At 43.3% G+C, this 71,873-nt stretch overlaps 1 protein-coding gene across 1 annotated transcript; it reads left to right on the top strand.

The window, feature by feature from the left end:
- Positions 1 to 26,781: 26,781 nt before the first annotated feature.
- On the top strand, positions 26,782 to 61,810 carry LOC129134112 (amine oxidase [flavin-containing] A-like). The gene is made up of 15 exons (XM_054653790.2): positions 26,782 to 26,905; positions 36,941 to 37,035; positions 38,291 to 38,428; positions 45,974 to 46,078; positions 47,289 to 47,380; positions 50,287 to 50,428; positions 51,944 to 52,093; positions 53,023 to 53,182; positions 54,437 to 54,533; positions 55,863 to 55,916; positions 56,836 to 56,893; positions 57,314 to 57,411; positions 58,560 to 58,671; positions 60,004 to 60,066; positions 60,537 to 61,810. Exons 1-15 carry the CDS (start codon positions 26,860 to 26,862, stop codon positions 60,690 to 60,692), a joined length of 1,566 nt encoding a protein of 521 aa, XP_054509765.2. The 5' UTR covers positions 26,782 to 26,859; the 3' UTR covers positions 60,693 to 61,810.
- Positions 61,811 to 71,873: the final 10,063 nt, after the last annotated feature.

Raw genomic sequence — 71,873 nt, 5'->3', positions numbered from 1 at the left:
TCCAGGCAAAGCCCGACCTTTCCAAAGGAGAGGTGAAAAATTGGCATGAGCAGCGCTCCTCAGTTTTTTCTTTCTTTTCTCCATTTTACACTCGCTGATGTCTTTCCACACGTTTGTATGCACTCCCCAAAGCAGGAGATGTGGGTGCAGCAAGGTCAGCTGCTTGCACAGGCAGAAAGCTCCTTCCTGGGACAAATCAGCAAAGAAAACCAACCCTGGGTCTGCTCTCCTGATTAATTAGGATTCTGATGAAGCCAGAGAGCTCTTCTTTCCTGTGGAATCACATATCCTCTGAACAGAGAGAGACATGGTTCTCCCAGGAAAATCCTGGGAAGCTGTGTAGAAGCTGTGGGAAACTTAGAGGAAAAGATTCAAACAATGATCATCTCTGTTTCTGTAACCATTGCTTATAGATATGGTTCTCCAGAGTGTGCTGCTCATAGTTCACCAGTAGTGTGAGAGAAGATTCCTAAAGGCCAATCAGGTCTTAGGTCCACCACTGTTTCTATAAGAACTGTGGATTTTTATTAATAAAGTGTCTTTTCATGCCTTCTGATGATGGAGTCTCTGTATCACCTTTGGCTGTCCCCGATACCCCTTCAATGATACCTTCCAACCCTGGGTTTCCCAGGCAGCTCTGCTGAAGAAAGTGCTTCATTTCTACTTTCAGACTCCAAAAAGCCCAGCCAAAGCTGTCCTGCAGACCCAAACTGCACGTGGTGTTAAGCAGGTCTTACAAGAAAGAAATTCTCCCTTTGGTAGCAAGGCCCCAAGGGAGGGAATCTGGAGTCAGGATGGGATTTCAGACACTGGTTTAAATCTTGTGACCTCATCTGGTCGAAGTTGGAAAAGCTGAGGATGTCCTTGCCCTGAGAAAGTTTTTTCCTGTTGCCTTAGGCAAGGTTCCTGCTGTTGGGACTTGACCTGAGTGCCTGGACAACTCTGGGATGCTGAACAGGGGCCAGCAGCAACAGGGATATTTGCACCTTACCTGGCCCCAGACTGCAGGGCACCAAGGAGCCAGGACAGGTTAGGGCAGTGGACAATTTTCTCACTAAATTAATCTTTCCATGCAAAAGGAGTGAAGGAGCTCCTAAAATTTCATCTCAAGAGCAAATCCTATTTATTTGCTGCTATTCACAATCCCCTTGGATCAGGAGGGCCCAGCACTCCATCTCCAGCACATCTGTGCAGCTGTTCCTTGCAGCTGGACAGCATTTTGGGCATGAGGAAACAGCACTGCAGAGCTGCTGGTCTTGGAAGGATGATACCCAAAAATTAATGAGCGTTGGTACAAAAGTCTGGAGGATTTAACCATGGCACTAGAGGGACCTGTGAGCATTTTACACTGAGTTACTTTTCCCCAAATGTAAGGGGTAAGAAGGCACCACAGAAACAAGTCCAGTACAAATATTCACTTGTCAGTGCAGGAAACCCTCCCCAAGTGCAGAGGCTCTTCCCAAGGATTTTATTGCATATCAGAGGCAATAACAATTTATTTCAGTGTCTTTACTGTTAGATATAATAGCCAAACAGAGGTAAGAAAGACCCAAGCTGACACTCTGGTTAAAATCTATTGCTCTGCCTAATCATTGTACAGCTGAGCAACAAATCACCAGTGTGGCTATAAATCGTGTATTTGCATAAATAAATAAACCTAGTCTTGTGGAGCCAGGTTTCCCATTGCATAATGTGGTTTCTCTAAGACCCTTTTGGGGGCCTCTGAGTATTGCTTCTCAAGCTCCCAATTCTTCAGTTCATCAGGAATGTCAGTTTTCCTTCTGGCTGAAAAGCATGAATATTTTCTTTTACCTGGTCCAGGGAACATCTGTGTGCATTTGGGCTGATCCATTTTAGAGAAAGGAATTCAAACTTTACAGAAGAGGAAGGGTTTTGGACAAAAAGAAAAAAAAAAAAAAAAAAAAAAAAAAAAAAAAGAAAAAAAAAAAAAAAAGAAGAGATAGCCTGGAAATTTGTGGACATGAAATAATCAATTACTCTCCTTACAAATTTAGAAGGATTCACTGGGCCCTGCCCCATCCTGCCTCCCATCTAAAATCTCCCCTGCAGCTTTTCTGTGGTACAAGGTTAGAAAGTTCCTGCTTTCCAGCCCACTGTGGAGGTAATTATTGCTATATATTCTCATTTTAGCACAGTTTGGTATATTTGGGAAACAAAAGTCAGCAAGTGCATGTGGTGATTATCCACAGAGTTCATATTTTCTGGATAAGCAGAGGGAGCAGTGAGCTACTGATCACCTCTGTGTGAACCTTTCCATTCTGTTTGCTCTCTCTCAGTCTCTTTGGTGTTCATTATTGCTTTCCCTCTCTCCTGTTTGATAGAGTGAAGCAGACCTGGATATTCTGTAGTTCTTTAATAAGCTCAGTGCAGCAAAGTGCCTTCAGTTCACACACACTTCTCTTGATTTCAGGGGAGGAAAAGCAAAGTTAAGGGCATTTTTATTAGTGGCTGTTTGCTGACTCAATCCTTCCTAATTTTGCTCCAAATCCTTATAAGAGTTAATTTAATAGGTTTTAGTGTAGCTGTGTAATCACGTCCTCATCTTAAAAATTGTCCTTTGCCACAATGTGTATCTACAGAGAGTGAAGCTGCTTTTCCCCACACTCTGCAGGATCTGCACTTTAGGTGAAAAGTACAGAACAGAGAAAAACAGGCTTGGCAGGTCACCACGAGAAAGATAATAGGACAAAGGGATGAAAGATTTGACAAACCTAAATCCCTTTTTTATTATTATTTAATATTTTAAATCTGATCATCTTGACTCTGTTTAGGTGTGTGTGTGCATACTACACAGGTGTTTTGTTTTTTCATATTGTTCACAACATTAAACATCAATTGCCAAGTATCCATCCATAATAATGAAATTTATCATTTAAAAGACATCTCATTTATTATTCTATTTCTGTGGACACCATATGGCCCAAAAAATAGACTCAATTTGTCTTCCTAGTTTAGAAATGGGTTTTTCAGACTGTCCAGCCCTCTGATCTGTGCCTGTTGTTCCGGCTGCTCCAATGCCAGGAGTCACAAGTCACAAAAGCCCTGAAGACCTTCAAAGCCAGTGTTGAGGAAAATCAGTGAGGGTGTTTCTTGTCTCAGGTTAAAGATACATTTGTGTGCTAAACCTTGGATGTAGTGATGGAAATTTCAGGAGTAAAAGTGATTTTCAGCTGTTATTTTTAAGATTTCCTAAATAATTTACCATAGCGAGTTTTTCTGTGGAGCTCTGGGTAGGTGCTGCCTTGCAGAAGTGTGACATCCACAGCAAACTCCTACCTCACCCATTACTAACCTTAATAATAATAGCATTAATAGCCCCCAGCAGGCCTCTGCAGAGGTATTGGCAATTAAAACACCAAAGCAATAATTTGTCCAATCATTGGTAAAAGCCAAAATAAGGTCTCGGGTCAGCTTCTCAGCCTCATCACATTGTGCCTTCCTGATGATCCTCTCCAAGGCTGTTTGCTGACAGATTGTTCCAGGTCTCTTTGCCAACACTGGAGAGGTTGGATTCTGACCTCATTTTAACTGCTCAGCATACCTTCTCCCAACACAGATAGAAAAATCTCATCCTATTTCTTCTAATTTCAGAAAAGGACTCCACTAGCAACTGTGTCAGACCATGCCTTCTCTCAATCTGTCTCATTTTGACTTTATTTCCACCTCTGTGTCTACCAGATGTGGTCTGATGCTGGTTTAAGGAAGCCTTTCTATCACAGTCCAGTTTATTAATTCCAGCAGAAAAACTCAGGAAGTAATGCCAAACCAGTTCTGCCTGAGCTGGCCATGAGTCCCCAGGTCTCCTGCTGCCCTTTAACTCTGTCCTCATTTCTCCCCTCACAACTCCTTCCAACAGAGGCCAATCACCAAACAAGACCGACCAACCTTCAGTCCAGGTCCTCACAGGGGGAGATCACCTGCAATAAACAAGCTGGCCAACAAAAAGCACCTCTACACTTACTGACTGGTGTCAGTAAGTGTAGAGGTGATGCAGTGATGGTGATGCAGTTTTTGTTGGGGCTTTGAGTCATTTCATTGCTCACTTAAACAAGGCATCTCATCATTAGTGCTTTTGCTGGCATCTTAAGCCCCAGCTTGGCTACAGCTGTGGAATATTTTATTGACCTCTGCATTCTTTGGCCACATAGACATTTTTGCTTTGGGCAAAGTCAAAGGCTTTGTGCAAAGTCAGAGGCTTTGTTTTTTTCTACATTACTCCCCTTTCTTGGTAGTCCAAATCATGCATGAGAAATAGGGGTTTCAGCATAACTGCATGCCTAATGATGCTTGAAATTACTGGTGATGTCCACTGATGAATGAATAGTGGACATTGACCCAAATCATGGAGTTCAAGCCTTTTTAGTTCAGCAATTCATTAGCAGCAATTAGCACAGAGCATGTGGAAGCCCAGGTGTTCTCTGCTGCAGCAATCAGACAGCTCCTGTGATGCCAAACACCTGGTCCCAGAGAGCAGCTCTGCCAGCACAGGTGGGGACAGCTCCTGGCCCAGACCAAGGAGCTGAGGAGGAGAGGGCACCTGCAAGAACCTGATCCTGCATTAATGAGATCTGCACATCTGTACTCAGTGATGAGTCTGCATCTAACCCAGGGCATCCTGGACTTGTCTTTCCTTGCTCTGTTCTTTACCTACTGAGTGAGGAGGTAACCCCACAGACATCCTAAGGCTTTCTGTGGGGGGTCTCAGTGCAGATGTCTGGCTGTGCTTTGATCTTCAGCAGATGTGTCCCCCTGTCCTGGTTTAGGGCAAATTCGGGAGAAAACCTCCAAAGGGAGCCCCTCCAGAAAACAAACCCACAGAGCCCCTCCTCCCAACCGGTTCGGGAAGGATTCCTTGGAGAGAAGAGCAAAGAATCTGTTTATTTAACAGGTACAGCACCCCCCAGCACACAAAATGAACAATACAGGATGACAACACTCTTTCAGCACTCTGAAAAAGATGACAAATTCAGAAAGTCTCTCTGGGGATGGTCGCTCTGTTATCAGTCCCTCCGGTGCTGGGGCAGCTGCTGCCCAGAGTAGGCCCCGCTAGGCCACAAGGGGCAAACTCTCAGTGTTTGCCAGGCCCCAGTCTGCAACAGGCACGAGTAGGTCCAAAAAAGGGAAAGGAAGAGCAGTCCAGGGAAAAATTTGGACTGTTTAGCTAAACTAATGAGCAGAAGCAAAAGCAAGAGCAAAGCAGCAGCAAAGCAGAAGCAAGAGCCAAGCAAAAGCAACACCATCTCTGTGTCCCACCAGCCGTGGGGGAGCGGCTGATAAGAAGCCAAAACAAAGCATTCACTCTTCAGAGCCAGTCTGGAAGGCACAGAACATGATATCCAGCATAAACAGAACACACCAATGGGGATACAACATCACAACATCACCCTAGGACACCACCCACACCCACAGCTCAGCACAGCATCATTTCCATGCCATTGCCAAAGCTGGAAAAATAAGAGGACTCATCTTTTCTTTAGTTCTACAGGTATGAGAGCAACTATTTCCCAAAATATTTCAACAGTGCTGTAGCATTTGAGATGCACACACCAAGTAATGTGCCAGTGTTTTTTCCAAGCTTTTTTCCAGCCCTTTCCTGGCCTTTAACCAGCCTCTATGAATCTTGCTGTCCTCTTGCATGAACAGCTTGCCCTGTTGGAAATGGATACCTGAATTTTGTTTCACAGAGTGCTTATTCTCAGTTAGCTAATGGCTTGGTTCAGGCCTGGCAAATGCCCATTTGTAAAGTTTACACCAAGTTATCTGAAACAGAGCTCTTCTCACAAAGCAAACATTATCAAGAACCTCAAAACAGGAGATTAGAGGAATTTAATTGACCACACATGAAATACAGAAATCTGGGTGTGAAAAGTAGTTCTTTGTTCCCTCTGCAAAGGAACCACTAATTTCTCTCTGAAATTAGAGAAAGAAAGATAACCAAGCAGAAATGGCCAGCCAGTTTCCCGTGCCTGCCCACAACTCCTTCTCCAGACCCTTCTCCTTCCTCTTGTCCCTCTCCGTTCACTTCTCACATCCTACAGCAGCTGGAACTGGGCCATGCCAGGTGTCCCAAGCCAGATCCACACATTTTTCCTGGCCAAGGGGAGTGCTGAGGTTCAGGGACAGAACCCAGCTCCAGCCAAACTCAGTTAATCAATTCTTGTCTGCAGCATCCATTGTTCTGGATCATTCATTAGTGGGAGCATGCAAATCTCACAGCTTCAGCCTAAAATACCCCCAGACAACCTCTGTCAATATTAAACATTCTGCAGGAGGTTTATCTTAGAGCACATCAAAGTTGTAAAATAATGTCCAACACAGAAACAACACTTTTTTTTTTTTAAATCTATGGGAATTAATTAATTTAGAGTGGGGTTAATTCAATGATATTGGAGGCTGGTCAAACCCAGCCTATGGGAGAATATTTTTGCTTCAGTGTGACAGTGTTCACAGGGGTTTTCAGGTGAGGGAAGAGATGAGAATGTTTGACTCCATGTTCAGAAGGCTTGATTTATTATTTTATGATATACATTACATTAAAACTGTACTAAAAAGAATAGAAGGAAAAGGTTTAATCTCAGAAGGCCAGCTAAGCTAAGAACAGAAAAGACAAGAATGATAACAAAGGCAGCTGCCTCAGACTCTCTGTCCGAGCTAGCTCCGCTGTGGTTGGCCATTAATTACAAACAACCACACGAGACCAATCCCAGATGCACCTGTTGCATTCCACAGCAGCAGATAACAATTGTTTACATTTTGTTCCTGAAGCCTCTCAGCTTCTCAGGAAGAAAAAATCCCAAGAAAAGGATTTTCATAAAAAGATGTCTGCGACACTTCAGGGTGGTGCATGTCATGAATGGGTGGGACTCAAGAGTAAGAAATGCCCCCAGACCATTTCTGTGTTTATAGATTGTTGTCCAGTAGAAGCTTTGAAAGCACAAGTTCCCAGAGATTGCCCAAGAGAGAAAAATTCATCAGATCTTTTAAAAGACACAAATATTGCTGAATTTCTTGTGGCATTAGAAGCTGGGATATCTTTTAAAAGTAATGGTGCAATTTTGGGTTTCAATATTTTTTATGTGATCTGGCTTTGAGCAAGAGCTGAGTTGGGGAGTTTGAATATGTTAGTGTAACTGGAGAGCAGGGAGAAAAAAGGAAGCAAAGAGATAAACATCATGTCTGTTAATGTCAAAAATATTAATTTGAGCTTGAAGTCCGGGAGAGTTGTTAAAGATCCAGTTTTGCTTTTCTGGTGCCAGCTAAGCAGCAAGGAAGATGCTGGTGCTTTTATTGTATTTTAAATCCTCATCATAAAGCCCCATTCCTTATCCTTATCCAAAGAACTGTCTGGTCCTGGGCTGGGGGACATCTGTCACAGCTGAGAAGTGACCCATCAGGAAAGCAAATGCCCTGGCTTTTCCAGGCTGTCAGAGGTGGCATGGGGCTGGGGGAGAGCCTGCCCAGCAGGAGGGGAGGTCACCCCAGACCCAGCTCAGCTGTTTTCCTTGGAGAGGCTTCCCCATGTGGTTTTGGGCATCCCACAGGCTGCCCTCCTATGAGGGGCAGTGCCCTCCTTGCTCGCCCCTCATGAAATTGCATCCCTAAGGAGTCTGCTCAGGAGGGAGGGGTGGAGATGGTCTAATCCATCCCTGATGGATTAGAAATTAATCAGGAAACAGCCCCCACCAAATCAGCCTGAGGAAAGTTGTGAGAGGAGCAGAGAGGAAGAGCAAAGGGGAGATTCCAAAGGTGCTGGTGCCAGAGGAGTCACTGAGTCCTGGGGGGGAGCAGCTGTCAGGGTGGGAAAGGGAGGCTGCAGAGGAGCAGGGGCAGCACTTACCCCTGCTGGAGGGGTGAAAGTCCACTGCAAATCACAGACAGGCTACATAAACTAGAAAGTAGCTCTGGGAAACTAAGAGGGAATGTCAGGCAAGCGCTGAGGCTGGGGAAATCATCTAAAATATTGTCTTTCCACTTGGTACCTCCGAGAGTGAAATGCTCAACAAAAAAAAAAAAAACAACAACAAAAAAAATTGATTCTTTACTTTCCCATAGTGCTTTTTTTTTTCTTTTAATTTTACTGCTTTTGAAAAGAAAGCACCTGAGTTGAAAAAATAGGTGGCATCTTTTACTTCTCCAGAGGTGTTAACAGAGTTAACAGAGTTGGCATCTGCTCTCCATGTCTATCCCTGGGCAAGCAGGGCAATCCCAGGATAGGATTGAGTACCCACCAAACTGGAGACTCATACAGTCCAGATTGATCACAGAATTGTTTGGGTTGGAAGGGATCTTTACAGGGCACCTAGTCCCACCCCCTGCAGTGAGAAGAGACATCTTTAATTAGACCAGGTTGCTCAGCTCCCTGTCCAACCTGACCTTGACTGTCTGGGCAACTGGTTCCAGTGTTTCACCACCTTCATCATAAGGAATTTCTTTCCTATAGCTAACCTGAATCTACCCTCTTTTAGTTTAGAACCAATTCCTTTCGTCCTATCACAACAGACCCTGCTGAAAAATCTGTCTCCACATGTGGGAGTCAAGTACCAGAAGCTGGAGAGAAGGAGGCAGTGGAGACACAGCCTGTTACTGTGTGACTCTGTTGTCACAGTTTAGGCCCAGAGACCTTCTTTACTTTTAATTGGCAGCTAGGGATTACCACCAAGTCCTTTATTTGTGTTTGGAAGCAGGAGAATGAATTCAAGCCAGCTGTGTGGGACCGCAGGAATGTTATTTTTCTCAGCCTGTGAAATATCTGTAATCCACTACTTGAGGTCTGTTGCAAGGAGTTCCTACAGCCCTTGATGTTAATTCTTTAGGTTAAGCTTACCCAGCTTACAGTTTTATCTCTGAATATCTACATGTAAGCCACTGCTGTCTGAGCTGCAATGGTGGCTGTCACAGGGGTACACATCCTCTCCCCTTTCTCTGTCCAGATAAAACTGAGATTGTAAACTCCCTTGGGAAACGTCATGATCTGGGCTAAATCTTTGCAGATACAGCCCTTTCTGGCATGGTTAAGAAAATGAAGTCTGCCACATTCCTGCTCATGGCCACGTTTTCAACATGTCTCTGTTAAACGTCACTGAAGTGAAGGAGCTGAACATCATTATTTCAATTAACAACTCCTGCAAAGGACCAGCAATGCTGTGCTGCCAGTGAGCTCAGAAATTCCACTTCTGTGGCTCAGAGTTCAATGAATTCAAACAGAAACAGATGGGGAACTCCACCTCTGGATCACTTTCCCCAGCATCTCTTCTCCTGTGCCTGGGCCACCACCTCTGTCCTGGACGCTGGAGCACACAGAGGAGGAGATGCTGGTGGCTGTGGGACTTTCCTGCTCTGGTCTGTGAAGAGCTCAGGAGGCCTGGGAAGAGGAATCCCACACCAGAGTGGAACCAAACTCATGGCAGTAGCACTTCATGTAGTAATATCAGTGTAGGTGGACCTGACCTCCATGCCTGTCCTTGTCTCCATCATGGTGCCTGGGCAGAGGAGTGGCAGGGTGGTCTCAGGTTTTGTGTTGCTGAAATGGCTCCTGAGGTATTAAAGAATCTTTTTTCACAGCCCCGCGACTGAAGAAGTCAAGATTCCTCAGCTTTGGTTCTCAAGGTTGTTTATTTGCTCTTATCTAATACATTCTTTTTCTGACCTGCTGATTTGTCTGGCAAGTTGGTTCATGGCACACTGACTGCCCTTGGGGTCATGTTATCTTTTTTATACTAAAAACTACGTGTACTTTATTTACAATAATTTTCCAATACCTATCATCTGTGTTAGACAGTCTGTCTCTACTCTAAACCAATCCAAAAGTGCCACCATCACAGCAGAAGATGGAGGACAAGAAGAAGAAGGAGAAAGATGGGACACACTCAGATTCCTCCATCTTGCTTCTTGAACCCCCATTCTAAAAACCCTAAAATTCTACTTTTTCACCCTGTGATGAATTCACTATCATTCTACTCAAACTCTTGTGACTTGTAACTCCTCACACAAAGTTGGTAATTGTTTCCATGGGTTAAAATCGAAGGCACAGGTGTCTTTGACTCCATGCCAAGGTCTCTGAGCCCCCTGCCAGAGTCTTGAGGCATACAAGGCATTCAGAGGAATGTCCTGAGTTCTGACAGGGTGGCACTGGCAGGCTTCTGTTCCCCAGCACTGAGCAAGGAGCAGGTAACAAACAAGGAGATAAATGAACACAGTGACAAATTCAGCATCTAGAGGGCCTGGCAGCCTCATCTTGCTGGGGCACAACCTGCTGTCTGTCAGGAAATCAGCACCTGATTTACACCACATCTTACACTGCCAACACTGTGTGTTAACTGGATTTTGCATACCTTATTTGCAAATGTTGTACAAATACTTCATATGTCACCCAGCCTGTGTTTTGGTGTGGAAAGAGAGGGAAAGCACTTATTGCAGGAGAGTATTGGTACAAGCAGTATGTAGGTGTGGAAGGAGATCTGTGTTTCTAATTGTTATAAAACATTTTGTCTCCAGAAGCTTGTTCCTGAGGGTGCCATACGTTTTTACATAAACCATCATGCTTGGACAGAAATCATCAATACACTGCTGGAATTGCTGTAGGTTTGTGCCAGCTGTCTCAGGCCTGACTGCAGAGAAACAAGAGTAAGGAAAACAACCACTGAAAGCCCAGGATTTCTTTTCCTAGAGTCATGCCCAAAATTTCTGTGCTTTTCTCAAAGTTACCGCAACTGCTGGATTTTCCATACAACTGAGATGCAAAACTGCCAATTCTTCTGCCTCCACCAAAAACCCCACAGTTATGATATTTTGTCTTTAAAACTTTGGATTGCAGGTCCTTAAGATTTATGGAAATCTTGGATTGTGCTGGCTTTAAAGGAGTGAGCTTCTGCTGTCCAGAACTGCAGAGAAAAAACTGCACCTGTAACTTCTCTAACACAGCAAAAGAAATAGCACAAATGCCCTTTCTCCTTTCTTTGGTTCTCCTTTGTTCCAAACAGTTTTAAGCCATTTTTTCTTTTTAACAGGGCCTGTCTGATGGTGCTTGGCCATCTGCCACCCCCAGTCCTGGAAGCTGTGAGAATGTGTACCCTGTGATTTGGGGGTAACCACTGCTCACGTTGTTCCCTTCTGTCACCTGCCTGCACCTCTGGTCACCAGGCATAAACATCAGCAGATGGCTTCAGCCTTGCCCTCCTGGGCAGCTGGAGAGGGGCTGCTGAGCCATGGAGAGGTCACTTCCCAGGGGTTTCAAAATGTCAGGTGGACTGGAATGTTTGGGTAAGGAGAATGTCACACACATTGGGCTTCAGAAATGCTCCTGACATCACTCCCAGAGCATGATGAGGAGGAGGTAAAGAGGATGCTGAGTCCCTCTGAGCCATCAGGTGTCTCTGATGGCCACCCCCCATCCTCCTCCTCCTCACCAAACCCAGTGCTTGGAACTGCCACACCTCTTGGGGGAATAAGTGGATGCTGGTTCCTGTGAGAGGAGCCATCCTTGTAGTATCTCAGCTTTATATCCCATCCTTATCTGATGGACTGTGGCCAGAGATGCATGAAAATGCAAAGTAATGAGGGACAGCTATGGCCTTTATTGATGGCAAAGGTTGAAACTGTAATAAAGCCTGACTTTGTGTCAGTTTGATGGATTCACCAGCAGCGTTTCACTCCCATCAGAGCTGTACATCTGCTTCTGCAGCAGCTGCTGCCAGGGCACAGCATTGGCCATGGGCTGTCCCCAAATCATTCCTGTCCTTCCTACAGGATCAAACCTATGCATTTTAGGTTGGAAATGGGGGGGTGTATTCTATTGACATCTGTCAGAGGTGGGGCAGTTATCTTCTGTTAATTGAGCAGTTTTCTTTATCTCTTCCACCACCCTTTTACCTGCTGGAGGTTTTGTGTTTGCAGGTGTTGAAGTTTACACAGTGATGAATCAGGGAGTGCTTTGAAAGAACTTTGAAAGAAGGAAATATCTTCTGTCCATGGCCAGTGAGTGTCCCTGCATGGCTGATACAATCCCATCATCCCATGGGGAGATGCTGCATTGCCCAGGGGAGGAGCCAAGCATTCCTTCCTGGATCCAATCTGAGGTGCTGGGACAGCACAGCAGCCTTTGCCCAGTGCATTGCCAGAGGAGCAGCTTCTGCTGCCCTGCATTGCCAGAGGGAGCCCAGGCCCATCTCCAGCAGCCCTGGAGCTGCAGAGGAAAACTCCCCCCTTGTGCAGGATCCCTGCTCCAGCAGAGCCACAGCTGGCACTGCAGGAGGGCTGAGCCCCCATGGGATGGGGCTGTGCCACCCCCTGACACACAGGGGACAGGGCATGGTCTGACTGGCAGTGGAGTTTTTTGAGTACTGTTGCATTTTTAATTTTCCTGTTAAAGAACTGTTATTCCTATTCCCATATCTTTGCCTGAGAGCCTTTTAATTTCAAAATTATAACAATTCACAGGGAAGGGGTTTACATTTTCCATTTCAAGGGAGGCTCATTCCTTCCTTAGCAGACACCTGTCTTTTCAAACCAAGACACCGTGCCATGGCAAACTGTGTTTGCCAAACTGCACAGGAAACCATGCTGGCCTATGGCACTGCATCATTTGGATTGCAGTTTTGAATAACCCACTCCATAATTAGATTTTAGATTAGATTTTGCATCCATCCTATGCAATCTTCAGAAACAAGAAATGTTTGAGAAGACTATTTTTTTCCCTGCTTCCCTGCTTTTGCAGTAGGTGTTGCAGGCACCTACCTGCTATTCATGGAAAGAAAAAAAAAGTTCAACTAACTGCTACATTAACTGTACTAAAAAAAGTACATCAACTGCTAAAAAATTCATGAAATTCAGAAATTACTTTAAGAAAATTAAGTTATCAGTTAATGATTAACAGGTATTCCAGGATTTTGAGGTTTTCTATATTTATGTCACCATAGCTACAATCCTATTCAACTGATAACATCCTTTTTTTTTTTCTATCTCTTTCACAGGTGCTTAAAGATACCTGCTGCCTTCTGGAATGAATTGCTGCTAGATAGTCAGAAAACACATTTATTAACTACCTGAATATTCTCTTTGTTGATGCATTAGTTAATTTTTAACAGTTTTTTCATTTTCTGAATTAGCATTTTTATTTTAAAGGCTTTGCCAGCCTTGGTGTAAAGGATTGTGGAAGTAGCCTCAGCACCTGAACTGTGTTTATTCTAAATTCTTGCTGAGCAGAGGCTGAGGTGTGCTTGAGCCTTTGGGATTCTGTGTGCTGATAAATGTACACATGTGCATGAATTTAAAAAAGTAAATTACATGGACACAATTCCTCTGTTAAAGGATCTGTGAATGAGAAGGAAATTTTGGCTGCAGTCATCACTGTCAAGAGCTCACTGCACCCACTCCTGTCTGAGAGATTTTGAGATTTTGTGCTGCAATTTTAGCAGATTGATGGCAACCATCAAAATGCAGGTCAGAACAGGAACATGAGAGCTGGATCGTCTCCTGAGCTGTCCACATGTCTCAGACTAAAATCCAGATGATCTTTTTTCATTTAGACAAACTTAGTGATGGGCTCAGGAGGAAATTTCCCAGAGGGAACAAATGCAGTCAGCACATCTGTCTTGAGGGTGATAGAACGGGAAATTTTTCTCTTGGGATCCCAACAATTCCCTTTGCAAGACTCAGCTACACAAAAGAAGCACTGAAGTGCATAAAAACATAAGTAGGAGCCTTGATCCTGTCTCTTGTGCTCATGCATCTCATCACTCTACATTGTGCAGTGAACCTGGGGACAGCAGCCCTGCGTGCTGTGCAGGAACTCATCTGCTCCATGTCATTTCCTTCCCAGTTACAGTTTCTCCAATGCAAAGATTTCTTTTTTTTTTTCTGTATTTTTGTGTGCTTATATTGCCTACACTGCCACATTTTTCCTCGAAATGCAATTTTAGGCAGAATGAATTCTGCCTGTGAAATGCACCCCGCTCCCTGAACTATAATAGCTTAAATGTCTTCTCATTAGATGAATCAGGAGAGCTGCATTGCACTCAGAGCCACTCCCTGCTTACTTGGCCTGACAATAGGGATGCATTTGGTTATGGGTGTCCTAGAAATAAATTAGTCATGTATTTTCATGTACAGGAGGCTAAAGCCATGCAAGAAGAAGATCCAGCTTTTTCTCCAGGCTTGGGGAGGAAGAACCTGGAAGCCAGAACATCCTGTGGGTCAGCACCTGCTCTGTTAGGAAGGATCAACTCCATCACATTTGCCTGCTTTGCTTGCCCTTGGCTACTACACTGTGTCTTTTTTTTTCCCCCAGCAAAAGGAAAACTCCATGAGAACAAACAAACAAACGAATAAACATGCAGATAATCAATGTTTTACTCCACAAGTATCTAAATTACGTGGTGTAACACATGAACAGATATTTTTCTTCTGTGGAAAATAAGATAAAAAGATCTAGCAGAGTCTTGATAGAAGAATATTTAATAAATGGGATTATTTCCCATCAGATTTGGCACTAAGAGATCTGAATGTGATCAGCACACCTAGACATACAAGGACTTTGAGGAAATGGCAAACATACACTAGAGAAGAGGAGTTAATAGAATTACAAGCATGTGTCACAAGCTGGTGGTTTAAATAGGCATAGAAAAAAACATAGAAAACATACAACAAAGTGTTCTGGGAGTGGTTCACACTAATCCCCATGTCCTAGCCCACAAATACACAGGAATTGTATACCTAATACTTTATTGTACCTTTGCTTATTCATTCTCTTTTCAGAAATCTCTTGTTGGTAGTCATTCCCTCACCACATAAATGTTTTCTTAGGAAAAAAAATGTATCTAGATATTGTTTCTTTAAAAATGTATTTGAAAGCCACTCAAATTGCAGAAGAGGTAAAATTCTCCTTTCAAAGAACTCCATGATTCATCACTGTGTAAACTCCAACACCTGCAAACACAAAACCTCCTGCAGGTAAAACGTTCAGGCAGATATGAAATCTCACACACAGGAGGTTCCCACAGTTCAGAAAGTGTACTTTCACACTGGAGAGCAGCCACAATGAATTGTTTATTGCTGTAGGTTCCTTCTGATAGCTCTATGATGTTCAAGATTGTAAAATTCAAACCTGCCAGAAGTCAAAATCCAAAGAACACCAATAAGATATTTGCTTACTTAGCACTGTACAGTTGATATATAGAAATAATCTTTACACTGAGGCATTGCATCAGGCAAAGCAAGCACCCCCAGTTGTTAGAGGCTGGGGAAGCTGCAGGAACTTGTCTCAGCTGGCTCTGTCATGTAGAAAAGAGGAAAAGTCCAGAAAGGGAAATCAGAGCACAGAAAAATATGAAGTGAGATCCACAGTCAGAATTCTTGCTGATGGTGCTTTCCTTGTGTCTTGGCTGAGCAGTTCAGCCTGTGCTGCATCCCCCAGACTCTGCAGCAGGTGGAGTAGTCCCAAATTTGCTCAGGATGGGCAGAAAGCAGCTCTTGGAGACGCTGATTTCCTCCAGCCCCTGTTGAGTGCATGGCAGACACACGAGAAAAGGTGCTGTGAATCACTTCTCTCAGCCAGATGCCTCCACTCCCAAACCCAGGGTAGAAATCGTGTCACCCTGGGCTGGCTGCTGTCCCCTGTCCCTGCTGCCCCCGTGGCACTGGCTGTGCAGACTGGTGGGCAGAGGGAGAGCAGCCCTGGTGGACACTGCTGATGGAGCCATGCCTGTCCACACTGGCATCAGGTGGCTTCAGTCCTGCCAACACAAAGTAAATGTACACTCCCATGAGTGTTTTGTCCCTCAGTCCTCTTCTCACAGCTGTAAGGTGAGGTTTGAACTCAATGACACCAGTGGTTCATAACACTGCTCATGAGATTGAGAACAACCTTTACAGTTCCTTCAGAAATACCTCAAAAAAATTGGGAAAATTGCACTGATCACCCTGTCTCTTAAATGACTCATTAGGAGGAGAGAGCCAATGTATTTTTCTAATGTATTTTTCTAATGACTCAGGAGCACAAGGAACCTGCAAACCTGCCTGCTGCTGCTCCCTGCACTCCCAGCTCTGTGGAGGAACAAGCAGCTTCAAGAGCTGGTAACACCAAGGACTTTGCCATGGGCACCTGTGCTGGCAGCAGAAGGGCAGCCCTGTCCTGGAGTGTGTGCCAAAGGCAGAGCACAAACACAGCTGCCTCCCTCTGCTGCAAATCTCCCTTCCATGTGTGCTGGGAGTTTTGGCTGGAGATGAATCACTGAGGCAAGGAGCAGCAGCTCTCCTGCCCTCCCTCCTGCTGCCCTGGCACTACAAATTCAACTCTGATTGCTTTGCTCTGCTCATATTTGGGATAACCTTTTGGGGCCCTGCAGACTCACCCTGCCTGCTCTCTGCAGGTGAATGCTGCATCCACTTTTATTATTCAAGAAATTATGTGTAGGCAGGTGTGACAAATGCCAATCACTTGTTTTTAGAATTTAAAAAGTTTAATAGTAATAAAATGGTTATAAAAATAGTAATATAATTAGAGTAATAATAATTGGGACAATTTAGATTAGGACAATATGAGACAACAGAAACAAAGAGTTATGGACAGTCCCTGGTACCTTTTTCTGAGCAGCATAAGCCTGAAAAAGGACACATGTTAACAGAGGATTAACCCTTAAAAGCAATAGCCTGTTGCATATTCGTACACCTCAGACATGATGCATAAATTCCATTCAAACACAGGATTCTGTCTGGTCAGTGTCAGCTTCTTCCTCTGGATCCTGACGGTGTCTCCATGGCTGAGCAAGGCAGGAAGAGTTCATTTCTTCTGATAATGGGGCAATAAATTCTCTTTCTCTGAAAGATTTAGGTGTCCTGTGGCTGCTATCTTGGTGTGAGTCCTTTCTTTAAAAAAAGTATCTTACAATAGCATAGTTTCTATTTTAACATTTTGTTATAACCTAAAACTATATTTAACACACTATTCAAGAGAATTAATACAGCATAACTTTCTAACATAACACACATATAATATTCATTTTAATATTTGCAAAAAGCCAATCATAAAATATGCATTTTTCACACAGGGATTTCCATTTCCCTTCTGCTGGGAGTGGTTTGGTTTTTTTGGTTTGTTGGTTTGGTTTTTGTTTTGTTTTGCTTTGTTTATTTGTTTGTGTGTTTTTGTGTTAGCTGGTAGTGACTGCTGCTACACAGAGCTCTGAGAAACTGCAAAAGGTGGTGCTGATGGATTTCATCACAGGATGCCCTCAGCTGTTTTTCTTTTGCAGCAAGCACATTGACAGACTTGATCCGAGATTATTTTTGGTTTCAGGGAGTTTTTAAATGGAGATGCAGGTTAAGACTTTTTTTTCTCTGAAGCAGTCAAAAAGTTTAATATGTTACTAAGTTGCATGAAGCAGAAGTAATCAATATTATTTTAGAGAACGTTTGATATCACCAGATAGCAATAGTCACTATCATAAATACTGCTGAGACACTATAGTTACACCAGAGCTCAATGCACTTACTAACAATTCTCATGAATTTAACTTCAACCAATTTATTTACAGTTCCTAATTACAAAATCTGCTCATTCATTGCTCTGGCCAATTTCTAATAATTTATTATCCAAATTTGAGTGAGTGTGTGAGCAGAAAGGATGCACGCCCCTCTAAGTTAGTTTAGGAATGAGCACAGTGCTGGGATCTGAGATCCTCTGTTTGGGTTTGCAAAAAGAAAAATAAGTAATTAACATTATTTACTTATTACAAGAATGTGATTCCTTGGGTCACACTAGAAAATGTCCTGCACCTAAAGGGTGACATCCAGTGAAGGACTTTAAAGAAAAGAAGGAATGGCACCTTAGAAATGACTTTTCTGTTCTTCTCACCTCTTCTACCTGGCAGAGGTAGGAGTGGTGTCTGTGTGACTGATTTCTGCCTGGTGGAACTGAGGGGTTGCTGCAGGGAGAGGAGGGCTGGCAGAAAGGGTTGTTCAGCTCCCAAACCCCTGCACTAAATTTGCTTCTCAGGAGGAGGGCTGAGAGTTTTAGGTGTTCGGTGAAGCAGCCAATTATCCAGGAGAGAGATGAAATTGTGCTCATGGCTTCAGTCTACTGTTCAGGATTTGCAGTGGAGAACAGCTTTTATTTCTTTTTGGATGCTTCTGTAGATTCCCAGTGCTGCTTTACCTGATAGACAGTGATAGGGCATGACAAATTTCTCTGATCTAGCTATAGCAAAGTTTTTTGATGCTTTGTTTTGTTTTGGGGTTTGGTTTTGTTTTTTTTTTTTGTTACTGGCTGGAGTTTGATGTCTGTAAGTGCATTATTTATTCCTGCTGGTGTTTCTACCACACTTTTTGCTCTCCCAGACCAAATCTTCTTTGCTATTTTGATGTCTACACTAATGATGTCCACTCATCTCCCCATATGCCTATAATGGCAGTTCTGCTTCTAAAATCCTGTCCAAGCTGCAGCCAGGCTTTGTGATCTATAACAAATCCTTGTTCTCCAAAGGTAGTATTATGTTCAGATTGTTGTTATCTCTTACACAAGCTTTGATCTAACCTCAAATGATACCAGCAATCCATGAGCTATATCCAAGCCACTCTTTTATGGAGCTGGCAATTAAGGGGACATTTAGTTAATACCACTGAAAGTTCATTTTAAAACCTGATGCATACATTTATTTTTTTATAGTGGTGGTGAAGGGCATGGAGAAAACTTGATAGCAGCAATGACACTGCAGAGTAGAAATCTGCCTGAAGTGCTTTAAACAACATGAGCAAAGTCCAGCCCTTCACACAAAGTCCCATTCTCTGGCTGGGTCACACATTGTGCAACACCAACCCTTCCCCCCAAAGGTCACAGGGGTCCAAAACCTGAAAAGGGAGTCTGGGCAAATCAACAGGAGCTGCTGAACTAAGAATGGAACTAAGTCACTTTAACATGTCCAAAGAAAGAGCAGAGGTAATTCTGGTGCACAGGGACAGTCAGAGACCTGAAATGTGCAGGCTGAGTGTTAAACCCAAAGTGTTAAACCCATGCCCTGCTGAGGGGCAGGGTCCAGCAGAGGTGACACAGAAATTTCTCCCATTTCCCAGAGCTCAAGCAGCTCTGCCATGGCTGCTCCCTGCAGTCACCTGTTCCCCTTCTTGGGGTTTTTACGTGACTTTTGGACAAAAATCTTGCAGACATCTGCTGGCAGCATGAAAGCACCACGTGTCCTGCCCAGCAAGGTCTTCCTGCCCCATCAAGATGGGATGAAGGAGTTCCAGAGGTTTGAGGAGTGCCTGGAGCCCTTCTTCTGGACCTCCCTTGCAGGGTCTCCCCTACTGACTTCATATTGGAGCTGAAACTGTCAGTGAAACAAAAGTTCCTGAAAGATTTATTTAATTTAACCTTGTTGAAAACATCTCAGGGCTTCTTTAACTTGAAAACAAATACAGACATATACATATTTTTTAAATCCTTATTACTCCAGTCAGTGACTATATATTATCCCATAGTTATTACAATAAACTCCTTTTGAAGGCAAATGAGTCATGAAGATAAATTAGAGAGAATGGGAAAGACTTCATCTGCATTGACACTGGCATTTGAACTAATGCACATAATTAAAGACAAAAAAGTAGAGAGCTAAAGAGATTAAAAATGAGTTACCAGCATAATCGTTTTTGTCACACATGCTAACTTTAACTTGAATTACCTCTATTTATTTTGTTAGCAGGAGATGTATCTGCAGCTATGTTTCTTTCACATCTTCTGAAAAAAACACCCACTCCCACACAGAGGGATTGTACATCTTCAAAGGCAACAATTGTATTTTGTGATCATTTTGCCTTCAGAAGATGTTTGTCAAGAGGTAGTCTGAAATCTGTTGTTGCCACTGTAATGGAACTATGAAATTTTACAGACATCTAAAAATCGTTGTTTTCTTTCAGGGAGGCTGTGTGTGGGAGAAGGCTGAGTCTGGAGAGAAAATGGGCTTGTTGCACTTCACCTGCTCCTTCCTGGAGCATTGTGTTTGTGTCTGCTAACACCAGGAACAAAGCTCTCCTCACTCTGAACCAAACAGCTTCTCTGTGTGAGACCTGCCTGGGCACATCTGGCTTCTGGCACCTGGAAACTTGTGCTGTATCTCACCCATTGATGAAGCCTGCCTAATGCTCATCAGGAGGATGCTCAAATTTTGAAGAAAATTTAGACATTTTCTTCATTTAAAAGTATTTGAAAATTCTGAGACACACAAGGGTGCTCAAATATTGAAGAAAATTGAAACATTTTATTCATTTAAAAGTTTTTGACAATTCTGAGACATACAAACAGGAGTATCTGATGCTGTTAAAAGATCAATAATTGTTTTAGTCAGACTGCACAACCATGTAGAGAAGTTACTTTAAAATTTTGCATGAGGTAATTCTGTCTCCTTCCCAAAATATCTTCTGAATTTTTGTACTCCACATGCCCAATTCTGTGGTATTACACAATTAAATAAAGAGTAGGAAATATTTTGCAAAATTAAATTATGGATACTATCCTAGCAAAGAAAGAAAACATGTACCTAATTCTTTGATGTCTAAAAAGTACTTAAAATTTTATTCCACATTTCTGTAGAGCCAAAATACCTTTTGGCATCCTGAGGTAGCAAAACTTCATGCAGTGAGTACACAACAGGTTTCTCTGGGGGAACAGAAAGTTTCACTGCATGTAGCTGAGGGCACTGCTCTTGAGGGAGCAAATCTCAAGCTTGTGTTTTGTTTTTTCTGTTCCCAGGCATAGAGGAGCACTTTGAAATTTGAATTAATGTTTTAAACATATTCTAATTTATTTACCTAAAGGCACTGAAGTCATAGTAGCTGACCTTTTCTTCATGGCTTTAAGAAAACTCCTGACATGCAGTTGCCTGTTTTCTCCACTGCAGAATCACAGGATGGGTCAGGCTGGAAGGGACCACCATGGGCCATCTGGTCCCACCTCCCACAGCACAAGGCACAGGATTGTGTCCAGAGGGTTCTGGAATATCCCCAGTGAAGGAGACTCCAACCCTTCTCTGGACAATCAGTTTCAGTGCTCGGTCACTGCGCAAGAAATAAATTCTTCCTCATGTTCAGGTGAAACTTCTTTCCTTTTCTTCATTGTCTCCTGTCCTTGGCACCACCAAGAAGAGCCTGGATCTGTCTTCATGGCACTCCCTTTTCAATATTTGTACCCCTACTTAAAGTTCCCAGGCCCTCAAATGCAGTCCAGTCACATAATGATCCCTTCTGCATCCAGCTGGGGAGGAACTGAGAGCTTTGGAGCTGTGTAGGGGATGGAGAAGGGATAAGAAGGTCCTGCATCAATCAGGTGCTGAAGAGCAGGAGCTCTGCCAGTGCTGGGGGCTGACTCAGAGCATCCCACTCCCCTCATCCCTTCCATGTCCCACTGCACTCAGGACAGGTACTGCACCAGGAGGTTTGTGGGATGCTCTGTAAAAGAGCCAGAGGGAAACACGGGTCAAGGAGAGGGTGGACAGTGAATTTTTGTTGTCTGTGTTTATGTATCAGAAGATTCCTGGTTGTGATTGTGAGGCAAAATTAACTAAACCAAATGCTAATAGCCATGACTGATGATAATTTGCTTCAAGGTGCTTATTCATTGATTAGAGTTCAGCACAGTGCCTGAAAAAGAGCTGGTCAGGAAGCATGAGATCACTAGCACTGTTGAAAACAGGCCAATAAAAATGAACACTGATGAATAAATATGCCACAGCCATCTTTGTGTACAAAGCAATTTTTCATACCAGTGAAGATTGTTCTGCAACATCAGACTGGTGATGGTTTTCAGATGGTTTTGAATACACATCTAAGGAAGAAAATGGTCTTGCAAAACTAAGAATATACATCCTAGTCTATAAAAACAAAGATTAGTACTCACCCATGCCATCCACAGTTTACCAATTTGATTCTAACCAATTTTTGCCAACGTGTTGAACAATCTGTGACTCCCCAGCTTGGACCATTCCAGAGGATCTAGATAACTCTGTATTTAGGGGACCAGAGAGAGGTGAAAGGATTGTAGGAATGTTCCCTAAGGGACCTCACTGAGGACATGGTATCCTGATGTTTTACTTTCAAAACCTACTTGGCAGTGCCATGGTTTTAATGCTTCTTGAAATGCCTCCAACAGGAGAAGTTCCAAAACACAAAAGTGCCCCAAGCACCCTGTGATGGAGCAGGGCAGCAAGCACAGCCTGGAGGCACAGGCAGTGGGAAATCAATATAAGGAAAAAAGGATTCACTCTGAGGGCAGCCAGACCCTGAAACCCACAGAGCTCATGGTTTTTCCATCCTTCACTGCATTCAAACTACACAAGCCCTGGATCTGCTTTGGGCAGAAGGCTAGGTTACCCTTTCTTTGCTATTAGTGAACATACATTTTCTCTCCTTCCTCTTGCACAAAACCCTTGGAGACAACGATCTGCTGATGTTTGTTTGGAGTTTGTTTCGGAGGAAAATACTCTGAAAGCCTGGAACATTTTATGTAACTTCTTTTCCCCCTACTTATGGTGGGCAACATTGTCCAAATACCATGCGCTACACGGTATTTTATGATCTCCCTTACTGTTAACTTGAGCAGGGAGAGGAGAAGGGGAAGGGGAAGGGGAAGAAAACCATAATCTATAAGCATCATTAGCCATATAAATTACCTGTTGACCCTAAATTTAGCTTAAGATAGCCTAAGATACTGTTCCAAAATAGAAAACTGTTATTAGAAATTACAGCATCACCTACAGCTGAGTTCTGCTCCACACCACGTGCCCTGTTGCCCCACAAAAGGGCTGCCAAAAGAGCTACTTTGTCTGATTTCTGGGAGAGTTCATTTTTCACATTTTTTCACATTTCAGCTTGATGCAATCCACACTGCTAACCCTATAATTACCAGAATTAAAATGTGTGCAAATGCAAATTTCTGTGATTTAGGCTTTGCAAAAGGCTCTGGTGCTCCCTGGAAAGCTCAGATCTGAAGAGTAGAGTGCTAATCAACACAGATGATGAGTTAATGGCAAAAATTTCAGCTGACAGTAACACTGAAGATGACAGGTTCTTGGGTACTTTAGAGGAGCTCTGTTGGTATCATTAAGATACAAGAATTACATGACTTTAGAAGTGGTTAAGTGGTGGTAATTATGACCTTGGTAATGGCAATCAGTCTTCCAGGGATAATGCACTCTTCACTTACAGCATTTAGGTTCTATTTACCTTTCAAAATACACTCATAAAAGAAGTAAAAACGAAAAAAAAACTGTACAATATACATTTATAGATATTTAAAATATACAATTGAATATTTACAATATACAATTACAGATAGCATACTTTATTTTTTACAAAAACAATTTATTTTAATGCTTGAGATTTTCCCTATGCTTCTGTTATAATTTTTGGATGCATTGGCAAAATAAGTAACATTGAAATCAGGAACAAATGCAAAATATCTGTGTTTTTCACAACAATTATGACTGATTTTACTCATCATTTGGGGTATTGAGCAGATACAAAATAACTGAGGCTCTTGATAGCATGATGTGAAAAGTTTGACTTCCTCACTTCACTAGTTGGAAAAACTGAAAAAACACTGGTAGTACAATAAAGGACTTGGTAATACCACTTAATTTTGGATACTTTTCTTCATGCTCTTTGATCAAAAAATTGATCCATTTTTTGCCCATTCTTGGGGCTAGCAAACATTTTTTGGTCGTTGCTGACATAGATATGATCTCAAGTGAAAGCTTTGTTCTTGATATTCCACTGTATTCTCAGCAGTTTTCAGTATTTTTTTTCCTGGCAAATTTGAAATTCTATGTCTGAGACTTTTTACACATTCACATTTATGATCATGCACATTCTGCAGGCTCAGCAAATTATTGCTACAGATCAATCACTGAGGCAGACACAAATCAACTAGAGAGATTGCTAGGAAATGGTTTCAGCAACAGAAGCTTCCTATATTCATCCTTCAGTGCTGTTCCCTTGTTTTCTATACTGCATAACAAAGAGGGCCCATTGGTGAGCATTTCCTTCTTAATCAACTCTCTGAGTGACAGGTGATTTATTTCCAAATAAAATTTTATCTGCTTGGAATTTCCTTTAGTGTAAGGTTTGGCATCCCTTTATTTTCTGTTGATTTCTGACACATTACAAAACTTTTTTTAAAAACATGGTAATCACATTTAGAAGAAGAGGATCACTCCCAATATGAAAAATCACCTTCTTCCTTCCCTACTTCTTGTTTTTTCAGCAAGTCTATTGGGTTTATCCTGTTATTCTCAAGCAAAGCTTCAGGGTTTATTTTTTTCCCCAAATCCTAGATGCCTGCAGGTCTGAGCTGAGAGAGAATTATTCTGAGTGCTCTTATTGATGCCAAGGACTAAGCAGTCACATGGCTCTGACAGGCATCGCTGCCTCTGGAATCTGTCAAAACCTGACATAACCCTTGGTAACCCCTCAGGAAGTTTTTCACTCTTTACTACAGTGGTTGAGCCAACAATTTGTATAATTCACAGTTGGATATTATCTCTCATCATTAGAACTGGTCTAGGTAGAACCACTTCAGTCTCCACTGCCCTTTAACAGGACTCTTACGGCTCCTTTTAGCACTGGAGATTTGTTGGCAAGCTTATCTATCAGCAAGTTATCTAGATGCACACAAGTTTCCTGCTGTTATCACAAAGGATGTTTTTGTTCCTTTCCTCCAAACTTGGCTTCTGAATTATGAGGGAGGTGCCCCTGAGTGAAGCTGTTTATTTGTCAGATTTTCTGTGACCTGCCCACTGGAGCCAGCAGAGCTGTGGGACACCCACTGGTGTCCTTATCTCCCTTGAGAAACAGAGGCTTTTTTCTCCATTGGGCATAACGTGGGTGTTGGTACATCAGGTTTTCTCTTTCAGAATCCATTCCACTCTCACAGCCTTGGTCCCTTCCTGTTGTTCTCCCTTTGCCCTGGCAGGGAGCAGCAGCAATCACAGTGATGATGAGCTTCTGTGTCAGCAGATGATCTCCCAGAGCAGCAGGGATCTGCTGTTCTGCCTTGCTGCAGTGTCTGGCACTTCTGTGTCTGCAGATATTGCAACACACTTACTGAGCTCTGCACTTACACTTTGTAAATACCTGTTCTTATTGGTGAGGAAGATCCATTATTCAGTCTCCTGCACCGTTGCTTAGTGATTTATTGATGTTTCTGCATTCAGTCACTGCTGTCATGGAACCACAGAATGGTTTGGGTTGGAAGGGTCCTTTAAAGCTCAGCCAGTCTGCTCACCCTGCAAGGACCAGGGACATTTTCAACAGAACAACGTTGCTGGGAGCAACCTGACCTTGAGTGTTTCCAGGGATGTGTCATCCATTACATCTCTGAGCAACTGTTACAGGGTTTCACCACCCTCACTGTAAAAAAATTATATCTTTATATCAAACCTAATATATTTATATATATATATATATATATATTTCTTTATATCAAACCTAAATCAGCTCTCTTTTAGTCTAAGCCTGTTATTCCTTGTCCTACCATAACAGGCTCTACTATAAAGTCTGTCCTGATCTTTCTCACAGTCCCCTTTTAATTACTGAAAGCCCTCAGTAAGGTCTCTCAGGAGGATCCTCTTGTTCAGCCTGAACCATCACAGCTCTTTCAGATGTTTCTCATAGGAGAGGTGCTCCAAACATTTTTGTAGCTTTCCTCTGGTTCACACCAACAGGTCTACATCTCACTCATCTGGACAATTAACAAAACCAGAAGTCCTGTATTTTCCCTATAGAAGAAAAAACTGACTCATTTTGAAGAACACCAGCCAAAAAGTATCACAGTATTATTGCATTCACTGGTCATACCCAGGCTTGGAATTGCAGAATTGGGCAACTCTCAGAACTTATACCAATATTTAACATGAAACAGTGTTAGGATTTCCTATAATTGTGTGGACTGTATAGGTTTCCTGTGCTTATTTGGAAGGGGATGGACAGGCTCTTTATTTTTTCCACTCCACAGAGATGACATTTACACTTTGGCAATAAAACCTGTATGAGCTGTAAAAAACGTATGGCAAGGAACATCACAACCATCATGTATTCCAGAGCAGTAATGGCAGCTAAGTACAAACAGAATTTTGACAACCAATTATTGTTTCAGGCATTGTCTTCGGGAAGATACGTCCGTGGAAACATTAACCCCTTGTCCCCTGGTTCATGGATCAAGTATAACTTGATTCTACTAAAGAGGTGAGGTTTGAAGGCTCTGCCTGCATGGATCTCCTCCTCCTCCGCAGTCACTGCAGGTCACCAGCGCGGGGTTAAGGGAGCGCTGGCTGGTTCCATAGGCGGCATCCCACACCGGGAACGCTGCATCCCGCACCGAGCACTCAGCGTCCCACACCGGGCATTCTGCATCCCGCACCGGGGCACGCTGCATCCCGCACCGAGCACTCAGCGTCCCACACCGGGCATTCTGCATCCCGCACCGGGGCACGCTGCATCCCGCCTGCCTCCATCCCCCTGGCGAGGTGGGGCACGAAGCCGGTACGATGCGCGCCCCGGGATGCGGTATTCCCGGTATCCCCGGTGTCCCCGGTGTCCCCGGTGTCCCCTGTTTTCCCGGTGTTCCCAGTGCTCTCGGGACTCCCGAGCATCCCCCGCCTCGTCGGGCCGCACACCGAGCTCCGCGGAGGGCGTGGCCAGGTGATGCCCCTCCCCTGGACAGCGCCCATTGGTGGAAAGGCTGTGGGGCCGCGCCCAGGGGCGGGGCCGGGGCGGGCGGGACGGCGCTGCCGGAGCGCGGGGCCGGGACGGAGCCGCGGCCGTGACCGGAGCCGGCACAAGGGGGACAGCGGGGACAGCGCCATGGCCCAGAAATACGACGTGGTCGTGATCGGGGCCGGCATCTCAGGTGGGTCAGGGGGGAACGGCCCGATCCCCGTCCGGCTCCCCGGGCATCCCGCCGGGAGCGCCCCCGGAGCGGCGCCGGGCGGGGCGCGGGGGGCGATGGAAGCGCAGGGCCGGGACCCGGGGGCTTCAGGGGCGCTCGGGGAGGGACAGGGGAAATGATCCGTGTCGTGGTCTCACAAAGCGCTGCTCCTCGCCTTGCTCCGCTCTTGGTGCGGGTCGGGAGGGAGGCTGGAGGAAAAGTGACTTGGCAGTGCCCGCAGGTGGGGGGACCAGGCAGGGATCCGGGGATCCGGGCTGGGACTGGTGCATCCAGGCTGGGATTGGTGCAGCCCGACAAAGGTGGTGCTTTGGCGTGGTTTATTCAGGTTGCCCATGCAGCGGTGGCAGATGTTTTGTTTGGGAAACTGCTGCAGAATAAACATCTGGGAGTATCTCTAGGTTAGGTTCTGCCGCTGGGAGAAGAGCTGTTCTAGAGGCAGCCCGATTCCCCAAGTGCCATGGAGTCCTTGCACTTCACCAGGCAACACTTCCCAAAATACTCTTCAGAGCTACTTTCACACCAGCAACTGCATCATGGCCCTCCCTTATGCTTAAAAAAAACCCGTTAATTAATTATTTTTATGTTATCTACAATGAGAATGTTGCTGTGTTGGAGAAAATTAATGTTTAGGTTGTCCCTCAGGTCAATTTTGTGTTGTCAGCTTTGGCCAGGTCTCAGTTTTCAGGCAGTCCTTACTTCACTAAGGATTCAGAAAAGGTTAGTTTTGTGACTCTGTGACTTCAGTGATATTACAGCCATTATTGGTGTGGGTAAAGTTAGGTTTTATTAATATTGAGGAGTCAGAGGCTTTCTTTTGATGTAATCTGCAGTGAGTTAATGCATAAAACAGCAAATTGTTTATGTAATTATGTTATTTCTTCTACTAAAATAACAGTAATTGTTTAAATAATTATTTGTGAATATGTAAATAAGCAAATAATCTGTAGCATCATTAAACAGACAGGAAGAGTGTGGATCTAGATTTCCTTGCTTTTTAGTTTTACCAGATGTCTGGTAATTTTCCTGCTAGAATGAGACATTTGGTCTTCATCCTTAGGGTTCCTGTAATGCACAGGGTGTCCTTAGGGAATTGCCACCCATTCTGTGTGCAGCTGATGGTGACATCCTCTTCATATGGTTTTTAGAGCTCTGACAAGCTCTTGTTCCCTTCAGGGTGCCTCGTTCCTCCAGGTCCCCAACCTGTGGCAGTGTTTCAGAAAATGCTTTGAGCATTTCTATGTCGTGTCTTGCCTCACTCCTACAAAAACACTGAGTTACTTTGTAACACCTGTGCCTTGGACTAAAGCCTGGTGTGGGGATTGAAATGGAGCCCAGCAGAAAATTTCAGGGAGCTCACAGTCCCTGAAAAATTGTGGGTGGCATGAGGAAGACAAATAAACATGTCACAGCACTCCTGGGGTACAGAACATTTTTCATGCCAATGGAAACCCCATGCCAGTGGCATAGACATTGGTGTCTGCCTGTTAGGAATTAGAACAGGCATCATTTTAAGAAAGCAGCCATTGAAAAATAGACAATAAATGCCTTATTTATTAATTAATCCATTTTTACTCTACACTGCCATTCATAGCTGGGGGATTAAACTCTGATCAGCCTCTGGTCTGTTTTGCTTTTCTCACAGCTTCTCTGTTACTACCATTCCTGCACCAATATGCTTACACCTCAGTTCTGCAAGAGGTTAGACAGTGCTGCTTTCTGGTCTTAAAAACAAAAAAAAAAGAGAAAGTAATCTGTATCTAGAGTTCTGCTTCTGGTGAAATACATAGTAAGTCATGCTCCAGTATGGACAGGATTTCCCCTCCATCTCTCTGATTCCAGTGTTGACTTGCTGAAATTGAATTTGCAGTTGACTCATCTGGTGAGATTTCTGTCTCCTCTCTTTCCATTGTATTTTAAATACTACCTGGTGCTTGCAGGAAGGGGTAGGAAACTCTGAGATAAAATAATTCTTTACTACAAATACATGAAATCTCTATGAGGTGTAAGCAAAGTGCTTGTTCTATTAGGTGTGAACTCCCCAGCAGTGATGCTGTGGCTTTTAAAACTACTTGCCCAGTATTTGTGAAATGAAGCTCAAACCCTGACAGGCAGCTCTGGGGTTGTATACTTCTCAAAGCAAAGCATGGTCCTGGGAGGCAGTTTCTGAGCAGTGAGTTTCTGAACATGTTTTGCTCATCCCTGCTCCTGGCCTCTGCATGCACATCACAATGTGCCCATTCCAGGGACACAGAATCCCCTCTGCCTGTAGGGAGCTGCAGGCTGGGGATGGAGGGAGCTTCTGCAAAGGGTGGTGTGGAGAGAAAAACTGGATTTCTTCTTTTGGAAGAAATCTCTGCTTGGGTGGCTTCTACCTCTGGGATTTTCCTGCTGTACCCCATGGAATCTCCCTTAAAGTGTCCAGGCTGCATTAGCAAGTGCCTTTGCACCCTGCAGAGAGGGAGCTGCAGAGGTTGGGAGAGATTCCTCTTTCCACTTGGGCTTGCATGTTAAAAATGTGGATAGTGGCCAGTAAAAGCCTCAGGCACATGTTTGTGTCACTCTTAATAGATTATGTCCCCTGTAATACAGTTAATATTGATTACAGCATTTTATACCCAAGCATATTAAATAAACTGGTGCCCGAAGTTAAAGACTTTCCTCATACCCACAGGGAGTTTTTATTTATATGGCTCAAATATTGCTCCCATTTTCTATTTATAGGGTTTTCTGCTGAACTGAAGAGTGCTGTTCTGGATTGATTTTGACATGACTGATTTTACTTGATTGTGTGTTTGTTGAAACCCAGCAAGCTGATGGCAGAAAATGGTGTAAGGAGGGTCTGGGTGGTCAGTCACTCCTCAGGCACTGCTCATTAGCAGCTGGACAGCATTAAGTGCTCAGAGTTTTGACAGAAACCTCAGATATTCAGTTTGTCAGATCTGAGAATGACTTCTGTGACCTGTAATTTCTCAAAACTTTCTAACTGACCTTATTGGGGCATATTTTCATATGGATAACAAAATGTGCCATGTTGATGCCAAGGTTACCTCCCTACCAAATTTCAAGTTGCTGCTGCAACTTCCAAAAAATAGGCATTAAAAAAAGGCATGATTTTTCAAAATCAAAGAATATGTTTTCCCTAGACATTTAGAAATAGACAGTCAGTTTTGACCAAGATTTTCCAGCAGAAAAGAATCACAAAAAACCACACCCTGAAAAAACTCACCCTGAAAATTCAAGCTTAAATAGTTCCACATTTGGAAAAAAAAAAAGAATGTAAGCAAAATATCTTAACTTTTTTTCATGGGAATATATTCATGTGCCAGCCTCAACTCGTGTGGAAGCCAAGTTTATCAGAAGATTGCATGGAGAATTAATAATGTTTGTCTACATAATGCAAACCAGAGAGACAGCAGATATGAAGAAGTATGTCCAGGAGCAGAGAAGTCCAAAAAATCTTGTATGCAAGTATGGTTTGGAAGAAATTTCAGCACATTGTGTTACAAATATAAAACACAAGAGAAAACCAGTCATAATTGAATCTTCCACTTAAGACTATAATTTGCTGACATGGATAGTTTTTGTTTCCACAGAGAAAGATGTTTGTTTTTATCTAGAAAAGAGGAGATTGCGTGGTTCTACAAAATCGAAGCTGAGATTTATTTCCCAGCCATGTGCAGGAAACAGCGCTGTTTTCTGCTGCACTTATGGAGGATTCTAAGGCCCACAAACTGTAGGAAAAGCTGGGATGTAAAAATAGTAGTGATTAGCCTTTATATAGAAATAAAACATATGCTATATTATTAAGACATTTTTGTTTTTCTCTCTGCGGGAAAGCACTCTGTGTTGGCATCTCCAGCTCCACAGTGTGTGACTGACAGCCTCACCCCTCGAGCTACCTACGCCTTGGCTTTGGGCTCTGAGTGAGAGACTGAATAATGAGCAAATGCAGATTTTCCTTCTTGCCATCCTGGCAGCACAACTTCTGTTGTACACTGCCCTGTTTGTTTTGACAGCACGCCAAGCTGCTGGTGGGAGGTGGTGTCAGATAAACTGTCAAACACACACAGTTGTTGGTGTGAGATAGAATCGCTCTGACCTGTGGAAATCTGGAGTAGTTTTCAATAATTTTTTTCCCCTGCTGTTACTTCTGTATTTGCCTGGGATTTGACCTATAGGAATGTAATATTTGATTCATAAAATGTATTCTCTGATTATCACTTTGCATTTGCCCCGTGCTGGGTTCCGGCTACCTGGCTCCTTCCTTCATTCTTTCTGGAGCCAAGCAGAAAGCTGATAATGTTGTCATTTCATAGCAGAGATTCCTAAAGACCATTTTTGGGGATGCAGAAATAAATAAGAATGTTTCATAGAGCTCTGAGTTCCCAATGTACTCCTAGCAAGCTGGCTGTCTTTATGACAAAAATTTACAGCAGGAACAAAAGTCCCAGAATTCCATACAAAGTGTAATGGATGCTTTATACAGTAATTGCAAATGAGCAGAAGTACCAATTTCCATTTGCCTCCTTCTTCATAATGTGTTCTGCTGGTTTGCTGTTGAAATCCTATGAGTATTATTTGCCTCAGCAAGCAAAAGAAATAGCCAAGTAGTTAGGACAGACCCCTAAAAATACCCTAACATAACAAAACCAGGCATGGGATAGGCATTATGTCTTTTCTGAGAATATCAGCACTGATGTTATTGGTATTTGTGGTGATGACATTGATCATAAATTAGCAGCAACATTTTTTTGCATTCTTTTTTAGTTGAAAGTCACCATTTAGGTGGCAGGAATTTATTCTGGACAGCACTGACCAAAAAAATTGTGAATAACATGTGTGTAATTACCTTGGTTGTTTCCATTACTAGGTGGGATCAAACTTTCATTATTTTAATGTGTAAATGGAGGAAAGATACCTCATTTCCAACCCTGTGCTTATATTCATTAACTTTTTTCTGCCTTTGTTTTGGGGGAGGGCATTACTTTGGGGGAGGAAAGTTTACTGCAAGAAGCTGTGGACATGAAAAATCCCAGTGGGTGTGTGTGGAGTGATTTCATCCTTGGAATAGAATTCCCTCTTCCTGCCCACTGCATTTCTGCTAACATTGTCCATGAGAAAGTGTTTTTGTGCCTTTCAGAACAAGGCTTGCATCTGTAGGAAGCGTTTAGACAGTGAAGCCATTGAGGCCAGTAAGTGGTTTGGTCTCATTTGGACAATGCACTTTGTAGTAGAAAATATTTATTCTCTTTTGGTTAAGATCTTTGCTGAATCAAGTGGATTTTTTTTCCTAGAAGGGAAAAAATACTGATGAAAATGAGATTAAATAGATTTACCTGAAAAGGACAAAATAAAGAGATTAACTCAATCTCTCTCCACTGTCAAAGATTCTACAAGAAGACACATGAAAGAAAGTATGGCAAGATAAAACATGGTTTCTGACAAGCAGAAAATTAGTGATGTTGTGGTATTAGGCAACACTGAAGTAGAAATAAATGTAGACTTGTGATCCACACTCTGCATTTTTGCTCTTTTGTGAGGATTTAAGATGCTGTTACTGAATTAATAGCATTGTTGGCTTGGGGTCTTTTTATATTTTCAGTGGCAATTTAAAATCTTCAAATCCTTAGTCAGTGAAAAGAAAGTTTTTTCATTCTCAGCTTTCTGTGTGTTGTTGCCCATTAGTGGCTTCTCTGGTCAATCTGATGTAACTGAGCACATTTTAATTGTACTTTAAAACTTAAAAAAATGGTATGATGTACACAAAAATTCCAATCAAAGGGTAATCAAGGTTGCAGGAGAAGAATAAACAGGTGAGGAAGGGAGATTTTAGCCTATGGTAATGGCAGACATGTTTTGCATCTCTCATTGACAGATTCATTTTTACTTGCCAAAGGGATTTCTAGCTCGAAAAATGAGAGCTGATTTTAAGGTGGTCATTGCCAGGTTTAATTACTCAGTTGTGTTTAGAAAAAGTTAGGGTTTCCATCAATGAAACAGTAAAAATAATCACAGCATTAGGATGCCATTACATTGGAACTTTAATAATGATATATTGCCAATTCTCTTATTTTACTGATGTGTATTAGAAAAAATGAGCAAAAAAGTCTTAAAATTATTTCCCCACTCAAGATCAGAAAAATGCAGGGATTTTACAAGAAGATTTTCCCCCTTTTTGCTCAATTAAATCTTGCTAGAACACTACAGTAATGAGTTAATAATCTTTCTCACAATGTGGCTATTCCATGCCATGTACAGTAGGGTGGATTAATGAGGATTTTATGAAGGAATGTTCTGTATTTACAGAGCCTAAATTTTGAAAACTAGAACTCTATACTGCTAGTATATACTCTATACTGTTAGTATACAAACCCTAGGATATTCCCAATAAAGTAACTTTTTAAAAACTCCCACTGTTTGTGCTGTAGAAATCATCTCTGCTCATATGCTCTGTATCAACCCCAGTATTGAGGCAACTTGGAATTATTTTCATAAGTCTACACTTTTAAACACTTCCCTACAAAGCAGTGAACCATTTTCCACATTACAGGACTCCTCTGGAATCAGGTTCAAGTCTCTTAAGTCCCAGTGTTGTTCACTACCTATGGAGTTGAACTTTTCTTTCCTGTGAAGTAGAGATGGGCTTTGTTGTATTACAAAATCCAGTATTGTTCAGTCCTTATGTTTCAGTCCTGGGGTGTGTCTTGTAGTCTGCAGGTTGGCATCAATTCATCTTAGTGTTTATTTTTTTTAAACTGTATATCCAGTGTTTTGATGCACTTCAAAGGGCTTTGCTCGTGGTAGCATTATGACAATTTTCTGCATGAAAGCAGCCACAGTATGATCTGTAGCAGCAGCAATTCTGAGTCCTTAATAGCACTGCAGAATCAATAGGAACAGAGCTTTCCTGCCTGGCATCTTCAGAGGAGGGGAGCTGCTTGTGAGATTTCCATAGAAACCCTTGTGGAGGATGTCTGGCCTTGTTTGTTCTCATTTCACAATAAGTGAATTTCCAGAGCAGAATGAGCTGTGGTTTTGGCAGGCTCTTCCTGTCTTGCTGAGGCAAGCGGTGTATTTCTAATTCTTGGAATTAGGAGATATCTGGAAGGAGTTTGCTCAGTGATTTGGGGTGGTTTCCAGCTTTATCTCAGGGCTGCACTTGGGGGAGGTGGAGGTGGCACAGCCACAGGCTGAGCTGTGACAGGGGTGTCTGCCCAGAGGCACAGCAGCAGACACTGCAGTGCTGGCGCTGCCTGCTCTGAGCACTGAGCCCAGTTTGGCCTGGAATAATGTGCCTGTGAGGAATGGTTTGCATTGGAAGGGACCTTAAAGCCCATCTCATTCCACCCCTTGCCATGGGCAGGGACACCTCCCACTAGACCAGGTTGCTCAGAGCCCCATCCAGCCTGGCCTGGAGCACTTCCAGGGATGGGGCATCCACAACTTCTTCCCTGCTCCTTGGGAGTTGCTGAAGTTCATGATGTCCTCTGGGATGGAGATGGTGTAGAGGAAGTGGGAGGATAGCTCCATGCAGCCTGAGGGGAGCTGAGCAGGCAGGGATGAGGCAAGGAGCAGGAAAAGAGAAGGTCTCATTCCTTCCTCTCATTCTTATCCCATCAATCAATCACTCTCTGGTGTGCAGTCCTGTCCAGGATACTGGAACAGCAACAAAAGTCTTGAAAACTCAAGTTATGGAGAAGATGAAGGATAAATATGCACTCAATTTAGAGGTTGTGTATAAAAAGCACAGAGGCTTCATGACCTGTGGGGTGCTTCAGATGAACCTGTGGAAACACCTGGACCTGGTGCACTTGAGTCTGACCAGGATGAAGCTGAGGAGGTGGGTCCAACAGACAGAGACAGAGACAGATGTGGAGATGCTGTGTGTGGGTGTTGTTCCTAGCCTTCTGTTTTGAGAGAAAATAGTTTCCATGCTTAGAGCAAGTAGATGTGTAGTAGTAATCTTAAATAAACATATTTTGTATTGTTTATACTTGTGAGTCATGCCCTCTCCCAGTTCCCAGTAAGGCATTTCTGTCTCCATTTATTCCTTGCTGTTTCCCAGTTTATGAAACTTTTCTCAGATGACCATTAACAGTAATGAAACTTAACCACCTGTGAGTCTGGAGAACAAGCGCAATTTAACAGGCAAACAGGTTAGAGAACCTCAGTCACATTACAGCATGTTCTTCATCCCTTAGCAGCCCTTCTTTATTTGGATACATCCCATAATTAAGCTGTAATCCAGTAGTGAGCTTAACTTCCAACTCAGTCCAGTGTGACCATTATTCTTCCTAAACAACTGTGGCAGGAATGGAGCAGTTGTATTCAGCATGAAATTATGGTCTTAGGCACCAAAGATTGCATTTATTTTTTTTTTCATACCTAGGACAGATTTCTTTTGGCTTCATGGTCAATTCTTTCAAGGCATGTATATCTCTAGTAAACTTTCTTACAAAAGAATTATCCACTCATGTGTGAGTGTCCAGTGGTATTTATAGAGAATAGAGAATTCAGCCTTTTATTTTGTACATGTAGGATATCCACGATGGTATGACAAAACCTTCTGTATTTCTTGAAATCTCATTTTTCTGCTTATAAAAAATATGTATTTGTGAGAAAATATTGCATTTTGTGGTTTCAACATCATGGATTTGTGTCTTCTACATTTATGTTGGGGAGAGAGAGAAACTATCACTCAATGGATTAAAGAATTAGCTAGAAAAAGATTATTTCTAAAGTTTCATGGAGGAAAAAAATTTATCACTGAAATAAATTAGATCAATTTGTAATATATCCACTCCACTGAAAAATTGCTTGCAATTAAAAAACTTAGAATATTAACTAGATGGAAGAATTAGGTATACTTCTGCTCCAGCAGCAATCTGAAGAATATGGTGTAAGGGTGTAAAATTACTTTTAGATGAGTGTGAAAAATATATATATAATTTCTGCCTATGTAAAACATTTGAACTTCCTCAGTTCTGGTTTCCAGTGAATGGTGTCCCACTTTCCATTAACTATTCTATGCACAGGAGTTTATGGTCAATTCTGCATTGCCTTAGAATAAAGGAGTACATTTAACTCTTCCCAGAATGATTCCTCTCCCCTGGTCTTTCCAGACATGCCTTCTTTGTAAGGCTCACAAAAAGTTGATTTTAATCACATTTCAAGGTAGTGTAATAAACATGAGGGTAATATGGTTACTCCTGCCTGCAGGATATCTTGGAAGTGCTGATCAATAGGGCTGCCTTTCGTGTACTTAAGGAGGGGAAACAACTCCCAAGAAACAATGCTTCAGTGCCAAATTGGCCTGCAGGGCAGGGGCATAATCTGATTTCACCAACTCATGATTGCTTTTTACAATTTCAGCTCCCATCTGTCAGGAGCAGAGAGGTCTCCTGTCCTATTGAATTTTCAGTTGTCTCTAGTGGCTCCATCACAAAGTCCCATAATTAGATGATTTTTGCTGAGACCATAATTCCACTTATAAAGTATCTACATGCAGCCTGTTTGATTGTCATGGTCAAACTCCATTGCTGAAAATGAATCCTGACAGTGAAGCAGACTTTCCTTCTGCATGTGAATGAGGCCAAGGGACAGCAGAGGAGCAGAGTTGATGTGGCAGAGGAGCATTTTTGATGTCACTGCAGCACTGCAAGGCCCCCAAGCTGGGTGCTGCCTTTCCATAGGCTGCACAAATGGAGAGTAGGATGTGTGTCTGTCTCTTAATAATTGAAATTTTGCTGCTTTTAAAAGGCCACAATGCCAATCCAAGTAGGAAGCTTCAGTCTGTCAGTGGTTATAACATGCAACTAAGCAGCAGCCACATGATTTCTGTGGTGAGATACCATGCAAAGCTCCTAGCTTCTCTCAGGGATTTTTGAGAGCAATCCATTGAAATCTCTGACCTTGAAGCTTTGGTTCAGTTTTTGACCATGAATGTGGCTGATTGCTGCCACTGGCTTTAATGCACTTTCTCCTTTTTTTTGCCAGGTTTGTCAGCTGCCAAATTGCTCTCTGATGCTGGGGTCAGCGTGGTGGTCCTTGAGGCCCGGGACAGAGTGGGAGGAAGGACATTCACTATCAGGGTAAGTGCTTCATGAGGTGTGAACTCCCTTTTGTGCTGGTCTACAATGGGACAGATCTCACTCCTGTTATTTTGACCCAGGGAACTGCAATTATTTTGGTCCAGGGAACTACAGCTTCAGCTCAATCCCTCAGAAGGTGACAGAGCAACTAATCCAAAAGCCATCAGTCAGCATGTGTTCACCAAGAATCCCTGCTTGGCCATCCTGACAGCCTTCTAAGGTGCAGTGACTGGCTCAGTAGATGAGGGAAAAATGAATATTGTCTACCTAGTCTTCAATAATGTGTTGAAAACAATAATCTGGCACCAAGAGTGTCAGAGCATTTCCCCTCTTTTTCCCATCTCCCTTTGCATACTGTAACAGGCATGATAACTTAGAGCCCTATAAAAAGCAGCCTGAGCAGGACCAGACATCATTATGGCTCAGACATATGTTTTAAAATGTCTTAAAATTATCTGAAATAACACTCTTGCTTCTAAAAATGAAATGCATCTTGATTTCCATTAGGAAAAAAAGAAAAGAAATGAAGAGTCACTTGTGACACAGGTTAATGTAATACAGACATTACCTCTGCTTCCCACCCTGGAACTGAGGAGGGAGTAAATGATGTCAGGTGCCATTGCTGGGGAACCAGAGATAAACAGTGGTGTTCCAGCAGAAATCATTGTGTGTGAACCATGGAGCATAAACACCATCCTTCAGTGACACTGAGAGCGCCAGGCTGAAAATCCTCACTATAAACAGTGTTCAAGAGTTACTGACTTGGGAGATCAGCCTGCTGTGATAGTGTGCATCCCTGAAACCTTCTGCTTTCCTCCCACTTCCCAAGTGAGTGGGGTGCTGGTCTGAGGGATGCATGGAGCACCTTTCATGTCAGGCATGGCTGGGGATCCCTGTCCCATCAGCAGCAGGCTGGAGCCAAGAGAAAGGAGAATAATCTCCTGGAAAACTGCAGTGCAGTGCTCAGCACCTGCAGCACTAAGTCTAAGCAAGTATCTAGAGAGAGAAAACAAGCCTTGGTGCTGGAGGTGGTTTCAGCTGCAGAAATGTTTTGCAATGACAAGAAAATTAATGTGAATTTCTTGAACATCTCCAGGGGTGGTGACTCCACCCCCTCCCTGTGCAGCACATTTCCATGCTCAACAACCTTTCCCATTAACAAATCCATTCAGTATGGAATATTCTTTCTGCTTCTAGATGTTTGTATTGAGGAGCTTCCTGCACAGCTTCTGATTCCTGTATTCTTTGTTCCCAGAATGATAAAGTGAATTATGTAGATGTTGGTGGATCTTATGTGGGACCTACCCAAAACCGGATTCTGCGACTGGCAAAAGAGCTGGGGGTGGAGAACTATAAAGTGTATGTTGAGGGCCACATGTTCCATCACAAAGGGGTAAGTATTGCATATTGTAGATATTGTAAGTATATTGTAACTCCGTGCTGAGGTACCCAAAGGTGGCACTGAAACTTGGAAATGGCTGACAGTTATCAAAAGGGTTTCATCTAAAATTCACCCTTAGTAATCCAGACAGCACCTGCTTGAAGTGTTGTTATTCTGTTTTAATTTGTTGGGAGTGTGACAAATGGTTCTTATTTTCTTTTTAAAAGTGTTCAAAAATGCAGCTGACAGCAGCTAAAAAACCTGGGATGCATTTGGCACATTGTCTTTGAACATACCCTCCAAAGGGGTTTTGCTTGAAATCCAGGAAATACTTGTTCAGAAATAAATGCCAAATTTAAATTTAAAAAAAGAATATTGATGGATGGTATTGAATGAGGACACTGGACAACAGTATTATGGAACCAGCCTGGGAATAGGATAATATATTTTGCTCACATGACTGGATTCACATGAGATCTTTCCCAGCCCCACAGAGTGGGATCAATCTCACAAAAGGGTGTTAGGAAGTTAATCATCCAATCTGAGACTCTGAGCTTCCCTCTCTAGATAATGGTGCCACACAAGCCCTTCCCAAGAGTCACCAAAATGTCACCTCTGAGGTGTGGGGCAGCAGGAGTCCAGGTGGCCACTCTTGAGCAAGTCCTGGTGTGGTTGAAGTGAACAGGAATGAAAAAGTCAGAGCAGATTTCCAGCCCAGATCTTTAGTCCACTGATTTTTTTTGCACAGGTCCTACCCAGGACCTGCTGCCAAAACCAGTGCAGGGTGAGAGCAGCAGGGAGAAGGACAAAGAAAAGCCTAAGATTCATAGGTGTGAGACGTGACTGTCTAAGATTCATAGGTGTGAGATGTGGCTGTCTGTATCCATAACACAAAGTATTATTTTAATTTGCAAAGAGCATCACTTTCAATTTTTAAAGAATATTCTTTAGTTTTGGTACTTGGCAGACTCTGGCAGAACCAGACTTTTGAAGCCTGTGTGAGTTACAGTTGACATACTTGATATAGACAAGCCATCCTGTGTGAGGGATCCTTAATTGGTTTCATTTCTATTACCTTCCCAATTTTTTCCCTAAGAATTAGAGCAATGTGTTCACACTGCAAAGTTTTACCATCTGGTTCTGCAAGCACTCCTTATTGGGCAGATTGATGCCATGCTCATAAAACAGGCACATCTTAAATAATTGCTCAGCCACTCCATAATGCTGAAAAACTTACTTTTCACTCCCTCATGCAAAATTGATGTAATTCTACAGCAAGAGGGATGGGCTGGTTTGTACCAGCAGAATGTTTGTCCCACTCTAATTTAAGCTCAGGCATGAATATCTCAGCATCATAAAAGGCACTTATCTTCTTTATGTTAAATAAAAGGCTCTAATGGGTCACATTACTTCAAGCCCTTAATCCATTTTGACACGAAAGCTGCAGCTTTTTATTGTCCCACATTGCATTATGCACGTCTCTGCTAATGACCATGTAATTTTGTATGTTTTCTTTGAAGTGAAAGCATATTTCTAAGCAAGAGGCAGCATTATGAGCTATTCAGCTGGATCACAGGCTGTGGATCAATTCTGGATTTGGCATCGTGGTCCTGCTGAGCTAATCAGGGTCCCAAGGGAGCTGTAATTGTTGGACCAGGGTGACATCAAAGGGGCTTTAAGGTATCCCAGATTTAAGCACTGGATGAACAATAATGATGCCTTCCTCCTTTCTCCCACATCCTCTTCCCATGAATTGTAGCCCTTTAATTTTCTTTTCCTAAGATTTTGCACAGCTTTTTCTCTTTTCTTTTTCCTTGAGACATTGTGCAGTCAGCATGCCCTTTGATTTGGGGATGTGTTGCTGAACCCTCTCTCATATCCCACTTCTAAAAGAAGCTTTTTAAGCTCCATCTGTGCAGTCCTGGCTGTTGGCTGGGCTGCTCAGTGCCCAGGGCTCTTTCACCTGCCTCTCTTTTACCTGCCTGCTGCACACTGTTGCCAGGCTGGATGCTGAGGTGCAGGTAGGGTTTGTGGTCTCCCAGCTGCAGATGCACCCCTCACATTCATTAGAGATGCTCCAGGAACACAAGCACAAATCACACAATACCACACAGTACCAAGAGGTATTTCCTAGATGGCAGAAAGCGTTAGCAAAGAGATTATTTGATATTAAAGGATCATATCAAACAGAAATTAAATATTAATCTGAAATATGGATGTTTTCAGCTTCTTGGCCTGATGCACCGTCAGCCATGGGCCACCTGCAGACCTTGAAAGTCTGATTAAATCTTCTCCCCTTGTGTCTCAGCTCTCTGGTGCTTGTCTGGTGGCTGTCCAGGAGTGTGGAGCCAGGGCCAGACAGGAAGGTCTCCTCCCAAGAGCTTTCTCCAGAGCCTGCAGTGTTGTGTGGTTTTGTCAGAGGGGAGAGGAAGTTTTGAGCAATGACTAAGCACAGCCTTAGCTGTGTTTGTGACATCTGTATGTAATCTCCAGCACCCTTGGATTAAGAGATTTTTGGTCTTCTCTTCACCTTAACAATCAGTTCAGCTTGGCTTTTTCTGAAGATTTCCAGGATACTGCTTGGATTGAGCTGGGAGAAAGTGGGAAAATGACTTATTTGAGCAGAGGAAGCAGCCAAGAGAAAGTGAAAGTCCCCAGAGGGATTTAATGAGCTCCTTTGCTCTGACAGGAATTTTTCCCATATCTCTGTGGAAAAATTCCAGATACTGCAAACTTTAATAGCCAAGTTGCTTCATTGGTGCAGGTTTCCTTTGTAGTTACTGTTTCTTTGAAAATCCAAATATGTAACTATTGATAATAATAATAATAATAATAATAATAATAATAATAATAATAATAATAATAATAATAATAATAATAATAATTATTATTATTATTTATTTATTTATTTATTTTGCATCAGTTAGCATGGTAACATGGACACCTTTAATGTCAGTCAGGAATTTTTTTTGGTATCGTGTCCTTGTAAATCTGTAACTTTAAAACTTAAGTGTTTGTTATGAGCCCTCTTTCTAGCTAAATCCAGATGTGCTGGGTTCTCCCTTCCCTGAGCTGGCAGACAGCTTTTTGTTTTAACAGAGGTCCTTGAAGCTCTGTTTTCACCTTTTTTGGAAGAAGACCCTAGAAAGTAAGGCATTGGGCCTTGGTGTGGTATTAACCTTCTCTATAACTGCACTCCTCCAATATCTGGCAGCAGCACACACCCCAGAATATATAATATTACTTAACAAAGAATTATGATTTTCAGAGGGGGGAACACTTAATAAAATATGAGGATTTCCCTACAGTGCCTCAGATCAGCCCTGTAGTCTCTCTTTCCTTCCCCCTGCCTTTAGATGAAGAGCTCAGGGCTCTGTAGTGGCTCTGTGACTGAGACTGTGCCCATCACCCCAAACCTGCTGTTCAGACAGGGATCAGACAGCCCCAGGCCCAGCTCTGCTCCCAGGGCCAGACCTGCTGGAGGGAAGGATTGTCACCTGAGGGGTCACACCTTGGGGAGCTGCTGCTCTGTGCTGGCCACAGCCCCAGGCAATCACAGCCCCTGCTCTGGGGCGTGGGGGATGCTCCTCCTGTGCTTCCTGATGTGTGCCCTGCCCCTGGCACAGCAGGCAGAGACAGACTTGCCTTTCTCTTGGTCTGGAAAAATTGTCTGCTCCTCTGGCACAATTTGAAACTTGGGGTGGTGTCACAGCTTAGGGTTAATTCCTGTAGTTTTGGCTACAAGCCCAGCATAGCCCTGGGCAGGGAAGGGACCTTGCAGAGCTCATCTCTCACTGCCTTCTTTCTAACCACTGAGGGAAGGTGCTTAAGGATCTTGTTTCCTTTGGATTGGTGTGGGGTAACTTAATCCAAGCAGGCAGCAGGACTCAGATCTGAGGCCTGCAGGAAACCACTTGACATAGCAGGAAATGAACAAAAAAGAGTTAGATAAACTCTGTGGGTCAGTCAGGCAGCCATGTGTTAGCACAGGAGCTAAGCCAGTAGGTTATTTGCTTTGCAGTTAAGAAAACAGTGGTTCTGAAAATAATACATCCAGAACACTATAAACTTGTTTAAAAATGGAATATTGCAAGACCTCCCCTGTTTGCAGTGAGCTCCTCTGTGAAACTTGCAGTCAAAACTCTCCTGCCTAGCAGGGAGACAATATTAAAATCAAGTTAATAACCAGCCCAGCTCACTGGGGCTGGATTTATTCCCTGCTGTGGAGATACTTGTGCCAGAGAGAAAGTTGGAGAACTGATGTGTCTGAGGCTGTTGGGAAATGGGAATTTCTTGCCTGGAATTCGCTAGAGTTGGCTTTCCTCTGATCCCATCTCTGATAGGTACAGCCCCACCACACAAGGGTCACTGTGTCTGGGAACTATTTCAGCCTCTCTGACTTCAGTCTTAGCCTCTTCCAGGTCTATTAGCACTGTTGTACTTTTCCAGCTTTTCTTGCCATTCTTCTTCTCCAGTCTTACTGAAGTTGTGGGGTTTTTGCATGCAGGAGAGAGCAACAAGTAACAGAACTTTAGACTTTTTAAATTAAAAGTTGGCATTTCATAGTTCTCAGAGAATAAAACATGTATTCCCATTGATCTTCTTGGGCCATGCCATTGACCAAAGGTGTTTTAAGCTAAGTAAGCTAAGGATAGGAGAGCTGTTTGCAAGGTACATCACTCTGTACAAGCACAGCCACTCATCAGAAAGAGTTTTGGAAAGAGATTTTCACTGAACAATGTAAAACTGGGAACTTTTTGCTGCTACTCCTGATTTGACACAAGTTTATCTTTCTCCTTTGCCCCCCTGCAGTACCAACAGGACAGAAGGGCAGGAATAACTTCTCCTCACCCTGGTTTGGGTGACCTGGCAGCAGTGCTGCACCCCACCTCTGCTGAAGGGCAGAATTATTGGGGTTAAAGCATGTCAAGGAAGGAATGTGGATGGCACCTGTGTTCCCAACCAGAATAAAAAGACTAGCAATAAATGAATTTTGAGAAGCAGTGTTTGATGATCTTTTAGAAAAGCAAAATGTTGTGCAATAAGAATAAAATGATTATTAGTGTGTTACAGCTTGGGATCAGTATTTCCTAGTTTGATACAGCTTCAGTTTATGGCAGTAAAAGCTGTAGGATGCAGGATATCCCTTTGCATGCCCTCTTTTCTGTGATGAACACAGTGCTGCAGCCTGGCCCTGGGAAATTGTCCTCAAGGGAAAGGAGGAGCCAGTGTCATTTGGAGGATTCCCTGCTGGGAGCTCACAGGAGCATTTACTCTGCTCTTGCCATGGCAGGAATATTTTGCATGCAGGTGTGCACCTGGAGAAGGCTGGAGCAGCATCCCCCCTGCCACCTTCCTTCAGTGTAAGTCTGAAAAAGAACAAAATAGGCATAAAAGAGAGAAAAAAAGTATGTGGCATTCACATTCTCTGAAAAAATCCCTTCGCCCAGGATTTTTCTCCTGGGAAGCTGAGAAGTCTCAGAGAAAAGGAAAACAATCCTTATCTCATTGGGTTCTCCTGTGTTGTGCTCACATGTGGAATGTGTTTGGAGATTGTTTACCCACAGGTGATTGTTTCATTGGGTTCTGGTGTGAGTTGTTTTCACTCATTGGCCAATCAGGGTCAAGCTGTGTTGAGACTCTGGAAAGAGTCACGAGTTTTCATTATTATCTTTTTAGCATTCTGTAAGTATCCTTTCTGTAATCTTTAGTATAGGATAGTATTCTTTAATATAATATAGCATAATAAAGTAATAAATTAGCCTTCTGAGAACATGGAGTCAGATGCATCATTCCTCCCTGCCATGGGGGTCCCTGCAAATAAAATAATGGTACACAAGATTGAGGTTACATACCCAGAAATGCAGAACCACTTCCGGTTGACTTGAAAGCACAACATCTGCTGAAAATTAAAAAAAAAAACAAAAACCTTAAAACATTAAACTTGAGGGTCTCAGGCTGAACTAATTGCTGAGATGACCAGCTGGTGCTTTGCTTGGCCCAGAGCAGAAATTGCTGAGTCTGGATGGAACAGGAGAGTGGCTTTGCTGCTGCCCTCACTGAAGATGGTGAGGAGGAGCAGCACAGAGGGACCTGGGCACTGCTGGAGCCCTGCTCTGAGGAGACAGCACCAGGCAGGGGCAGCCAGGGCTTGCTGTGCTCCCTCACCCACATACATTTGCCTCCCTTACTGTCCCTGTCCTGGGGCTGACAAAAGTTCACCAAAGTGTAGGAATTTCAGTATTTTACTGCTTTTGCCAAGTCTGAAAGCTCACTATGATCACTGAGTTCTGCCTTGCACCCTTTATCTTATGATCTTTGCAGAGAAAGATGTTCTGCAGAATATCAGAAACCCAAGTGTTTTTACACACAAATACACGATTATCAGTGGGGAAGATCAATCAGTTCTCTCTCAGCAAGTGTGAGGAGGGTGTGTTTAGCTCCTGCTTTGTGTCTCTGTCTCTGGGTCCCCATTTTCTGCATTTGAATCACTGCAGCCTCTCCCTTAGTCTGTGACTCCACCTGCCAGGTGTGATGGGCTGGCACTGAAAACGTGGCTGCAAATTGCTTCAGCACCACAGCTCCTGCCTGTCAGGCTCAGAGTGTTCCCTGCATCCTCACACAAACTTCTGGCACAGCTGGAAGGGCAGAGAACAGAGAGGTCTGATGAGAAATTCACCACTGACTTACGTGGAGGAAGGTTCAAAGCAAATTAATGAAATGTTACCTGTTCATCCAGTCTTGTTTCAGATTAAAGTTATCACAAAGAAGCAGCTGCTGTTAGATTGTTTCTCTTATCATTATTTCACAGGATTATCTGAAACAGTTTCAGATAACAACAATTTCAGCCAGTGTTGTTTCTCTTATCATTATATCACAGGATTATCTGAAACAGTTTTAGATAATAACAATTTCAGCCAGTGCTGCAACTCTGTGTCACACACATTGTAAGTACTGACACCATTTTTGCAAGTGTACAATATTTTTCTTCCTGCAGCCAAAAACTTCCTGGTTTTTTTTATAGGCTAGTTTTCTTCCATGGAATAATAAAGAGGTATGTTTGCTTTTAAAGTGAGGTGTACCAGAAAGGTGCTTAAATAGTTTGAGATGCATTCAATTTTAGACCCACACAAATTTCAGGATGCACATTTCAGCAGCAGGCAAATAGAAGATTCATTTAAATGTAATAATGAAGGATGCTTAGGAACAAGGAATGTTACCTCTTTGGCCATGGTTTGAGTATCCTTAGCCCAGAATTTGACAACCTGCTCAGACCATATGTACCCCTCCCCACCCCTTCAGAACAGTAAATATAAAAAGGTATTATTGTCCTTTTTAATGCCAGTCCAGCTGTTTTTATCCCTCCTCTTTAGCAACATGCATTCCATTGCTTGCATTCATATGCAGGACAAAAAAAAAAAAAGGAAAAACCCAAAAACCCAGCCAGGTCTTTTGGGGCAAAAGGCAAATGTGATGACTCTGAGAACTTTGTGTTCTTGAGTAATGAAGATCTGCTCTGTTGTATTTCAGTTGTTTGTGTTTTTATGTGCATTTCAGGGAAAGTCACGAAATTTCAGGGACATTTGCCCTTCAACATGGAATCCCTTGGTTTTTCTGGATTACAATAACTTCTGGAGAACCATGGACAAGATGGGAAAAGAGGTAGGCTCTCAAAATTCTGTGTTTCCTACAATGCTCCGTGAATAAATTGAGTCCGTTTTTGTTTTGTTTCTGGCAGGGTTTTTTATTGCTTCTTTAATTTATTAAAAAAAACCAAAACAAACCAACAACAGAACAAAACAGAAAGGAAGCATCCATCAGAAAGATTTCTGTATTGCCCAGGAACTGTCAGAAATAATAGGTTTTCCTCGCTGAGAGTGGGGTGGACTTGTAAAGGTCCCTTCCAACCCAAACTATTCTATGATTCTATAAGAGGAGACAAAAATATCTGGAAGAGTCTAAGATATCTGAAAAAATGAGGTTGAACTCAGTGTAAGTATTTTCTCATGACAGAAAAAAATATTCCGTGAGATTAGAAGGGTTTTTTTCCCCTTCCCTCATGACAGCATTTTGAGTAAAGATGATTTTTTTGGTTTTGTAGCTGCCTAAGCTGTGCTCCAGTTTGACTTCACAGTAACTTTATATTTAAAGTTCAAAATATAAGCAGTACAGCTGCAGCCCCTGGAGCATTATACTCTCTTTCAAATATTCATCAGTTTCCATATAATCTAGCAACAAACCAAGGGCTTTACATTATCAGAATCTTCAAGCATAACTCACCGTACTCCTGCCAATTCCACTGGTTTTATGTGGTTTTGCAGAATCAAATTTATGTATTATACTGCACATTTTTTTTTCAGTAGTACATTTTTTAAAGATTTAGGGATATGGTGGTATCCTCCACATCATGCTACTTACATGCAAAAAATTGTTACTAAGAATTTAACTGCCTAAAATTTTTCAAAAGTATCTAGACATTTTTTCTTACTCTGCAATTAGCAGAGAGCCATAGGGGCCTTTGGATATTCATCTTGGAACTGACTGGAAAAAGAACTTTCCCCTCAATTTCGAGAGGACACCAAGACAACTAAATTGGAATTGCTTCTGGACAGGTAAAAGCCAGATGAGTGCCAGCACAAGGAAATGGTTCACTGGTCAGCCAAAGACAATTTGGTGGTCATGGTACAATTCATGCCCAAAGGTGTGAATAGAAATGATTCAATTTAGTGAATTTGTTCCAAATTTATATCCATGTGCAGGGAAAAAAAGTAACTCCTGGTCAACAATTCAGTAAAGCCTGTGCTACTCTCTAGCACACCAGGCAATGGTGAAGTACTGAATCATTCCTTGGATATTTCACCTCTGTCTCCAGATTCCTGTTGATGCACCATGGGATGCTCCACATGCTGAAGAATGGGACAAAATGACCATGAAAGAGCTGATAAATAAGATTTGCTGGACCAAGTATGTAAATCTTTATCTGCTTTGAAATTCCAGCTGTGAAATGATTGTGGCTTTTTGGGCAGATTCTGTGGTGCAGCTGAGGACAGATTGTTTGAGATGGGCTTTGGTTGGCTGGCAGGTGGCATCAGAGGTGCTTCAGCAGGTCCCTGCACACAGCAGTGGAGGTGTGGGCTCTTCCCACCATCCTTCCACTTCCAACCATTGGATCCTTGAACTCCAGCCAGCTCTCCTGTGGCTCTCTGCCTTACAGTGGAGTTTCCCATGAGACACTGACATTCAGGGCCTCGAGGAGGATGAAATCTGCCCTTCCAAATTCCAGGGTTGCAATTCTGCTGTGTGCTGTACTCCTCTCAGGATCTTAAATTCCACAATCTCATGGCCACTGCAGCCAAGGCTGCCCTTCACCTTTGCATCATCCCACAGATCCTGTGGGATCCTCTGAGTAACAGATCCAGCAGAACATCCACAATAGTTGGTAGGAAGAGGGCTCAAGGTCTTTTATCATCTCTAAAATGACCAGTGTGGAAACCCAGGGCACTGGGAATATTTCTCTGCCTGCTCTGGGGTGCCCTGACCCCCAGGGATGCACTGACTCTGACCCTCATTCATGGAGAAAGTTTCCCAGACTTCAAGATAGACTGGAATCCACAAAAGTGTGAAATAGATTATAGAGAGCAGCGCAGGTGCGTCACTTGGTGAGAAATTGAGGTTTTGGGACTTTTAGTATGTTGTGGATGGAAGCAAGATGGAGGGCACAGGGTGTTGTCCTGGGTTTCTTCTTCATGCTTCTTCTTCCTTCTTCTCCATGTGTTTGGGTGGCATTTTGTAATTGGGCAGAAAAGTCCCCATTGCAGCTCTTTGGGATCAGTTATTGGGTTAAAAGGGAAAATGATCCAGGTGTCAGTTCTTCATTGGATAGTTTAATCTTGAAAGAGCTTGTACCAAGAGATTGTTGGCCATTTTGTGCCTTCTAATGAAAAGCTGCAGAACTCACAGTAGTGAGAGTTTTACTGTTAAGAAATAATAAACACCTGAGTCTGAAAATGAATTACTGTCTCAAGTGCCTTCAATCCTGACCCAGAGAAACCCACAACTGCTACCCCCACAGACCAGTGTGAATAAATTTTTATTTGTACAGTGCAGTCTGTGAAGGACTGCACTGTACAAATAAAAAAAGGAAAAATGTTCAATACATTGAAGTGATGACAACTGGAAATTTTCTTACTTTCCTTTCTCTTTTCAATCATTTCTCTTTATAAGGCAAAGAGAAGTGTGCTCTTATGAGCACTTGTGTCCTCACTTGCTGTGCCAGCCCCTGTGCTGTTCTCTAACATCTCCTCCCTCCTATTCAGTGTCTTTTATTGGTGTGGCTGTGCTCTGTTTGCCCTTTCATTCTGGCTGCAGTTTAGTGCTGTGCCTGCAGCTTCCTGACCAAAACTCTCCATTTGAAATTCATTTTTATGGCTTAGGTCTTGCTCCAGCTCCATGGGAAATGCTGTACAGCCGTTTGGACTTGCTCAGGCTCCCTGTGGCATTGGAGTTTTCTTTGCAATTAGTTTTATGAGCCTTTTGCCTGCAGACTTGGTTACTTTGAACTGCTGTTGCAAGTGCACTGACTCTTTCTTTTCTAGTTTTTACTGCTGCTTTTAGCCATGGAGCTGGTGGAGCATAAGCAGGACTGGGTTTGTAGTTATCCCTCCTTTAACAGGCTTCTCTGCTGGGCAGCTTCTACTGCCAATGTTGTCAGTAAAACATCCAGTTTTAATGGATGTGCTCAGCTGAAATGCATTCAAAAACTCAGTAAAGACCCATTTTAGATCTTTATTTTTCTACACACAGTTAAAAAACATTGCTTAAACAGAAAAACTCTTCCACCGCATTTTCTGTGTGACTCAGGGCCAAGATTACAAAAGAAGATTTGTTTGCCCTGTGTCACAGATCAGCATCTACTGATCCTGGAGACTTTTTTCACATTTCTTAGGCCTGAACCTGCTGCATCTGTTTAGTGTCTTGGTGCTCTCAGAATTGTCACAATTGTTCTTGTGTGCAGGCTGTTTTCACATCCTGGCCAGTAAAAAAGGGGTGAATGGACTTCATCCTTTGGGAAATGAGGTTATAAAAGTTTATAAGTTACATATTTTAGCCCAGATAACTTGCAAAGTTCCTTCCTTTATCAGATGATTATAAATTCATGTTGTTTCATGAAGCTTCATTGAAGTCAAAGTCCTTTTCCCTTCTTTGCAAAATGATCTCAATTTTCTTACAAATCTGCGGCCACAAATGCAAGAAATGTGAATAGCCAGATCCTCTGTTGCTGCTGCTGTTTCTCTGTTTATTTCAGAGGATGAACTGTGGTAGACAGGTGACCCTTTCCTTATTTTTATGGCAATGATTGCCAATTTGCTTTTCTCTGTCTGGGTTATTTACCAAGTCTGATTCTTGATTTCTCAAAGGATCAGTGCAGCAGTGTTACATGCCAGGTGGGGAATGTCCAGGCTGTGGGGCTGCTCAGTCCCTCAGGACCCACCAGACCCTGGAGCTGATGTGCCCAATGAGCTCCCCATGAGAAATGCAGAAAAGTTTCACTAACAGATTACAAAAAATGTTCTTCTGCTGAGAAAAATATTTATTCTGATGAATTGACTGGCAGCTGGGAAATTATTTAATGAGATGAAATCAGTGGGATTTCAAACTAAATGAGTAAATACTTTGGGAGGGAAGGAGATGCTGGTAGAAACCCATTTAAAGAGACTCACTATAGACTGAAAAATTAAACAAATATTAATCAACTTGACTTTTCTGACTTTGGGAAAGCAGCCCTTGTTTAGTATGACAAATAAAATCCTGAAAGCAGTCAGGAAGTCATATTTTCTCACAGTCTTTTCCTGGTGCTGTGTCTCACACAGAGCTGTCAGAGACTTCGCCACGGTCTTTGTGAACGTCAACGTCACGTCTGAGCCCCACGAGGTCTCTGCCCTCTGGTTCCTGTGGTATGTGAGGCAGTGTGGGGGCACATTCAGGATTTTTTCTATCACCAATGGGGGCCAGGTACATAATGTCTCATTTCCTTCCTTCTCTCTTGAAACCGTAATGAGCAAGTGCAGTGTTGTACCCATCAAAACCCTGCAATTAATGAAAAGATGAGACCATGTGGCACCAGAGAGAAATGTGTTCTCATGGGGTGACATAACCCTGTTTAATGAAGGATTTTATTAGCTAAGATGTGGAATAAATTTGGGCTATTTAAACAATTGGGGGGTTTTCTGCTTTCACTTCAGCACAGTACTGTTGTTGCAGTTGTGTTGCTTTTTTTGCCAATTTATTTTCTATGGGTTATTTGGCACATTTGAATGTTTACAAGAGTTCAGAACAAGTGAACTTCAGAGTTAAATGTGGATGTGTTTTTGGTGCTGAAGCATCTAATGACAAGAGTTGGAAGTAAATAGCAAAAGGCCCTTCCTTCTTGGGTCAGCTCACATGGCAACGGTTTCCATCAACATCTGTCCATTGTGGTAAGGACAGACAACCACGTGTCAGGATGGATGTAAGCAGTGCTGATGCTGTCCTCTGGTAGAAGCCAGGCCTGGCTAAGAGCCTTCCTCCTCAGGAGCCCCTCAGTCATGTTTGCTGTCCCACAGCAGCAGCTGCTAGATGCTACAGCAAGAGTTAAAAATAAAATTAATCCCAAGATACTCATAAATGAAACATGTGGGGAAGGGAAAGCTACCTGGGAAAAGCATTTCTTTTCTTTGTAGCTGGATGGGAAAATCTGTCTTTGTTCCTATCATGCTTCCTTCTTCCCTCACCCCAATCAATTTTAGTTGAGCAAAAGCACTAAGGGTTTCTGGCTTAGTGGCCCTTCCAAGTCTTATAAAACCTGCTTGGGCAGCCATTTCAGTCTTTCAGCACAAAACTTTATGGATCCTTTCCTCTCTGCCAGCATCTTACATGTAAAAGGGAGCTGCTTTACCTCCTGCTGGTGGCTGGTAGATAAAAGAGGTTTTAGTGCTTCCCTTGGCCCTCTGCATGGACATTACAGGGAAATGTGTGGCACAGATTGTGCTTTCTTTCCTGGCAGTACTGTCTTTGTGTCTTCCCAGAGAAAACAGAGAGAGAAAGCTCATTACCTTGAGACCAGACTCAGTTAAAGATCTGTCTTGCTTATGGGCTGGCACAATATTTCATTTTAGAGTTGATTTCTTTGTCACACTTGAGGGTTTTGGTAGCGCTGTGGTGGGTAAAATACTCAGAGCCCATTTTGAATTAAGTGATATGTTTATTTTTGCTAGAAAGTCTGCATTATATGTGCATGTTCTCTAGGCTTAGAGTCTTTAAACCAGGTCATTAAGGAAGCCATTGCAAAAGTGGTTCAGTCAGTAATCCCCACTGAGGCTCAGGTTTATGCCCTCACCCTTCTGGAAGTCTGGGTGTCTCTATGCATCCTTAGGACCTGAAGATTTGGCCTGCAATTTCGTGATGGTGAGAAGAAGTCATATTCAATGTCATTGTGATTAATGCTGTTGATTTTTTTTGTCTGTGTTTCTTTCCTCTTTGTTGTTTTAGGAGAGGAAGTTTAAAGGGGGTTCTGGTCAAATATCAGAGAAAATAATGGAACGCCTGAAAGGCAGAGTTAAACTGGAGAGACCTGTGATCAGTATTGATCAGACAGGGGATAATGTCCTTGTGGAGACTCTAAACCATGAGATATATGAGGTAATTCAATCAGAATAAAAGTAGAGTATGCATTTAGCAGGGGAATATATCTGCTGTATCTCTTAGCCAGCTGTAATCAGGAAATACCCATTTGTGTGTGTCTGTTTCTTGGACTATGCTGACACTCCATGGAACCTGCTTTACAGATTTATTTATGACTGGTTCTCTTCTTGGTGTTCTGCTACTTGGTTTCTGTCATTACTCTGACTTCTCTGCCTTAACTTTCTATATCTTCATATATTTTTATGTTTTAGTTCTGCATTGAGACCACTTCAAAGGAAGAAAAAATAACCTTCCTGTTTTTGTCTAAGTTTGTAGTTCACAGCACAGAAAAAAAAAAAAAAAAAGCCATTTCAAACACCTTTAGTAAGATTTTGCCTCTGTACTGGGTGCTTGAAAATGCTCCATCAGCACATGATGACCCACAGGGCACCCATGGGGCAGCAGCAGTGTTGGGATAAAGTGTCACCCTCCAGAGTCCTGCACTGCTCCAGTCAGACCCAGGGCCTGTGAGAGGGATGGAGCACATTCAGGAAAGCTGGAATCATCATCAGTATTCCTTGTGCTGAAGTAACATCCTGTGAATGTGCACAAATGTGATTTTTTAGCATCTTACAATTGGGACAAATGTGGGTCATATTTTCCTGGAGATGATAAAGGCAGTTTTACCCAGGCCATAGGATGTCTCTTGCCCTATTTCCCCACCTGTCTCCAGCCAAGTTTCAACTCAGGTCTGTTTTTTCCAGCTCTGTGTTTCTGAAATGGCAGAATTACTTTTGTCACCTGGAAATCTGTGTGTGGGAAAGGCATCTTGCAGGGTCAGGAGTGGGAAAGCTGTTGGCAGCTATTAAGAGTGTCTTTCAAACCTGTCCTGTGGGATGAGCTCGTGGGGAGGCAGTGCCTTGTGCTGACTTTGTTCTGCATTTCAGAGCAAGTACGTGATCAGTGCCATCCCTCCAATCCTGACAACAAAGATTCACTACAAACCAGAGCTGCCACCAAACAGAAACCAGTTAATTCAGCGTTTGCCTATGGGGAGTGTCATAAAAACCATGATGTACTACAGGGAAGCCTTCTGGAGGAGGAAGGGTAGGTGGGGAAAGCAGAGGACTTGGGAATTCTGTGCAAATTTTGAAGCTCTGCTGTCTAACTATCAGGGAATAAATCCAAGGGAGGGTTAAATGTTCAAAACGCCAAAATCAAACATACAGAAAAGTGAAAAGTAAAGCTCCTTAGAAAAACAGAAGTCTTTCTCTGAGCTTGAGTGCATGCCTTGTCCCAAAGATGAGTCCAGACCCAAGCAGGATCCCAAATCTCATAGCAGGTGGCTGAGGTGGGATGACCAAGAGAAGAAGCAGTGTTTCCCTGGGAAACCTTGCTGAAACCTGCAGAGCACAGAAGCATCAGCTTCCCTGCAGCATCAGCTGCCTTCTTCTCCTGCTGGGGACAGTTAGGTCAGCCAAAGAGAATTTACAGCAGATGACAAGCAGAGCTTAAGGTGTAAGCAAGACCTGTCCCTGATTTTAATCTTCTGTTCTGCAGACTTGATATCTCAGAGGACTGGGAAAAGTAGGTTAGCTTTTGGTTTAGCTCAAAATATTTTTTCCATTCTGTAATACTTTTTTCCTCAGCTTTAGCTGATACTATTTTCAGAACGACTTCTATGAACAGATTATTTCCACTTTCTTCCTAACAATACTGAGAATGGTAAAAATATTTCTTAATCAAAGTAATATAATTTTTGCATGTTTCAGGGCATAACCTGGCCATTTAGATTAGGCAGGAATATAGTCAGGCATTATCATCTAGATGAGATTTTCTGCATGTTCATCTGAAACATGTCCTGATGTGATCCTAGATTAGACACCCCATGCTTCTGCTGCATTACTGTTATGGAGCACCATTCCTAACAATCTTATCACCACCAAAATCAAAATAGTGGAGATTTGAGCCTGCAGTGACCAGATGTAATTACACTGGGTTTTGTTTTGGTCAAAGTTACTCATGGAATGAATCACCAAAATTCTGACTAGATCCATTTATTTTTAATGTTTATTCTCCCCAAAACAGAAAGCCAAAGGGACTTGCAGCAATCCACAGAAATTCCTTGTTAGCTAACAATGGAATTTTAAAGATTTTTACAAGTCTGTGTACACAATTTCCCAGAGTCAGAGAGAGGAGAGAAACTGTTACAGAGACACTTCAGACACATAGGTGTTATTGGTAATAACAGAATTACTGTACAATTCCTTTTATGGATCATTTTCCCTGCTCATTCCTAGCAGAAACAGTGATCATCAACAAGTTTTTCTAACAATCATCTTGGGGTTTCTTTCCCCTCAGGTTATTGTGGTTCCTTCGTCATTGAGGATGAGGAGTCTCCAATTGGAATAACCATAGATGACACAAAACCTGATGGAACTTTCCCTGCCATTATGGGGTAAAAGCTGCTGGGCCACACTCACAGATGTGTATTTCCTCTTGTAAGAGTTAGTGGGAGCAGGAGGGAGAGGGGAAATGACCAGGTTACATCAGTGTTTCCCACTTCCACAGTTGGCACAGATGGAGGAGAGCACTTCTGCAAAGCCTCTTGTGCCTCTCTAGTCCATATAAATTTTTGGTGAAGGTTCTGCTACAAACAGCCTAATACAAGGATGTGATTGGGAAAGATTTGCTGAATTCAGCTGTGGTCTTTTTAAGCAGTCACTTCACATTTGTTTGGGTTTTTTTTGCTGTGGAGTAGATTTAGAAATAAATCCCTGCCTTACCTATCTGTTTGAGCCTGTATTTGGCTTATGTTGGGATTTTATGTTTAGTGCCTGGTCCAAAATGACAATGCAATTGTCTAAGAAATTCTCATTTTCTCCTCTCCCCACTGAGCTGAGGCAGGACAAGGAACATCAGCTGCTGAAGCAGGGAGGCAGCTGTGCAGTGAAAAAAAAATCAAGATTCTGTAGAAACTGACAAGTTAAAATGTTACAGTTTGGACAAACAGGTGGGAAAATACATGACAGCATTGACTGGCTTTTAAAATAGCTGAAACCAAATGAACAAATAATCTTTACAAGTGTTTCCACCATAATCTGAGGTGACACTGCCAAAAAAGGCCAATATAAATGTCAGGCAACTGCTCCTTAAGTGTCTGGTGGGGAAAGCTCACCCCTTCTAGTGAACTGTACATGTTTATGGGCATGTTTAAGGCTTGAAAGCTTCCATGACCTGAGAGCAGCAGACCTCCTCCAAACCCCACATGGCAAACAATTTCCAGCTTTCTTTCTCCTCATGGATTTATGTGACTTTCTAGAAGAGTGCAGGAACATACTTCATCCCCTGGATATCTCCACTAGGGCCAGATGAACTAATTGTCAAATCTGTTTCCTTCAAGATGAATAAATATCAATCCTAGTTCTTGCAGGAGTGACCCATGGCACTGTGCAGTGCCTGTCAGAGCAGCAGGCTGCCGTCACTTACTCACACCAAGTGACACAGGCAGCTGCCTGCTGGACTTTAGAAGCTTAATAAAGCTCAGAATTTCAGTCCTTCTGGGTCAGACCTAGATAGGGAATGCACACCCTCCCTTTCAATTAACTCTGCAGGTTACCCTGCACGGGATTTTTCCCCTGTGTGACCTCCAATTATTTGATGTTGAGGTACGATGGCAAACATGCAGCAAACATGCAGTAAAGAGCTTTACCAATCCCTTTTTAGAGTCATTTTGAGCCTGCAAATCAGCTGGGGTGATGTTCATATTCCTTATTTTTGTTTTCAGTTTCATCCTTAGCAGAAAGGCTGTCAAGCTAGCCCATCTCAGCAAGGAAGAGAGGTAAGAGTTCAGAAGCTGTAGGTATTCAGAAGCAAGTTGTTTATTTGGGATGCTTCTCCACAGGAATGTGTGTAAATATGTGTGTGAATGTGCACATTTATACATGCTCAGTGCAATTACCAGCAGAAATTGGGGCAGAAATTGAGATTTTAGCATAAACAGGCTGAGACACTAAAGCTAATATTCATCCAGTTATAGATATTTCTAAATTTCCAAGTCCTGCCCACTCTTCTATGCTATGACTTGCCAATGCTGGATCTCTGTGTGAATGGAGAAGATTTTTCCAACCATGTTCCCAAACTACATTTCCACTGAATGATGCTTTAACCCAGGGATACAGCAGTGCTGATATGTCTCCTTTTTTCAGATTCAGACTGGGTGAAAAAAAGTTTAAATTTCTGTGTTTATAAAAGTATGTTTTCCCCATTATTCAGTGAAATGAACAAACAGTACTTTCTAAATGTGCATTTTGGTGCAAGTGAAAGGGGAGCTCTGCTTAGGAATGTGAGCAGCATTCTTCAGCTCATATTTTATTCCCAGCTATAGTAAATCTGTAGGGATTTAATTGATTTATATTGCTTTTCTTCTGGTCTTACATCAGTGAACATGAGGATGAATTGGCTCTGCATCCTAAAATAGCTGTACAAAGATTTATTTTTTTAGAGCTCATTGCCAAAATCAACCTTCATTTCCCATTCCCTGGGTCCATTTTTGATGTAACTTTTAGGCATCAGCATTTGAAATATGTATGTTAAGATAAGAACTTGAAATCTGACTTGAAAACAAAGCCTAACCCAACTTTCTTTCCCATGTGTTGCAGTAATTTTGGGTTTTTTATAAGAAAGATGAGAGTGGAGAGGTTCCCCCCCAAACCCTCCTTTTTTTTTTTTTTCCTGACTCTGATTTTATTTTCATACAGGAAAAGGAAGATCTCTGAGGCATATGCCAAGGCACTGGGGATGAGAGAGGCTTTACAAGTAAGGAATTAATGCCTGGTTCTGTCTCTGTTGTACAATATTGTTGCTCCTTTGTTCTGGATGATGAGGGCAAAGTTCCTGGCACCTAAAATGTGTACCTAAAATTGCACGTTGGGCCATTCAACAAGGGGAGGACAGGACTGAACACAAGAAGAAAAGAGCTGCCAGTCTCACCCTGCACAAGAAAAGAGAAGGCAGTGCATGTTTTAATTTGTCCTGTCATGTGCCTGTGGGAGACTGGTGTTTCTGTAAAAGCACAAAAATTTGTTTTGTGCAGATGGATAGCATTAGCCAGATGACATGGCACTCCTTTGGCAGGTATTCTTAGCCTGTTTTCCCCCTCTTCAAAAGAAAGGGGAATGTTCTTTATTTCCAGTTTCTCTGTCAGTGTTTCACTGTTTTCTCTGTTGAAACTCACAGCCTGTGCATTATGAAGAGAAGGACTGGACCATGGAGCAATATTCAGGGGGCTGCTACACAGCCTATTTCCCACCAGGCATCATGCATTCCTATGGAAGGTAAAACTGAGAGTGCTTTGCTTCCTAATTCACACTTCTTAGCTCATGTACAATGCTATACTTTATGCAACACACCCATGGCATATTTACAATATCAGGGGATCTTCAACCCTCTTTCCACTCCCCCACTCCCCAGCGAATGAGGCTATTGCTGTTTGCTTTACTAAGAGCAGAGTTTCTCTTGTGGCTTTTAAGGAGATGAAACACAGTCACAAAGGGACCTGCTAAAGCCACAAAACTTTTCCCCTCTGGATTATTTACAGTAGTCTGTGCTATGCAGTATTTGCAGTGGTTCCCTCAAGAGACCCCCAAGCCCTTGAGGACACACATCTTGGACAGATGAAGAGTCTCCAGTGATTGTATAGGTGGAGCATCAGGTTCAGGAGAGGCCCAGGAGCTCCTCAGCATCTCCAGCATGGGGTTAGACCCTGCCTGAGCTGCGATCACGTGGGGAGGAGCTGTCCCATGTACAGTCATTTATCCAAACACTCAGGCAGTGAGGGGTGAGGTGTCTGGCCTGGGGAAGCTGCTGTCAACCAGACTGGGAAAACCTAATGGGGGATTAGATGGGAGCCCTTACACCAGGCACATTCCCAGTGGGAGAATTACCTACAGCTGGGTTGGCTGGAATGCTGTGCAGCACTGCAGGGCTGAGGAACTGCCTTTATGACACTATGGGGGGAATGCAGCTCCCTAAATGCCAGGCCTTCAGCAGCCAGCCAAGTCCAGCCCCCAAATAGAAGCTGATATTGGTGATCTAGCACTGCAGGAGCATCATCCCCATGCCACTGTAACAGCAGGATAACAGCAAAGCTGCCATGCAGAAGACATCAGTCTATCATCTGCACTGCATTGCTGCAGGCTGTTAGGATTATCCCTTACCCAGCACTAAACTCAGGCCTGTATATCTTTGTGTGGAAGCTGGGAACACTGATTCATGCCTCAGGTTTTTCTCTCTCTCAGATCCTGAATTTTGAGTGCAGAAGCAAGCGGGTGGTCCTGCAGGGACAGCTGATCACACCTCAGCCCAGGTCTGCAGGGATTCTGGACTGCTGAAGCCCTGTGCTCCATCAAAGCCATAAATTGCTTTTAGAAGGCTCATCACCCTCCTGTCACTTGTCCCCTGACATTCTCCCCTTGTTTTGAAGGATCATTCGCCAGCCTGTTGACAGGATCTACTTTGCTGGCACGGAGACAGCGACGCAGTGGAGCGGATACATGGAGGGAGCTGTGCAGGCAGGAGAGAGAGCAGCCAGAGAGGTACACACCCTGCTCTGCTCCCAACATCTCTATCAAAAGGCTGCAAAGGATTAAGTACTGCTGGGATAGTCTGATTTAGTGCAAAGGCTCCTAGAATTGGCTGGGAGGGATACTAGAAAACAACATGACCAAAGCATTTTTGTTTTTTAAACTTACTTTATTGGTTATTGAATAAAGTGAAGCCGAGAATTTCAACTAAATCAGAATATTACTGAACTGAAGACTTAAAATAAAGCTTATGCCATGTACTGCATGTCTAGAGGAAAAAACCCTCCAACCTGATGCTGCTTGTAGATACACCACCTCAATTTCTAACAAATTAATCACTGCATGTTTTAAAACTCATCTAAGTCATTTCAAATGCTCACAGCTATTTCCTGTGCAGATATCTGAAAATCTGAACATTGTTCTCATTTTTGATCTATCCCTTCTGCTTCTCCTTTTACAAGACAGTCCTGTTAGCTGAGCCTTATGAAATTGTAATGTGCAGCTCTGATAATGTCTAAATCTCCTCAGAATGACACACATTGGGCTGGGTTCCCAGTCACAGTGAAATCCCTTTACAACAACCTGGAGGAAGGGGAAAAAAGCATTTAAGGGTGCACATTGCAGTTACAACTGCATGGCAAAGCCACAGAGTTGTTATTTAAAGGAAAATCAGTCTTTTACTTCCATTTGACAGAATGTCATATTTGCCTTATAATCCTTATTACTTGCTTTATTTCAAGTCACCTAATTTCTCTTTTCTCCATGTCTGTGAGCAGTAGTTACAAAGACAGTGAGCTGTCTTCTGGAGGCATTCATTTCCCCTCCCAAAATCCCCATGATTGTTCCAATCAGTTTATTCTCAAGAAAAATCCTTGATAAGCTTTGTACTGCCTGAATAGGTGGGGGAGGGCTCCATAATTCTATGCTGTGAGAGCCTCAGAGTTGCATCTCTCCTCTTTCTATATCTAGATATATCCCTATATCTCCTCTTATCTATATTCCTTTCTAACAGGTTTTGTGTCCCAAGTGCATGGCTGTAACCTCACCTTGGTATTTCTCAAACTGCCTTGAGAAAAAGCTTTTTTACTTTTACTCAGAAAAAAAAAAAAAAAAAAAACAAACCAAACCAAACCAAAAAAACCTAAAAACCTCCCACAAAAATATTTAGAGAAGCTCTAGAAATCTGTAGAAATCACTGTACATTTTCTGGTTCAAGGGACTTGCAGCTAGTCATAGTAACACCTTTTATCAATGTCACTTGCTCTGACTTCCTCTGTTTCTCCAACACTGGAAGTATTGTGGGTTATAATTTTTTCACATGGCACAAATAATTTTTTCTTCTAGGTACTGCACAGTATGGGGAAGATCTCCAAGAGTGAGATTTGGATGCCAGAGCCAGAGTCAAAGGTGAGCCAGAGAATCACTGTCACCCAGTCAGGCACACACCCCTCATCAGGTGTGTCCCTATTTCAGTGACTCCTGTGCACCCTGCTCCCAGGCAAGCCTTTAGTCACCTCACATGCTGATGGCATTATTTTTGTGAGTTGTCCAAGGAATATTGTTACCCCTGTCTGAAGGGTGGATGACTAAGAGCCAAGCACACTGATCTCAGAGCCTGGGGGACTGAAAAATGCAGCCTAATTCTGCCCAGTCCCAGTCTATGGTTTAAAGCCAAATAGAACATCATTCCAGCCACAAGTAACTCCATCTTCACTGTCCTGTGGCTGTTCAGGATGACAGAACACACGTCTCACAGCCATGACTCTTCTCCCTGCACCACCTGGGAAACACCTGTCACCTCCCCAGCCTCAGGGGGGCATTTCCCACCTCAGGGTGAGGGGACACCCTGTGGAGTCACCATCTCCTCTCTCCCCCAGGATGTCCCAGCCCGACCATTCTCCAGGAGCTTCTGGGAGAGGAACCTGCCCTCGGCACCGGGGCTGCTGTGCCTGCTGAGCTGCACCCTGTGTGTCACCTCTGTGGCTGCTGCAGGGCTCTTGGTCTGTAAAAAGGGACTTGCTTGCCGGAACTAGCGGGGACCAGGGGGAGCTGCACACCCCCTCTCCTCCCCTTTCACCAGATGAGTGTTATTCTGGAGAGAAGTGGCATGGACAGCTGGAAAGAGCCAACAATTTTTCTCCTTGTGATTTTTCTTTTTAGTCCCATAATTAATGCATCAAATCTAACTGCAGTTAAACAGAAATAAATCAACTGTGGGGGCGTTTTTCACACTTGTCCATTTGGTTTTGGTTGGACATGATAATATCAATGATATATTCCTAATACAGGAAGGCAAAATGCAGATCACACCTTTTCTGAGTTGCAAAGAGGTCTTGGAGAACGCTTTTGTTTCCACTCAGTGCTTTATTTTTCACCACACAAGATAGTAAATGCCCTCATGCATTCACCTCAGAACATCCGAGGTTGTTCCCATACCATCCCCGCTGCACAGAAGAGATTAGCATGCCAATCAGTCCTAGAATTGCCAAATTAATTTTCAAATGCATTTGATTAATTATTAATCATCGCAATGTGAAATTTAACCCCGAGCTGGATGAAAGGAGGTAATTAGCACAAGGCACAGCACTGAACAGGGAGAGAGGGGGCATGGCTGGACTTCATCCTGCCCATTGCCAAGGAAACATCTGTGCACATCTGCTCCGCAGGGTGCCTGCCCTGAGAGCATCCATCCAGCCCAGCCCTGTGCTGCCACAGCACAGTGAAATGAATTAGCCAAGTTAAATTCCTCCCACTTGCAGCAGGTGCTGGCTGTTATTTTCCAAATGGCAGCAGCTTCCTGATTCCCTGTCCATTTACTGCCCCTCATTTTGCTGCTAATCCATAGCCCCTTCTTCTAATAAGGAGAACTGTATTTGAGGCTCGAATTACTGCCTTGTAAATTACAGTAATTGGATGCATCTGCCTGTTCCACTCTTATTATGTACATGATACTCTTAAAATAATCACTTTAGTGTTTGACTGAAGTCTGGAATGTATGTTTCACAATGTGCCATCATTATGTGATCTTTTTGCCATGAATTTTGAGCGTTGTACGTGTCCATGAGCTCAGCTGTCGTTCAACATGGGTGAAATGTGCCTTTCAATAGTCCTGAAACCTCGATCTTCTTATAAACTTTTCTTCAGATTCTGCCTTGCTTGGTTTTTTGTGAGTTTCCTGAGTTGCTGATTGACTCGAGGGCTCCCTGCTGAGTGTGCTCTCCCCAGCTCCAGCCATTGCTGAGCAGGAATTCCTGTGCACAAGGAGTACCCTGGGCATGCAGCCTGGCACAGCCACTGTGCCTCCTCAGGGAGGGAGCACAGGCTGCTGAGGAGCCTTTTGTGGTCTGAAATAGTTCTACACTGCCACATGCATTTCCACCATCTGAATAACACTGCCTGTACTTGTTCAAAAATAATTTATCCATAGGTGTATTTGTAGCAATTACAGCCATTCATTTTCAGGCTTGACATCAGAACTTCTGTGTGCACATGTAAAAGGGACCCCAAATCATCTGCAATACACCCATGAACCAGCACTGTCCAGCTTCACTTTTCACCTTTTCCACACACATTTCTATTGAAATTACTTTGGGGTTTGAAATACCAATGCAATTCAGCTGAATTAATCTCAAACTGTTAAACAGGGCCAGGTACAATGTTGCCCCTTCCCAGGGAAAGGCACATCTCACTGCTGTGGGATTGGCAGGCAGCAAGTGAAATGAGTGAGATTGATTAAAATTGGCATTTCTGAGACTCCTGCAGCTCCCAGGCACCAGGCAGCTGCAGAGAAAGGGCAGCATTTGTCAGAGATTATAGACCAGTTCCCATCCTGCTTTAATGCCCTTTCTGACAATCAGACCAATTTCCCTGTTTAAACATTAAACATTTAGCTTAAATATTAAACAGCCAGGCATCTTTCTTAAACCAATTTTGAAACAGAATGAGACTGAGTTTATCACCACTGACAACTCCCCAAGTGAGCTGCTGCTGGTATTAAAGCTGGGAGATTGAAGCACCAGGGAAACACCTCTTTCTTTTGAGGGCCAAGCAGAGCCCTCACCCAGGCTGGGAAAGGGAAAGCCTTTGGACACCTTCCCAAATCAGGGGTGCTCAGTGCCCCCATTTTTGGAGTAAGAGCTTTGCACTCCTTTGGCAGAAGTGGGAAATGTTCTGTCCTCTTTGAATACAGGGTGAGGTGGGAGAGGCTGGGGTCCACACCAAGTCCTTCAGCACCAGTGTGGGAACTAAATTGCATTGACACCCCTGGGAAATGGGAAAACCTTAGGTGAAAGGGCTGTTGGAAGTAAAACAAAGACCAGAGCAAGCACTAGCAGAAGGAACAGCAGAGGGAGAAAACATTCCCTTAATGCTCCACAGTAGCAGTGAAATAAGAAACACCACTGAGCACACAGATCAGGCAGTCCAAAATAAGCAGGTGGGGATGATATATGTGAGGAGGTCTGCTTCTTTTTAATCAAGTTGCTGGGTTTGCTTACAGATAGCATAGCAGCTTTGCCCAAGCCCTGGGGATGGAAAAATCTCCTGTGAGACTCTCCCTCCTCCTTTCTGGCCCACTCCCCTTGGCTGCAGCTCCTGCCTGCAAAGGGTGACAGGGTTGTTCCCCCCTGGCTGCCATCAACCAGCCCATGGGGACAGGGACCCTGAGACAGGATGCACTGCTGGATCAGCAGGGGCTGGATGGGCAGGAGGTGCAGGAGAAGAGCCACTGTTTGATTTTTAGCACCATCAGCCTAGCAAGGCTTTCCTTCCCTCATTACCTGCAGCCCACAACCTCCTGGCAAGGGAACTGACAACCCAAACCCCCCTGGTTGGAAAGCACTGGGTCACAGGTCTGGGAAGGGGCCACCACCCCAGGGAAGCAGTGCCAGGTTGCAGGGGCTCCATGTTTTGGAGCAGTGAATGTGGATGTCCCCTAGGGACGCAGTGGCCTTCCAGTCATGCTCCTTGTGTGGGACAAGGGCGAGATCTGACCAGACACACCCAGGTTGCTAAAAAGGTACATCCAACCTCAAAATGGTGAGGGGCAGGATGCCCAGAGAACTGGGGCATGGCCCATTCCTGGAAGTGTTCAAGGTTTCCCTGGATGGAGCCCCAAGCAGCTTGTTTTCATCAAAGGGAATTGGAATGGGATGATCTTTAAGATCCCTTCCAACCCAAAACATTCTATTACTATGTGAAAATCCATTTTGGGAAAGCAAGAGGTTGTTGCCTTCACTTGGCCTCTTTGCTAGTCCTTCACCAACAATGCTTTTCAATTCACATTTGATTGAGCCCCCATGAGCCAACACTGGCTTTTGTGGGGTACTGTTTGTACTTGATCTCTTTTCCCAGGATCAGAGATACCCCCCAACTACTGGGAAAATTAGCATTATGTATTTGAACAAAAATACCAGCCAGGGTGATGTGCCAACACAGTCTGACACATCCCAACCTCCAGTTTCCCACCAGTGGGTTCCCATGTCCCACTGACCAGGTTCTGGTGCCTGACAGCAAAGGCTTTCCTCAGCCAGAACCATGCTGGGGTCAAGCTGGGGACTGGTTTTATGCTCTCTGCACAGAGTTCAGCTCCCAGCTCCACAAAAACAAACAAAAACAAACAAACAAAGAGAGTCCTCTACTGTGAGACATGGCTAGAGTCAGCTCTCTTCCTTGTGGGCTGTTTCTCCCCTGCAACAGTTGCTTTTCACACACACACAGAGTAAGGAAATTTCATCTTGGTGAAAATCCAGGATGGGAAATCAAATGTGCTCTTTGTGAGTGAACTGTAACTTTTGCTTTTCCCATTCAGCTCCTGCACTTGGCAACAAATACTTTGGGCTCCAGCTGCAGTTCCTATTCTGCTCTTTATTTGTAGTGCTTGGATTTCCAGGTTCTGTTCCCCTTTCCTTGCTCTCTTTGTTTTGCTTTTTTTTGACTCATCTTTGTCACTCTAGGACACGAAACAGAAAGACACAGACACTGGATTTTCCAAGGCAAAAAAGAGCAAAGTTTAATTCTGACTCCAACATTTATAGATTTCCAAAAGTGACAGTGGATTGGAGGGTGACAGTGCCACCTCTCCAATGACACTGGACAAAACAACAGACCATCAGCTTTCTCCTCCTCCATAAAAGAATGCAAAACAATAAGTTATTTACATAAAGTGTGTGAGAAAGTTTGTTACAAGAATATAAACATCAGAAGGCTTAGAAAAACTTGAAAAAACAGGGTGACACATCTTATATAACAGAAACAGAATAACCCAGGACACATAGAAGGAGCAGGGAGAAAAGTTTCCCAAATGAGAGCCCATTACACATGAGAGGAGAGGGAAGCTTTAGCAGGGGTGCTGGCACCTTGCTGGGTGCCAGAGGAGGTCAGCAGGGCCTTCAAGCCACCCATCTGTTCCTCCAGAGTCCCAGGGATGTGGTGTTCCCTGGTCTATAATGAACAGATCAGACAGGGGCATGAATTTGCACTGTCTCTAACCTTACCAAGCACAAGAAAATATAAGACAGATGCCCTTTGCCATCTGTATCTTCCTACAGTTCTTCTTTATGAAATACCCCTGCCACTCACAGTACAAGAGGGCAGCTGCCACTTGAGATGAGGTTGAAAATGAAGGAAAGGAGATAATTATTGCTTGTGTTGGCATTTGGACTTCCATGACCAGATCACTCACTTGAAAACTCCTTGGATTATAGCCTGAGCCCCATCATTTTCATCAAAACCTTGGTGAAATCCAGGACACCTGGCTGAATTCCAAAAGGGAGAGGCTGGCATTTGAGGAGGATTTCTGTCAGCAGACACCAGCTGCAGACAGCATGGCCAGCTCAGCAGCATGGCACAGGCTGAAACAAAGCCTATCATCTTCTGGGCTACCTCATAGCAGTATTTTATCACCTCACAAAAAAATATGTGTCAGGAGCTTCACACTTTGGTTTGCAGAAAGGTCTCTGTGGGCATTTCTGCCCTGGTGTTCACCCTTCCTGTTAAACTCTGGAAGAGAAGCACACCAAAGGGAAATTATGCAAGTCCCCAGCTTTAAAAATAAATTCTCACCCATCTCGAAGCTCTGATGTGCCACTCTGAGGAAGCAGAAGCTCCATCCCTGCAGCCTCTGGCCCTGGCAGAAATCAGGGCAGTGAAATGGCAGAGGCATCAAGCCCCTGGCAGCTCTGCAAAACTTCCTCCAAAGGGCAACTCGAGTCCTGTCTCCTGCTGGGCAGCATAAAGGAGCTGGAAGAAAAGTGTGAGCACAGATCCTAAATGCTCCTGGGCATTCCCCTTCTCAGGGAAGGGAGTTTCTGTGGGGTCAATTTGCTTTGCAGAGATGGATAGAGGTGCTGGCTCAAATATGCACACTCTGAAAAATTGCTCTGGCCACACTCCATCTCATAAAGAATTATTGGGAAATAATATAGTTTCTAATTTAGTTAAATAGTCTTGTTCCACTTTGGACTGAATTGGCAGGTGGGGGCTGGACTAATGTCTTCCCTTGATTTTGATGAAGTACAAGAATACATTTCAATTGTTTAAGATAATGACTGCACAGCCCAATGGGACACCTCCCTGCCTCAGACCTGGAATAGAAGTTTCTACATCTGAAATTATAATGTAATTTCTGCTAAATGCAACACTGCTGTGCAAAGTGTTTTCTTACAGCTTGGAGCATATGCAAATTTGGCACAGCCTGAGGGCTGACAAGGATGCCTCAGTGCATTATTGATATGTTTCCTTTTCCCTGCTCCCTGCCAGCCAAGCACCAGAGCATATTCGAGTGCAGTGTTAAATCCCAGTAGGCAGAGGGGCAAACAGAGCCACTTGACAAACCAAATCATCCAAAGGCTGGTGTTTCTGCTGGGTACCACTTCCTCAAGTGCTTCTTGGAGTCTCTGCTGCTACAGGGACTCAGAGACACTCCCCCTCTCAAAGGCACTGCTAAAGTTCCATGACATTATGCCCTTAGGCAGATGAGGCTGGTCTGTGTTTGCTCAGCCCCTTTCTGCTGTTGGTCGGTGTCAGAACCCAGGACATTCCTCTGGTTGCCCTGTGTGATTTGAGACTCTGGCAAGGGGCTCAGAGACCTTGGCATGGAGTCAAAAACACCTGTGCCTTCAATTTTAACTCATGAAAACAATTACCAACTTTGTGTGAAGAGTTACAAGCCACAAGAGTTTGAGTAGAATGATAGTGAATTTGTAACAGGGTGAAAAAGTAAAATTTTGGGGTTTTAGAATGGGGGTTCAAGAGGCAAGATGGAGGAATCTGGGCATGTCCTGTCCTTCTTCCTCTTCTTCTTGTCCTCCATCTTCTGCTGTGATGGTGGCACTTTTGGATTGGTTTAGAGTAGAGACAGACTGTCTAACATAGGTGATAGGTATTGGAAAATTATTATAAATAAAGTACACATAGGTTTTAGTAGAAAAAACTAACACCACCCTGAGGGTGGTCAGTGTGCCATGAACCAACCTGCCAGACAGATCTCAGCAGGTCAGAGAAAGAATGTAATAGATAAGAGAAAATAAACAACCTTGAGAACCAGAGCCCAGGAATCCCAACTTCTTCTTTGGTTGTGGGGCTGGGAAAAAGAGACTCTTGAATACCTCGGGAGCCATTTCAACCACAGAAACCTGAGAGGTCAGATGACTTAGATCCATCCTTAATGGATCACTTAGATTTGGATGAGGCTTTTTTCCCCCACAAAGCTGCAGGGATGGTGGCAAGGAGTCTACAGAGCCTGTAGATGTCAGAGTAAATGGAGCTGGTTGGAAATGGATTATTTTGTTGGGGCTGTTCTGCTAAGAAAGGATTAGAAACATTGCTATCAGAAAACTAACTGTGCACACAGCAAAAAGCCAGCCCTGAAAGAAAGCTAATGCCTTTTGGTTATAAATTAGAAACAGCATCTCACCTTCTGTCAAAACAGAGGGTGAGACCAGCTTGGAATCAAAACAGCTTGGTTTGCCTCTTTCAGCAGTGCCAGGAGGAATGCAGAACTGGGATGAGCCAGCTTGGCACTGGGTCAGTCCCAGAGGATGAAGCAGTGTGTGTTTCACAGGTATTTTGACGTGGACCTGCTGGAGTGGGCCCAGGGAGGGTCACTGACCTGATGACAGGACTAGGGTACCTCCCCTATAAGAACTGGCTGAGAGAATTTGGGCTGTTCAGCCTGGGGAAGAGAAGGCTCTGGGGAGACCTCAGAGAACCTTCCAGTACCTAGAAGGGGTAAAGGGATTTTTTAGCAGGGCTTGATGTGATAGAACAAAGGGGTTAATACTAAAAGAAGATAGATTAGATATAGGGGTGAGACAAGGGAACCAGCTGCCCAGAGAATTTGTAGATGACCCATTCCTGGGAATGTTCAAGGCCAGGCTGGATGGGGCTCTGAGCACCCTGGTCTAGACAAAGATGTCCCTGTCCATGGCAGGAGGTTTGGGCTAGGTGACCTAGAAATATCCCCTTTCTACATCCCCTCCAACCCAAACTATTCTATGATTATTTTTAAAAATTATTTTTTGAGCTTTATCTAGCCTAGCTTCAGGATAGCTTATTGCTACTGACTGCACAAATCATGGCACACTAAAATCAGCTTACAAAGCCTCTTACTCAGGTGTATTTTTTTGCAGCTTATCTTGGCACTCAGCTGCTAACTGAAGGCTTTTCTAGCAAACTCTGCTAATATTATGACTAGAATATCATGGCTCTGTTTCTAATGACAAGCAAATTCATCTACAGCCTGCCTGGGTAAAGGACAGCTGTGAATTAACACATTATATGTGCAGCTACCTGTTAACATGCACCATGTTAGATTCACAGAGCCCGCATCATCCCTAGTGCATTTCTTCAAAGCTAAATGCCCCCAGAAATACCTAATTGCCATCAGAGCTGGTGGGAGGTAGAATCTGCCCAGTTTGGTACCCAAAAATCATCTGTGCCACAGGGCAGGGCTGCTTTAGGAGGTTTCTTGTAGGGGGATACAGGATGGGTAAATGAAGGTGGTATAGAATGTAATCTTATCCCCTAAAGAGTTCCAGCTGAACCAATTACTAAAGATTGGGAGCAGGCTTGATGTTAACAGGCCACACCTGTAGCCAATCAGAAGAGTGTTATAAAAGAGTGGATTGGTTGGTTGAGGAGAACTGGAGTCAGTTGGCTGCTGTGAGGACAAGGAGGAGTCAGTGCCTAGAGGAGCTGCCTACCAGAAACATCAAGGAGGTACGAAACTCTGCCAATATGGAACCCTTGCGATGTACTGACAATAGAACCTTTGCAATATGTAACAACAAATGGTGATCCCGATGTGATTTGGAAAAAGGATTTGAATACTCAGCTATATGACCCTGTGGATTTGGGACTAAACTATATGACCCTGCGGTTTGGGGGAAACAGGATTTGACTAAATAACCCCGTGGATTTGGGGAACAGGACTTGAATACTAAATTATTGCTAAAATATATAAATTGCAGCTATTAGTGTTTGTTAAAGATGAGTATAAAAGATTTTGATGATAAGTACTTTGTAAACTGAGAAAAGCTGCAAAACTGAACCAACACTCAGAAATATATAGATATTTGTACTGTATATTTGTAATACGTTGTCAGAACACCTGTATAACTCTTGGTTCTGAATGAGATATATGAATATGTCATAAGGTTAATTTATATGAATATGTACTTCTAGAAATGCTGCCATTCTGTAATTAAAAGAAAAAAGGGGAATTTTAGGGGGATACAGGATGGGTAAATGAAGGTGGTCTAGAATGTAATCTTATCCCCTAAAGAGTTCCAGCTGAACCAATTACTAAAGATTGGGAGCAGGCCTGATGTTAACAAGGTACAGCTGTAGCCAATCAGAAGAGTGTTATAAAAGAGTGGATTGGTTGGTTGAGGAGAACTGGAGTCAGTTGGCTGCTGTGAGGACAAGGGAGAGTTAGTGCCTAGAGGAGCTGCCTACCAGAAACATCAAGGAGGTACGAAACTCTGGCAATATATGACAATGGTTTCTCTTAGGCCTCTGGAAGAGCTGCCTCCTTTGGGGCAGCAGCTGGGGCTGAGCAAGGTGCCCTTGAATGTCTGAGAGGCACAAGACAATTGAGTTTTAGCTCATGAATTGCCCTCTAGGTGGGCAAATATGTGATCTTTGCAGAAAAAGTGAGATGCAAGTAAATAACTGAATTTCAAACTCCCATCCATCCCTCCTGCATGGACACAGAGAGAGAAGGACATGTCTGTAGGAGTCCTCCAGTACCTGGATGGGTTCAAACAGCAGATGAGGATGAGGAGCCTCCTTCCACACCCACCCCACAGAGCAGGACCAACCTGAGAAAAAATGTCTTTTTTCCAGCAGATACAAAACTGTACTTTGGCTCTACAATCTGAGGCCTATCATGCTTGGATTTTTGGTTTTTTCTGAGGCAGTTCCACAGGCTCAGGGAGAATTTATCCTGTCTTGAGCCAGAAGGCAAAACTCATCAGTCCCTACATCATTTTGGGATCTGCTCCAGATAAGAAATTGGTAGAATTACACAAGACAAGAAGAAAAAATTATCATCAGCTCTTGTAGCACTGAGTTTTGCATGATTTAGCCAAATAACTTGCGCACACATCCCATCCCCTTCTAAACAATGACTGGGATTTCTAATTGGTTTCTTGGGAAATCATATTTGTATCTTTTACAGATGTTAAACAAAATTGATTTCTTCTGTATTAATCTGTCCACATTAATTTTCTGTGCACTGGACTGATGGAAGTAATGAAGCACCTCTTGGCTGACACAGTCTCTTTGAAATGCATGCTCAAGTTTTGTGAATAACTAAATTAATGATATTACCATTTCAGGTATGTCCTCTGGGATACTCCAGGCTATGCCTGAACAAAGGGTTAAAAAGGTAGGTCAAATCTGACTCCACTTTGCACCCCTCACCTCTGTGAATCACATATTTAACTGTTTAAGAACTATCATTAAAATCCACATCCATCACACAACCTGCACTCACATCAACAAAACCAATCAAACAAAGGAAGAGCAAAGTTCCCCACACAAAAATCAAAATGGCATAATCACAACACAGAACAAAAATTTTCAATTCACACAAACTCCACCCCTCGTGCCTTCACCACAGTTACAGCAAAATCCACCATGAATATTCTACTCTCTAACAATGTTTAGTCTATGCTTTGCCCAAACTTTCCCAATTACCATCCTTATCTCAAAATCTTCATAATCCTGGGTTTCAGCACCAAAAACACTGGGGTGGTTTGATCCTGGTTGGATGCCAGACACCCACCAAAGCCACTCTGTCACTGCCCTCCTCAGGTGGACAGAAAAGTGAAAATATAACAAATGGCTCATGAGTCAAGATAGGACAGGGAGATCACTCATCAAATTCCATCATGGGCAAAACAGGCTGAGCTTGGGGATAGTAATTGGATTTATTAGCAACAAAATCAGAGCAGGATAATGAGAAGTAAAAGTAAATTACAAAAATAACTTCTTCCCATCCCTCTCTACTTCCCAGCTCTCCCTCCTCTCTCCCCTCAGTGGCACAGGGAGATGGGGATGGGGTTATGGTCAGTTCATCACTCATTGCTCCTGCCACTGCTCAGGGAGAGGAGTCCTTCCCCTGCTCCAGAGTGGGATCCCTCCCATGGGAGACAGCTCTCCATGAACTTCTGCAATGTGAGTCCATCCCACAGGCAACAGTTCTCCATACATTGCTTCACTGTGGGTTATTCTTCCATGGGGTCAGTCCTTCAGGCACAGCCTGCTCCAATGTGGGTCCCCTGCAGGGTCACAAGCCCTGCCAGGAATCCTGTTCCAGGGTGGGCTCCTCTCTTCATGGGCCTCCCATGGGTTCACAGCCTCCTCTCTGCATCCCTGTGCCCCATTTTGGGTCTCCTCCCTGGGCTGAGGTGATCTCTGCATCCCTGTGCCCTCCTGGGCTGAGGTGATCTCTGCATCCCTGTGCCCTCCTGGGCTGCAGGGGCACAGCTGCCCCACCAGGGTCTCACCAGGGCTGCAGGGAATCCCAGCTCCAGCCCCTGGAGCAGCTCCTGCCCCTCCCTGTGTCCTGACCTTGGTGTCTGCAGGGCTCTTCCTCTCACACATCCTCACCCTGCTCTTCTCTGGCTGCAATCACATCTGCACTATAACTTTTTTTGCTTCCTAAATTTGTTATCCCAGAGGTGTTACCACCTTTTCTAACTGGCCCA

Source organism: Agelaius phoeniceus, chromosome 2 (assembly GCF_051311805.1).
Source record: "Agelaius phoeniceus isolate bAgePho1 chromosome 2, bAgePho1.hap1, whole genome shotgun sequence".
In the NCBI taxonomy this organism is placed as follows: domain Eukaryota; kingdom Metazoa; phylum Chordata; class Aves; order Passeriformes; family Icteridae; genus Agelaius; species Agelaius phoeniceus.
This window is presented reverse-complemented; position numbering and strand designations above follow the sequence as displayed.

Excerpts from the sequence above, each read along its gene's own strand:
- LOC129134112 (XM_054653790.2), top strand. The coding sequence starts at position 26,860 with ATGGCCCAGAAATACGACGTGGTCGTGATCGGGGCCGGCATCTCAG. Across the intron at positions 38,429-45,973 it reads ACATGTTCCATCACAAAGGG|GGAAAGTCACGAAATTTCAG; the intron begins GTAAGTATTGCA and ends TGTGCATTTCAG. Across the intron at positions 55,917-56,835 it reads CATCTCAGCAAGGAAGAGAG|GAAAAGGAAGATCTCTGAGG; the intron begins GTAAGAGTTCAG and ends ATTTTCATACAG.